The sequence below is a fragment of the Camelina sativa genome, chromosome 2 (assembly GCF_030686135.1).
Source record: "Camelina sativa cultivar CO46 ecotype springtype chromosome 2, ASM3068613v1".
Lineage (NCBI taxonomy): Eukaryota > Viridiplantae > Streptophyta > Magnoliopsida > Brassicales > Brassicaceae > Camelina > Camelina sativa.
Window position 1 is genome coordinate 20,262,419 of NC_141881.1, and position 72,089 is coordinate 20,334,507.

The 72,089-nt window shown below is 35.7% G+C and overlaps 4 protein-coding genes and 3 pseudogenes across 54 annotated transcripts; 5 read left to right on the plus strand and 2 right to left on the minus strand.

Moving 5' to 3' along the window:
- Positions 1 to 14,354: 14,354 nt before the first annotated feature.
- LOC104752940 (uncharacterized) lies at positions 14,355 to 18,176 on the plus strand. The gene is made up of 4 exons (XM_087477514.1): positions 14,355 to 15,330; positions 15,567 to 16,019; positions 16,420 to 16,479; positions 16,610 to 18,176. Exons 1-4 carry the CDS (start codon positions 14,355 to 14,357, stop codon positions 18,040 to 18,042), a joined length of 2,922 nt encoding a protein of 973 aa, XP_087333640.1. The 3' UTR covers positions 18,043 to 18,176.
- A 1,983-nt stretch (positions 18,177 to 20,159) lies between these two features.
- On the minus strand, positions 20,160 to 21,187 carry LOC104726559 (uncharacterized protein At4g04775-like). Its single transcript, XM_010445442.3, has 2 exons — positions 20,701 to 21,187; positions 20,160 to 20,600 (listed from the first exon to the last, which is right to left on the minus strand). The coding sequence occupies exons 1-2, from the start codon at positions 20,872 to 20,874 to the stop codon at positions 20,301 to 20,303; spliced, it is 474 nt and encodes a 157-aa protein (XP_010443744.1). The 5' UTR covers positions 20,875 to 21,187; the 3' UTR covers positions 20,160 to 20,300.
- Positions 21,188 to 23,692: 2,505 nt separating this feature from the next.
- Positions 23,693 to 25,303, plus strand: LOC109127394 (uncharacterized; annotated as a pseudogene). Its single transcript, XR_002033996.2, has 4 exons — positions 23,693 to 23,806; positions 23,913 to 23,974; positions 24,068 to 24,416; positions 24,514 to 25,303. The product of XR_002033996.2 is annotated as an uncharacterized LOC109127394 (transcript).
- A 5,920-nt stretch (positions 25,304 to 31,223) lies between these two features.
- On the plus strand, positions 31,224 to 32,119 carry LOC147948914 (uncharacterized; annotated as a pseudogene).
- Positions 32,120 to 36,488: 4,369 nt separating this feature from the next.
- LOC147948915 (uncharacterized) lies at positions 36,489 to 39,858 on the plus strand (annotated as a pseudogene).
- A 4,744-nt stretch (positions 39,859 to 44,602) lies between these two features.
- Positions 44,603 to 49,667, plus strand: LOC147948916 (hexokinase-3-like). 50 transcript variants are annotated; one of them, XM_087486373.1, is made up of 15 exons: positions 44,657 to 44,800; positions 45,070 to 45,764; positions 46,473 to 46,623; positions 46,727 to 46,906; positions 47,210 to 47,284; positions 47,436 to 47,591; positions 47,692 to 47,764; positions 47,850 to 47,948; positions 48,049 to 48,107; positions 48,243 to 48,403; positions 48,505 to 48,555; positions 48,625 to 48,726; positions 49,018 to 49,101; positions 49,179 to 49,314; positions 49,416 to 49,667. In XM_087486373.1, the coding sequence occupies exons 2-9, from the start codon at positions 45,493 to 45,495 to the stop codon at positions 48,069 to 48,071; spliced, it is 1,029 nt and encodes a 342-aa protein (XP_087342499.1). In that variant the 5' UTR covers positions 44,657 to 44,800; positions 45,070 to 45,492; the 3' UTR covers positions 48,072 to 48,107; positions 48,243 to 48,403; positions 48,505 to 48,555; positions 48,625 to 48,726; positions 49,018 to 49,101; positions 49,179 to 49,314; positions 49,416 to 49,667. The 50 variants fall into 50 exon arrangements, with proteins under 50 accessions (XP_087342455.1, XP_087342564.1, XP_087342494.1 ...); XM_087486366.1 differs by having other exon boundaries at positions 48,243 to 48,388; XM_087486388.1 differs by having other exon boundaries at positions 48,243 to 48,388; positions 48,654 to 48,726.
- A 4,928-nt stretch (positions 49,668 to 54,595) lies between these two features.
- On the minus strand, positions 54,596 to 56,250 carry LOC104726698 (gibberellin 20 oxidase 2). The gene is made up of 3 exons (XM_010445629.3): positions 55,564 to 56,250; positions 55,087 to 55,408; positions 54,596 to 54,997 (listed from the first exon to the last, which is right to left on the minus strand). The coding sequence occupies exons 1-3, from the start codon at positions 56,112 to 56,114 to the stop codon at positions 54,725 to 54,727; spliced, it is 1,146 nt and encodes a 381-aa protein (XP_010443931.1). The 5' UTR covers positions 56,115 to 56,250; the 3' UTR covers positions 54,596 to 54,724.
- Positions 56,251 to 72,089: the final 15,839 nt, after the last annotated feature.

The following is a 72,089-nucleotide window of genomic DNA, read 5'->3' on the forward strand; positions in this document are numbered from 1 at the left end:
TGATGTACTTTCCAGGCCCAAATAGAGAAAAAATACCATATGAAGTAATCGATGTTCCTTTTATTATTTTATCACTAGGATAGTACCCGCGCTACGCCGCAGGATTGTTTTATATTTTGTTTTTATTTTTGTTATTTTTAGATAATTTTATATGTGTTTGTAATTAAAAAATCATTATTAATATAGTTTTTGACAATGTTCATTGGTAATATTTTTGGTGTTAGGTTTTTGTTAATTGACCAGACTTGATAAGATGTCACAATTTATTTTATTTTATTTAGAACGAACCTCAAATTGATTGTTATAGAGATTTGGGACAAGAAAACCTTGAATTTTTGCAAATGCTTCAGGGAGCAATCAGTTTCCTACCAGATCAATCAAGGCTATCAATTTTAGAACAGACAGAGGATTCTATCAATTTATTCTCAATAAAACTTTATTCAAAACAAATAACTCAAACCAACAGAAAAGATATATTTTTTATAAAGGAAAATTAAGCTAAGATTTTATTTAAATTTTTATAATGATAAACATATATTAATTCAGTCATTTACAGTATTATTAACTAAAATAAAAGTAAAAATAAGTAACTTGTGATGGAACTTAGTCGACGGCGAGCTATTTTGGTTTTCTTTATGGATCAAACTTAAAACATTGTTTAGAATAATAAAATAAGACTTTTGTCAGTCATTTACAGTAATTATTAACTAAATAAAAGTAAAAATAAGTAACTCGCGATGAAACTTAGTCGACGGCGAGCTATTTCGGTTTTTTTATGGATCAAACTTAAAACATTGTTTAGAATAATAAAATAAGACTTTTGTTTTTTTTAAAGTAAAATAATTTTTCAGTAAAAGAAGACACAAGAAAGAAAATTCATAATTTTGTATTTTTGCTAAGAGGATGTCATTCAAGTGGTTACCTTATATATATATATATATATATATATATATATATTAAAATGTATAAAGTATAAAATAATATTTGAGCAAAAGCAAAATACTATATTCCAGTTCTACAAGTTTATAAAATGCTCAATCTTATTTATCTTAAACTAAATAATTATTGAAAATAGTATGCAGCATAGTGCGGGTCTTACCTAGTATTCTTAAAAGATTGCAAATTAACCAACTTCAATTTTTTTTCATTTTTTTTGGTCAATGTTAATTTGAAGAACTGCCATGAAGATTATTATATTCTCCAAGACTCCAAAGTCTCCAACCATAATGAAAATCGAGATCTTAGCATATATAAGTATTCTTCTTATTAAAACGATCTGTACGAGAATATATACTTTACAAAAATATTTGGGTCAAGATGACATATTCCAAATCGTGTGGTAATTTGTTGTGTCTCTAGGTTCTCTATACCTACGATACTATCAACTCAGTCATCCCTTAATACGAGTCTTTTTCGGCTAGTTTATGAAATTGGTTGTAAACCAATCACATTATTTCTTCTTTGTTTTCACATTTACTCATCGGTTGGGCTGATTTGAGAAGAATATGAGCTTGTGGAATCCATTACAAATTATTTTAAGCCCACTTATTTTAAAAACTAAACCCAACAAAATAAAATCAAGTTTAAGATAAAAAATAATATGGAAAAAAGAGACTTATTATAGGTTGAGACATGTTGAGTTGTATTATTTGAAATGTTTTTATTGGCTAACGATTTTACTGAGATGTCAAGCTGAGAAGAGCCTAAAATGCTGAGTTGTCAGATGAGGAGAGCAACACATTCTAGTTTTATTGTATTGATCATAGCTAGCTGCTTCATTACACTTTTGACCCAAATTTTTTTGACATTGCGCTACAAAAAAAAAACCTTCGGATGTTTAGAGATATACATATTGGGCAATATTGATATTGAATGTCGGGACATCCTAATACTGTAAATAATTTTAATATTCTTTTTAAAACAACATTGTGGAATTTGATGTATAAAAAAGTCGCTTATGAAAATAATATGATGTTATATATCGATTATCGATTTGTAGTATAAGAATCTGAATTAGTCCAAAATCTATAGTTTTTATCACAACACGCAACCTTATAAATTTTGACTACTGTTCTAGAGTCTTTAGTGATCATGTAACCTCAAATTCGACAGACAATAGCAAAGACTTTACTACATTGTTTCATTATTATCTGCATGCTACACCGGAACCGGGAAAAGTGATCTGCACGACTAAATTTCCTGGATAAATTGGGAGCGTAAGTCTAAGCTAATGCGCGCTGTACTTTCAAGACGAAAACAAACTGGGATTTATTGAAGATACAATTACTAAAATGAAACATGCGAAATTAAGTTATTGGGTATTTATAACAACATGCTGGTGCATGGGACCTCAATACAAGGGCCGAAGATTCAGGCTTGGTTTCTTTCACATATTCCACTTTTCAATTGGGAATGTATACATCCCAATCGACTTCATTGTTTTATATAGCTATATACAAGAATTTTTCATTTTTGGTCGAGCTAGATGAGGAGCAACATGACTCTCTCATCATAAGTATACATTTTTCTAGCCAATGAGAGTGCTATAATTAATGTAAAGAAGGGCAAAATTAATTTTCATATGGAAAATCAAGTCTTGAAATTAATACGGCTAACACGACTAAAGGAGATCTACCATAGAGTGACATGCATTTCAAAGTGCTATATTTATTTATATAAAAAAGAATATAATATTTGTGATGAGCATGGAGAAATGTAGTGATATGAGTGATGTGAAAGAAGTCCTCACCGATATAGTCTAATAATAAAGGCTAATGGAGAAGGGAAAGGTAAAGGACAAGAGGATCAAGGAAAATGGACATCCTCACGTAATTTTGTTACAACATGTGTTGAAGATACCATTCGAGTATCTAGTGAAGTGTGAGGTTTTTCTCCAAGGTTAATTATCCTGCAGTAACTGAAAGATAATTGGTGATGAGTTTTAATAATGGAATGTTAAGTAAGGTTCTGATTTGGAAGATGATTGACTCGAATCCTTGTTTTGGAGAAAGGTTTTGTGCTCATGTTGCCGAGTGACTCAAAGTACCACTTCTATTTTCTTGTACCATATTTTTTTTTTTCTTCTGTAAATTACCGAATCCCGAAATGCCTTATACTATAGTATATAGTGACACAAAATAATTTCATATGCCCATACGCGCGAGGCAAAGGAAACTCTAGCTGTTAATGTTATCACATTATAAGCATGCATATAATATACTCATGATTAAATATTCTCCATAAAGCAGCCATATAGATTTTCTCACTCACTTTTTTCTCTTTTTTTTTTAATGCACTTTGCTACTTTTCTAAGATGCCTACGACTACGTATCCAAGATTTCAAGCCAAAACATATCAAAACTCAAATAAATAAATAAATAAAAGGAAATCCAGAAAGAAAAAAGAATCATGTTGATATGGTATAAGTATCAACTATCTAGTATCAAGTATCAAGAAGATAGAACAGATCTGACCTAAGAAAGTGATGCCTCCCTATAAATAGTTGTGGAAACAAAGACACATTATTTCTATAAATGTTAAAACAAGAAAAGCAAATTTTACTTCCATTGATGAGGAGGCATGAGCATGTGTATGTGCCCTTTTAGGGCAACAATAAATTAATTTCATGCATATAACAAATTTAAAATTTTCATGACAAGAAAGTGTGAGAGAGAAGAGAGTGTTTGTGTATGGTCTGTTGATTAGGTAAGCAGCAGCCGACCTAGAGAGAGAAAAGGATGTATAGGGAGGGAGAGAGAGAAAAAGAGTAGGGTTTTAAATTTTTAAATTTAGCTAGAGAGATGAGTTTTAATGGTTTGGTGATCGTGCCCATCATTTTTCACTTGTCTTTCTGTGTTTTTAACGGTTTATGAAATTTAAGACATCCTACTCTATTTTTTCCCCGTTACATTTCACTCAAGGCATTATTATAAGCAAGTTATTAAATTGTTGATAAGCTTACATGTCTTCATAATCTAGCCAGGCTTCAACTTCTAGTAGTTTTAAAAAAAAAAATTCCGTCCTTAATTGGGTTGCAATATTTACCAAACCATATAAAAACATCGGGTCTTGTATCAACCGGTTTCTAAATTTGGGTATGACTTGGAGTCATGATCTAGCAAATAATTTATGCATTATACAGTGTATTATTGTATCACCAACAGAGTTATTAATCATGCATGATTTGACTTGATTGAATTCGGTTCTGGCGTGCTAGTAAGATTTATGAGTTATCTTGTGAATTAGTATATAATTTTCGAGTTCAATATTTATCAATATCTGCTTTAAATTAATGTAAGCATTTATAATATAAGATATTCAAAATTTCTGTGGATTCATCATATATGTAAAAATACATGGGATGCTATTTATACAGAGATGCATATGACCTTGATATTCCTGTAAAGACACTAACACAAAATTATAACAATTTTGCATCTTACACAATGAAATGAATGTTCTATGCATATGACACAAATTTTTAAATTCAACAATTTTTATGAAATATTTTCTATATTGTTATTTTTTCATTACCATATCACACTATAGTGAGAGTCTGATTTAAAAGAAAATATATATAAACTGAATTAAAACAGTTTGTAGTTGTACATTGAGTAAGTTGAGCTAAGCTTGCTTACTTGCTTTGGTAAGTGGGGTTGAGCTGGACAACACAATATAAGGTAAAAAATTACATGTTTTAACTACTTCTAGTAAAAAATATATTGAATACTCCAAGTATTTTTAGTAATGCTATAAAGCCTATACTAGAATTTGATAAGAAATATTAAACAATTAAGTTAAAAAAAAAGAGCTTGGAAAAGGCAAAACTGGCATGAGAGTCAATGGAGCAGAAGCATGGAACCGATGTGTCCACATCTCTTCCTCTCTCCCTTTAATCGCACAAACACACACTCTTAGTCCCTTTTCCCTCGGCTATTTATTATTATTTTCTGATTTTTTTTTAAAAGAATTATATCAAAATTTCTTTGTTGATTAAAAATCCATGAAAACAAACAAATTATCCAAAATTTAACAAAAATACCGCAAAAGAAATTGTTGAAAAAATGCATAAATAGTAATAATGTCAAAACAAAAATAATAATAATGCAAAGAAATGAATTCTTACGCCGCGTTTGCAGTCTTAAGGACAAATGGACAATGATGGACTCTCATACCTTTTTCTAGTTGTCAAAATCAGACATCAACGTTAAATATGTATATTATATTAGCTAAACTGATGCGCTTTATTCATTGCCAGGTTCCACAGGCATCTCTTTTTGTTGGTTAATGACTGTAAATCACCATACAATATTCAAATTCTTATAAAACCTATGTACGTAGATCTACCTATCCGTGTATATATAGATAAGGATATCATATGCATTTGGTATTTGATATAAATAATTTCAGTATATATATATACTAGGAGTTGTCCCGTGCTACGCACGGGCTTATCTTCATATTTATTCTATTGGCAAATTTTTTTACTGTTAGATTTTCATCTTTCAGTATTTTATTTTCTTAACTGATTTCTTTTTATTGATAAAAATGATATTAATTTTTGGGGAAGAGTATTTTTTTTTTTTTTTTGATAACAAAAGAATCAGCTCAAACGAGCCAATTTGAAGAAAAAGAGTTCACAAACAAAACATGGTGGGTGACATACGCGCTTGGCGTGCCAGGGAATCCGCTTTGACATTAGCAGTACGTGGGACCAGAGATAGAGAGAAAGAAGAGAACTCCGTCTGATCCATCTTGATGTCGTCGAGGTAGGGAGTGAAAGCCGGCCATTCAGAAGGAGAAGACACCATCTTCACCAAATCAGAACAATCCGTATAAAAAAACCACGTCCCGGTAATCATGTCCAATCATGCACTGCATAGCCCAAATGAGAGCTTCTACTTCAGCATGGAGTGGAGACAAACTTCGCCGAAAATTGGTTGCTCCCATGTCCGTTCTCGAATGTTGAGTGGAAGAACAAAACCAACCTGCACCTGCAAGAGCATTTGTCGCTTTCCAAGAACCGTCAACAACACCGATAGCCTGTAAAAGAGGAATGACAAAAAAGATTGAGCCCCCTTTGTCTGGTTTTGGGGGAAGAGTATGTATCTTAAGTAATTAAACTACACCCCCTCTTTGGAACGCTCTCTCTCTCTCTTCTCTCTCCCAAACCTTTCAGAGAGAGAAAGCTTTCGTTCTCATTTTCCGACGAAACTTATCGTCGGCTTTTTGTCTCCGGCTAAGTCCGGTTATATTTCTCGCCTAAGTGAGAGTGTATCATAGCTTTGGTGGCTATTTCTTTAGTTTTCTTTTCTTTTTGCAGAACCTCATAGATCTCCTTATGGTTTAAGGAGGCAAAGCCGAGTAGTGGACGGAGCTTTTGGATCGTCGGATTGCTCGATTCCATTCATGAGGAGTGTAGATCCTCATAACTTATTGGGGCCGTTAGATCGGCTATGGATGACGGTTTCTTCTTGGGTTTGTGAATCGTGATCAACAGGTCAATTAAAACCTAATGTGTACTCCACCACGATCTAGTGGTATCGTTGTAACACTTCAGGATCGAATCCACAGGGACCAAACAATACACTATGAAATTGTATAGATCAAATATAGCTAAGGCAATGAGAAAGATTGTGTTTTAAGTAACCGAATAAATAAGTTGCTTTAAATCAAAAAGGAAATATTGGGCGCAGGGAATCTTTAGGGTTTATGATCACGAATTTAGATGATTAGATAGGGATGCATCAGACACAGTTCTTGAACTCAAATCTCGAATGTAAAACTAACCTACTGTCGCAGCATTAGCTATCTATGCGAGGAATTGATAAAACTCTAAACCGTCGTTTGAATTTAAACAATCCTAGCAAGCAATAAGTTCAAGTTTGATTATGTTCACAAGGTGCCTCAACTTCAACTGTCGTTGGCTAAGGATCACCTTGCTCACCTATGTTCTTTTCAAGCAACTCAACAACACTTTTGGTGCCCCGATGAATTAAACCTAAGATCTTAATCTAGGTGATCAATCTAGCTTAAGCATTAAGAACAACTATAGATGAAGAACAATAAGATCAATCCCTAATCTAACAAATCTAGCATCAATTAATCATAGAAACCCTTCTGAAACCCTAAACCCAATAGTGAAACTACTCAGACATGGAGAAGCAGAAACAGCAATCAATAATGAAGAAAACATAATTGAATTGCAAAAGAATAGAAAATAGGGTTTAGAAATCTTCTCCAAAGTGTCAAGAAGGATTAGAGATCTTCTCCCTTTGCTCTCAATACAAAATAGTCTCAGAAAATAAAGCTTATGTCTCTGGAGGCCGTGCCTCTAACTTAAATATCAAAATAAAACCCTAAAAGTCGGTTTAAAACAAATAAGGAAAAGTTGCGTCGGGGACGGGAATGGTCGATCTCGAAAGGATCAGTCGATCCGGAACGTTTTTCTGCTCTCACTCCATCTGCCTACTAGCTTGATCAGTCTTCAACCAATTTAGCTCCAGATGCATATTTTCACCCCCAAAACGCTCAGATTCCTTCCAAAGTCACCTAGAACCTGTAAATATTCACAAAGGACTAAAAGGACTCTAAAAGCACACTTGGACCTAGGAAAAGACTCAAAACAAACTTAAAAACTATAGTTAAAACCCTATAAAATACAGACACATCTAATCGTGAAGAAAGGAATTCGGTGGCTGGTGAAGAACGGATTAGGAGAGTGTGTTTTGCGACTGATATGACATCTCACCTTCTCACGTATTCCGAGGCTTAACAAATATGAAAATTCAATTTTCTCTGTTTCTTTCATACTTGGAAAAAGCTGCAAAAAGATTTGGTGAATTTCGGAGTTACAAGCTGAAATTTGACAGATCATATTGTGGACAAAGTGCTATACTTGCCAGAAATTTGGCTGTGGTCGGAGTTTCAGCTCCGGCGGAAAGGCGGTGGCAGTGACATGAGTCGGTCGTCGCAATTCCCCTTCAACGTGCACGCAAACATGTGTTATACACGTGTCCCTTATTGACCCATTCATTTTGTTTCTCTGCTTATAATACTTTTGGGTTAATTGGGCTTTTATATCTTGTAATTAGGCTTCTATTCACCATGTAATCCTTTTAAGATATTTAATGAAAACAGTCGGCGACAAAAAAAAAAAAGTTATTAAACTACACCCTCATGTATATTGGATTTTATTAATCATGTTTATTTTTTTGAATAACGAAATGTTTAAAAGCTTAGACTGATTATCTTCTAGGACATGTTGTTTTGCGATGTAACCACATTGCAATACATTCTTGGTAAATTTTGTGATTACAAGATATATGATTTATGCAATGTAGTTGTAAACATTAAAATGATCAATCAATATTTAAACAGCTTCGAGAATAGTAACATGTTTGATGTAAGCTGTATGGGCAAATGATCATTTACTTTGTATTTTCTGTTGGGTCAAGACGTAATTTGTCAACTAAAAATTATAGAAGATAGACTCATATAGTCATATTAATACACGTCACTTAATAACTTGTTTGGACGTTGTTTACGTTGTGGCCTTAAAAAAATAGCCGAGATCTACCATCATTTTTGAGTTTTGAATTTATCCCATGAGTAATCTTTTATTAAAGATGATGAAGTTTGGAGATATAAAAGAAATATTATATTTCTTAATGTTGCACATTTTTCATCCTCAGATTCAGATAATGTGTAGTTTATTTCCCTTTTAATTGTTGGTAACCCCTAACATAAAAAACACCTATTTTGTCCTGTCAACACAAAGACGGAAAATGATATGAATTTTTCAAACTTCAAAGCCTATTCAGTGGTTTTAAACCAAAAACAAAATAAAATAAAGATTACATTTTGGTGATTTTATTCACTTTGACATTGTTTAAGGCAAATCCTCATCATCTTTATTTAGTTGTTACGTAAAGACATAAGCGAAAGTTGAAATTTAAGTCCCATATCACAAGTTAACTAAAATCAATTACAAATCGCCTCGTCTAACATTGTTTCTCTAATGTCTTCCTTTGACATATATATAATAGAGATCTGATCATCTATTTTAAGCTTTAGGTCTCTCTATCCGTAGTAATTTTAACAAATATCCAAGTTAGAATAATATATAATGTATAATTAAATTTTAAACTTAAAAAAAATCATTTTCTAACACAATTATACCGTTTTGTGATATATATCTTAGGCTAAGTTACATTGTTTTGACTTTATGAATACGTCGTAGTGTACATGCACGTAGGCTCATGATGTCTCCATACCGTAATTAACCTTTTAAACTCGTTGAGATAAAACAGAAAATGTTATTACAGCTTACTCAAAATGGCAATAGGAAAAAAGCTTAAAGGAGAAAATAAGAGTAACTAAATTTTTTATTTGATTGTTTGGTCATTCCGTAAAAGTTTTCTCCTCCACCTAACCACCAGTCCAGACTATTACTTTACATTTTTGCATAAACTTCAGTTCTTTGTCTGAGATCCTAAATCCTCCATTTTCATTTAAAAATGAATTGTGCAATGAGCAAATCATTTACATGATCTAAAGAAAAAATGCTTCAGAGACATTAGAACTTTCCTCGAATCATAACAATAATTTGAGTACGAAATAGAATAAAATCACATGAAATATACATATTAAGGATCCAGCCAGTTAACCATTATAGTAGCAGAATTTGGCCGTTTAAAATTAGGATAATTTAGAATTTTATATAAAGGAAAATAAGAGATTGGAATATAAATTTATGACTATACATTGAATTTGATTTTTTGATATAAATGTAAGCTAATTTATTGAAATTTTAAAGGCGATAATGAGATTTAAAAATAAATTGTGCAATGAGCAAATCATTTACGTGATCTAAACGAAAAATGCTTTAGAGACATTAGAACTTTCCTCGAGTCATAACAATAATTTGAGTAAGAATACAGACACATAAAATATACATATTAAGGAACCAGCCAGTCAGCCATTATAGTAGCAGAATTTGGCCGTTTAAAATTTATGGGACAATATATAATTTTAGATGAAGAGAAATAAGAGATTAAAATATAAATTTATGACTAAACATTGAAACTGATATATTGATAGAAATGTAAGCTAACCTTTCTAAAATGTAAGTCAGTGTTAAATTGAAAGTTGTCTTCGAAGGGTGGTTTTGATCTTTGTTTTCAGATGTTCGAGATGAGAATAATTTGCCAACAACATCTGGTGAGTGGGTAAATGTAGATATAAATCATATACTAAAGAACAAAGTGGAAGCTAGGATACCAGAAATACGAACAATGCAAAATAGGTTGTTACATGGAAGCTCCTCACCCTTGTCTAAGCAAGTCTGAAAAAGTAAAGAACCTAAAATAATCAAAACCAATAGAGCATTGTCGTTTTTTAACAGTCTCCAAAGACGTTTTCTCCGTAAAAACAATTCTCCACTTGTGGTTGGTGCGACGATAACGGTTGGAGGATGCGACAACATCAAATCATTGATGTTGTACAATTGGCCTTTAACCAATTGATCTTGAAACTTAGGCACACGATTAGGAAGGACTGAAGCTTGTATAGCACAATCCTGAAACAAAGGCGAAATGAATATGTTAAAATGGAGGTAAATCAGGGGTCAAGAGGAACAATAATAGAGATAATATACATTTTCATCAGGAAGGAGACATTTTCATCAGGAAGGAGATATTGTTTTTAAACCCCTTTTTAAAAAAATTTAAAGTTGATTCCAAACAATTTGAAAACGATTTTGGACATGATTAATGTTACATACTGTCTTTAATTACTTTAAAGATTATAATAAGTAATACAAATAATGTAATCATAATAATGGTTCATATGATTCTAATTGGTAGTGCAGATCTAAACCCCTTTTTAAAAAATTTTAAATTTGATTCCAAACAATTTGAAAACGATTTTGGACAGGATTAATGTTACATACTGTTCGGAACTTCAAATAGGTGTTCGGGATCTTGACACACATATTAAACCGGAAATGATTTAGAATTTGGAGGTGGAGTTGGAGAATTAAACCAAAGAAACCCAATGATTATGAGATCTGTGAAGGTACATCGGAGGTGGTAGCTGCTGGGAACGATGGTTGTGAGAAGGTGAGTACAGGTGAGTTCGATATCGATTGGTTCGTATACTCCTGATGTGTGTAAGGGCTGTCAATTATATTTGTTAGGCTTGTAATTGGTCTTATTTTGTCAAGCCTAATATGAAAACTTAAAAACAATGGCCTTTAAAACTAAGAAAGGACATGTGTCAGTTATATAATAAGCTAGGTGTCATGTTCTAAGGAGAAGTTGAGAAAAACCTTCTTTTATTATATAAGATATATATATATATATAAACTAGAATTTGTACCCGCGCACGCGCGGGATTTTCGTTAAAAATATTTCTTATCAATAGAAATTGTTGAGCTCAAATATAATTATTCTAACTTTTGAATATAAATTTATATAAATACTAAACGTACTTTACTCAGTGATATACAACAAATATATTTTTGAAGATAATATTTCTTTGTTATATCTATTTGCGATTTTACGTGAGATTTTAGTTAAAATTTTTATCAATAAGAATCATTGAATATGAATATAATTTGAAGATTAAAAGATAAATCTGTATAAATGTTGTACTTATTTTACTAATCTATATATAACATATATTGTCTAGTGTCGCAATAATATTTTTGACAATCTTCTGACCTTTTATCTTTAAAAGAGTTCATTCCATATTCATATCCCATGAAAACATAATTTTAAAAGTTGTAACGTCAATGTCGATCGTTAACCTAATTATAGAGATCATTTAAACATATCGATATCCTATATTAAATGTGAATATACAAAGTTTCATAAACATTTTTAGTGTTATGTCGCTACAATGAGGTTGTCCAAATGCATCATCTGCCATAATAGAATTTCCGACTAAGTCAAGAATGCTTAAATGATGAAATGTTTAAACCCCACAATGAATATCTATTCACTAATCCAAGTTATATATTTTTCTAAAATCTCATCTGTTATTCGCAGATGTTAATTTTTTTGATGCAACCTCAGCTTCATCTTCTAAAAAAAATATAGTGTACTTTAAATATGTTGTTTTTGCCAATATTTTGGGTTAAAAGTATTTGATAATATATATATATATATATGTTATATTTTGTTATATATGTTTTATATCATGTTATAAAATTGTAGCTCCAGTTGATAATATACTTTATGAGATATGCTACACAAATCACATACCACTTTTTGTAACGACTTACATATCATTTTTTCTATATTTTCTGACCATTGGTTTTGTTTTTAGATAGATTATTTTTTCAAAATTCTTTTTCATAGTTTTTCCAAAAAAAAAAAATATGTCCCTTACAATGTCTTTGTTTTAGATCAAAACTTTTAAGTTAAGTTAAGTAATTAATCTTTAATTTCTTATAAGTAAAATTTAATAAGAAATCTTTATGGTATATGTTTCTTAGAAACTAATGTTTCACTTCAATTTTATTTTCATGTTTAGATTTTCTAAATATAATTACATAACTTGTTTTTTTTACTCTACCATGCATTAAAATCTTACTTACATTCTAAAACTCATTAACCCATTCTAAATTTTGAAATATAATCATTTTTTGGTTATAATTTTAATAATAACATTATTACTAAAACAAATTTATAGTATTATTTTACTATTTTTAAATTATTTATTTACTTAATTCATTTTTAGATAATAATTATTTTTATTATTTACTTAAACATTATATTATTGTTTATACTATTTTACAATTTAATTAATTTTAGTTATTTCGTTTTTTATTTATTTTTCACTATTATTAATTATAAGTAGTAAATATGCAATGAATGAATATTAAAATTGATATTTTTTTATGAAAAAAAAATTGATTAGGTGGATGCTGATGTGGAAGAAGTAGGAGTGAGCGAAGTTAACTTTATATATATAGATTATATTATATTTCTATATACATTTTAAGTGCTACTTGCTTTTTACAATTTCCGTCAAACACCATATTTGCATCTGGTTTGCATTTACCAACTTTACCTATATACTTTTGTTCATCAAAAACATTTATATAATTTTCAAAACAATCTAAAGAACCAAAAAAAAAGGCAACAATTCGGGCTCTAGTTTTCTTCAGTTGTGATAAACAAAATTGAAATGAAAATCTTCAAACAAAGAGCAATAAATTTCTCTCTTTAAAACTAATCGTTTTCGGTTGATTAGGGCAAAACCTAAACAAACCGAAACTTATACATTCATTTAGGTCTGAGTGGTACTTTTAATAATTTATCCGTAGTTATCACTCGCATTTTTTAACCTCTTGAATTACCACCAAAAATATATTTACAGCCGAATCTTCGACCTGTGGTGCTTGGCCTAACTTTAATCTTATTTTCCTGAAACAAAAGTCCATCACGATTTTTAGAAGAAAAGGAATGTGTTGGTTTCTATATAAATTGCTTTGTAAATACAATGAATTATTTGAGAACGCTGACAGCTGACTGAAATCCTTTTGTGCTACATGACGTATTAGGTATTGTAATTTTTGACAAAAGTACTAAGTGTTTGAATGGTAACTGTGGTCAGAGCGGCCAAATCCGTCTGCGGTCTAAACTGTTCTATTTTTAGGACGGTCTACAGACCGCTGCGGATTAACTCTATTTGTAAGCAAAAACAGTCCGCAGTTGATCTGCAGCGGTCTTATCTCTGCTTTATTTGGACTGCACCACCGCGGACTATATTTGTTAAATGGTAAATACCGGATTTGTCCGCTCTAACCGCTGCAACCATTCACACTCTAAATATACTGGAATGAATTGGCAATTCTTACACCTACCAATTAAAATGTAAATTGCCTTAATTGTTATCCTTATCCCTAATATCTTTTATTTCTTCAAACTATTTTGCAACCAGAGAAAAAAGAGAGAATCAACGGAAAGAAAGAGCAGATTTCTATTTACAACGAGTGCCACTGCCACCTACACTGGCTTAAATTAGTAAACTTAATTAAAACTTGGAAACATTTTCTCTGTGTTTAAAACTTAAATTACTTTTGATACTTATAAAAAAATAGTACTCGTTTTCATTTTTCTGCAAAAAGCAAAACCCAAAAAGCTAAAAACCCTAATAGTCTTCACTCCTTCATAAACCCCAAAAAACCAGAGAAGCTAACTAGCTTGAGTCTCAAAATATCAAAAAAATCGTCTCTCTCGTTCTTCTTGTTCCCTTCTCTCTTTTTGTTTTGTTTTGTCTTTTTAATAATAAAAACTCATTTTGGGGTATTTTTAATTTCCTCTTTAATTTGAGTGCTTCTTGAAATGGGTGAGACAACAAAAGGAGATGCTACAAAACCATCACCGAATCAAATCTCCTCACCTAAAGATTCTTCACTCGATCACCAAGCACCAAACCCATCACTCCTCCACCACCACCACCACCACCACCAATCTTTCCTCCCTACTCCGATCTTCATACCCACCGTCTCTTCTCCCGGAGCTCCGGCCGTCCCCAAACGACCACGTTTTGGCACTTCCGGTGGTCTCTCTCCTCCTCAATGGAAAGCCTTGCCTTCCCCTTCCACTGTCCCAACCGCCTCCACAATCTCTTCATCGCCGACACCTTCCAACGCCGTGGTAACAGCTTCTTCCACCGAAACAGCCGGATCTTCACCGCCCGGTCAAGAAGCCACAAACAGCGAGAAACAAATAAAACAGCCCGAAACGGAGTCCTTTCAACATAAATTCAGGAAAGGCAAGTACGTGAGCCCCGTGTGGAAACCAAACGAGATGCTCTGGCTAGCAAGAGCCTGGAGAATCCAGTACCAAAACCAAGGAGCCGGGTCCGGATCCGGATCCGGGTCAGGAGAAGGAAGAGGCAAAACCCGGGCGGAAAAAGACAGGGAAGTAGCCGAGTTCCTAAACCGACACGGCGTAAACCGAGACTCAAAAATCGCCGGTACGAAATGGGACAACATGCTTGGTGAGTTTAGGAAAGTGTACGAGTGGGAAAAATGCGGAGATCAAGAAAAATACGGTAAGAGTTACTTCAGGCTCTCTCCTTACGAGAGGAAGCAACATCGGCTTCCCGCGTCTTTTGACGAAGAAGTCTATCAAGAATTGGCTCTTTTCATGGGTCCACGTGTCAGAGCTCCGACTCTCAACCGCGGCGGAGCTCCGGGGACTGTTACCTCGACGCCTCCGTCTGTTGAGGCACTACCTCCTCCTCATCCTCCACCGTTGATGACTTCAAGAGACGAATATGATACTGAAAACAACCCTATGATCTCTTCCATTGGTAACATTTTACTTTTTTTACTTCTTCCATAACATTTTCATATTTATTACTCATTTGACTTTTCTAAAGTGCATTATTTATTAAATAGTCACATTGTGCCATACTGCGTTATTTTGGACTTGTAGACTATGTTTGCTACGATTGTTTATTTGTCTTATTGATTAGAATTGAAGGAACATGAAATTGTCTAATTCAAGCGAATTAACCTTTGAGAAAATTTATCATGTACTTTGTAGGAAGAGCGAAGCGATTGGCATTATCAATAGCTGCAGATGATTATCCTCAATATCATCCGTATTCACACAACATTGCTAGAGGATCATCAGGTTTATTCTCTAATAAATCACTATACATTCCTACTTCCGAGATGATCCCTTCTGCTTCTTCTTCGTCTTCCTCGATAAAAGATCTTCGCCGTATTGGGAAAATACGGTTAACTTGGGAGGAATCAGTTAACTTGTGGGCTGAAGAAGGTGAGGTTGATTATGGGAGAATTAGGGTTAGTGCGTCGAGTTTCTTGAATGCAGACGAGCTCACATACTTGGACGATTCCATGGTTGCTTGTACAATGGAATCCATCGAAGATGGACCTCTCAAGGGATTTTCTTTGGATAAATTTATTTCTGGTCAACATCTTAAAGTCTTTGGAAGACAAAGGTCAACTTCATCATCTGCTCCTTCACCTTCAGGTAACATACATATATACATTGGTTTAGTGATACAATAATACAATCTTGGCTAGCAAATGAATGTGAAAATGAATGCAAAGAGCCTCTCTTATCAGCGTAGAACTATTTAAAATATAATACTAATGATTAAGAGACTTAAATTAAAGAGGAACTAAAAATTTATGCAACTTTTCTAGTGTTATATCTATATAGCTAGAAAATGTAAAAGTTAAAACCTTCTGCGCTAAGTGTAAAAAAATTAAAGAGGGAAACAAAGCAACTATTAATCATCATATATATATTATTTTTCTGTTAATGTGGCAATTTGTTTTGATCAATAAACCTTTAGTGATTATATACAAACTAAAGAGATTAATTAATGTCACTCTCTAATTAACTTATTAGTATATCTTTTTAACAGTTAATGTGGCAGGTTTGATTGATCGAGCTCAGCTTCAACTCTCAGAACCCATTTATAAATGTAAATTCATTTCAAATTTTATAGCTATTCTTTTTTTTTTTCTGTTTTTTTTTTTTTGATAACATTTCGAATCGTATAGCTTAAAGTTCCCATTATTATATTATTAACATGGGTAGTATTGCTAATACAGCAATATCTACACTGGACTTCCAAGACCCATCGGAGCATTGCTTGAGTAAATTGCGTGTACCAGCTGGAAATCTCCCGAGTTTATTTGACCTTGCACGATATCTTCGAGAACCACCGTCGGAAAATCTCCGGTTTCCTCTCCGGCCAGACGTCTACAAAGACTTGCCAACGGGAAAAGAGCTCTTCTTCTCCATCTCATCCACTGAGCTACTAGATTGTAGAGCAATCACATACGATATCATTGGCCCCATAATGTCCCGCTTAAACCCTAATAACGGATTCGTTATCTCAAGCAAAGACTCGCTTATCCCATTATGGGACGACTGCATTAACCGGATGGTTTCAAAGTTTTATGAAATGGTGGTTTTGCGTAAACCAGACTCGTCGTCTTGGGTTGAAAACGTACAAGATCAGTGGCCAAACGTGATGGGGTTCATAAAAGGATTTGGTTTATGGAGAGGAGAAGAGGCTGATAAGGTACGAGAAGGTGCAGATGATCCTTGTTCGCTATTGGTCGAGAAGATTCTTTGGTCGTACAATGATCTTCCATACATTCTTGGATATCACGCAATAGGGTTCACCGTAACTTTCTGCGCTTTGAGCCTATCATCGCAAGATCGAGTGATCTGCACTGATCTTTATTCATTCAATGTCTCATCACCGTCCGATCGAATCAAGGCATTGGTTCCTTGTTACCGTCTCGCTTCCCTCTTACCTTTGCTTGCGGATAGGTGCACTACGAGGCCTTTATGCTACAACGACTTTGAGAGAACCGATCATGGAGAATATGTGACAGAAGTAACGCCTCACACGGTGACTAAGTACTACTCAAGCAAGAGAAAATGGATGAAAGTTAAAGGAATCTACGATTTTCTCGACCAAAGAGTTCCACACGCGGAGCATTTGGATAGGGCATGCGAGAAAGATCTGTCGTTGAGTTTTAAGCCACGTGGAATCAGAGTTAAACCACAAAACGTTGACCAGCTCATCGACTCGCTGATGTGTGTGACTAAAGCGCTCGTTGCCCTTCACGACCTTTCGTTCATGCACCGTGACATGGGATGGGATAATGTAATGAGAAGCACGGCGACGACCACAACAACAACTGACACGGATTGGTTCGTTTGTGGGTTCGACGCGGCTGTTGAGGCCCCGCAGCTTAACCCCTACCGTCCTGTAGCTAAGGCAGTTGAGGAGAAGGAAGAGGAGCGTGGGAGACACGCACCGGAGATGGAGAGGGGATTGCATGCGGTGAAAGTGGATGTGTGGGGAGTGGGTTATATGATAAAGACGTGTGGATTGAGTAATGTGCCAAAGATGTTGAGAGAACTTCAGGCAAAGTGCTTGGAACCGAACCAAGAGAACCGACCGACCGCAGCTGATTGCTTTCACCACCTTCTCCAGGTTCAATCTGCCAGTACATCGTCATATTAGTCTACTTTTTTTCTTTATTTTTTTTTTACTTTTCTTGTTCTTTTCAAGCAGTCTAGTGTTTTAAAACCATGTTTAGTTTCACATCTGAATGTTCGAGTCACAATTGACATAGAGTGTTTGTCCATCAGGTTAGTCAATCTGATTACCTTCGGTAGCAACGTTTTAGTTTCAAATATTTCGAGAGTTAAGTAAGTTTGTAGTGAGCAGCGGATAATAATTGTTATTATTCGTTGGAGATAAATTACGCATGAAATGAATAAAAAAGATGCAATTGTAGACTTGTAGTAAACTCATTAAATTATGGGAAAACGTCCTGGTTTCCCATGAGAACTATGATATCGTACCAGATGGAGCCCGATCTTTACCCCCGTCCCAGATGGCTCTCCTGAAATTCTTTTCAATCTATATACCCATATATCTGTAATTTACGTTTTGTATCTCCATGAGAATAGAAGATATCATCTATTTCACCATTGCTATAGGTTTAATTGGTTTACTATTTGATTAACCGAGTGACGAAGTTTACAAACCAAAATAAACCTGATTTCGACCCGATTAAAACCTGATTTTGACCCGATTAGAAACATAACCCTCAACCGAGAAATCCCTAAAATCACATTTTAACCTCTTTTTTGTTTTCTCTCGCGACGAACCCTAGAAAATCAAATTTCACCATCGATTTCTCAAATTGAATCGATGGATTTAATAATCCGATCTGGTTTTGGGCAACAAGATGGTATTGGGCAAAGAGATGGTGTTGGAGAACGAGAGTACGATGAAGAAGGAGAGGATCGAGATGAATTTCACGTCGATATGCTTGCTCAGGAATTTACCGATGCTGAAGAGTCGATTCGTCATGATACGTACCCAGAAAGTGACGACGAGGAAGAAGGTCGTGGTCGTGGTGCGGGTCGTGGTCGTGGTGCGGGTCCAGAGAGGGTGTTTACGGATATCGGACGTGGTGATGGAACTTTGTGGAAAGACCAATCCTTCTACAATGGGGTCGCATTCAAGGAGAGTGTCTTGGACTATGCACTACATACTGGTTACAATTTGAAGCAATACAGGTATGACAAAGATAAACTCGGGTTTAGATGTGTTGGGGATAAGGGCAATTGTGAGTGGAAAGTGTTTGCTGCACTTCTTCCAAACGCATCTTTGTGGAAGATTACGAAATACATTGATAAGCATTGTTGTACCCCCAATGGCGAGTGTGAGATGTTTAAGGTCCCAGTCATAGCTAGAATTTTTCTCGATAAGATTAGAGAGGAACCGGATCATTACAAGCCTTTGAGGATTGAACAGATTATCATGGAAAGGTGGAAGATATCCGCTACTAGGCCACAATGTCAAGCTGCTCGGAGAAAGGCTTTGGGATGGATAGAGTATGAGTATGAACAACAGTTTGCACGACTGCGAGATTACCAAGCTGAGATCTTGGAAGCAAATCCAGGGTCTGTTGTGGAGATTGATACAATTAAGAATGATGCTGGTCAAGACGTCTTCAATCGGTTTTATGTTTGTTTCGATGCCCTTAGAAGAACTGGGAGAAAGAAGATAACCAAGGCAGACAAGAAGAGGAAGCCAGGTGTAAATGAGTCTCCTGTCAAGAAGAAACCAAAACATAAAAAAAGGATAATGCACTGTGGAATTTGTGGTTCTGATCAGCATAACCGTAGGTACCACCAGAAGAAGAATCAAACACAGGTTGTTAATCGGTTTTTTCTCATTTTATTTCTCAAGATGAGTCTCTTGTTCTCATTTTTTGAAATTTGCGGTTTTTCAGGCTTCTCAGGGTGGTGGAGGAGAAGTTGTTCAAGGTGGTGGACTTTCTCAAGATGGTGGTGGACTTTCTCAATCTGGTGGAGGAGAAGTTGTTCAGGGTGGTGGAGGACTATCTCAAGGTGGTGGAGGACTTTCACAAGCCTGAATATTGAAGATTATGGTAGTAGGGGTCTGTTTTTTGGTTTAAGAGACTAGTTGGATCTGTATTTTGGTCGAATAGACTAGTAGGGTTATGTTTTTGGTCTGTGATCATGTTGAGAACATGATTTCAAAACGTTATCATTCTGCTTGTTTTCAGAACATGTGTTCATCATGTTCTGCCTTTTATGAAATGTGGAATGTCTTATCTTATTAAATGCAATAGCAACACCAACAGGAGTTCACACTCAACACCAAAACAAACAAGAGCATAAAGCAGAGCATACAACCGAACAACAATAGATTACAACCGAACAATAGTTTACAATAGCTCATCATACAAGCTTAAACAGAGCAAACAAGATCATAAAACCGAAAACACATACAATTATACTCTTATTCATCCTACATTGCAATTCAGCTTTTGCTTCCAACAAAACTTCTTCAACCCTCTCACAAAGCTCTTTTTCGAACTCCATTTGCATCTTCTCAAATTTCAGCTTCTGTTCTTGCAATGTCTCTATTGTACGCTCTTTCATCTCTTCTTTTACTCTCTCAAATTGAACACCCAATGTTGCTACCTCGTCCAACAATGCCTCATCGACCCACTTAAAGATGTGGTTATCGTTCACAAGCTAACATTATATCATAGAATACAATGAAAATTGATGAGAAGGATTAGGCTCGGATTTGGATTAGGTCGATGTCTACATCAAACAAAGCATAACATAGTACCTTCTTTGCTGCTGCTTCTCGACATCGAAAGTATCTCCGAGAAGGATTAGGCTCGGATTTGGAATTCTTTGCCACGATGTGTTCCCCACACCAGCATCTCTTAGGCACGCCAACGACGAATCCTCTTTGTCGAACATTTGATGAACCACTCGAACCTCCAGAAACGGTACTCATGGTTGCAAAGATCGATTTAAGAATTTTATGCTTTTAGGGTTTGAGGATTTGGGGATTTTAATGGAGTTATAGATGTGTTATAGATGTATCGTCTCGGGTCGGATTATTAACATCAGTCAGGTTTTATTTTTGGTTTTCTATTTGGTATGAACGGTATCGTATCGGTTCACTCTTTAAACCGATAACATCCCGATATATGGGTATATAGATTGAGAAGAATTTCATGAGAGCCATCTGGGACGGGGGTAAAGATCGGGCTCCATCTGGTACGATATCATAGTTCTCATGGGGAACCAGGACGTTTTCCCTTAAATTATTGTCCAATTTTCATTTTAAATTAATTTATACGTAGTAGCAAAATATTGACGTTGAAATATAATATTTTCAAAACTGTATGAGTGTATGACTGACTGATGAGAAGTGAGAAGTGAGTTTGTCGAGAGAAACAGACATTGGGCTAAACAAAATGGCGGCTGTTTTCTATCATCTAAATGGCAGCTCATATATCTCTCTGACTCTCCCTCAAATCACCTGCGCCACACTTGACCTATATTTTCTTTCCTGCAATATTTTCTGCTCTGGGTTTTATTATTCTATTGTATTGTTTTGTTTTTTACTGTCAGATCTTTTACAATAATTTGGTATCTCATATTTCACCATTTTTGTTTGAATTTTCAAAATTATATCTAAACATAAATGGAATGGAAGACAAAATTTGAAGCTACGACTTTCTATGGGTTACAATATGTAATATCTATTGTTTAAATTCTTTATCTTTTTTTTTTACTATATGTTTCAATCCCTTGCAAAAGGTTATGTGTTTTTTTTCCTTATATCTCACATATTTTATTTATTAATTTTTAAAACAAGCTATTTTAAGATAAGAATAAATTGAAATAGGTTCAAGGTTTTTATTTTATTTTATGCAAGTTTAAATTTATTGACAATGAAATAAGAATTTTAAAGATTATTGCTGTAAGTACTTTATTTAAGGCTATCAGAAAATTTGCAAATAAATACAAAGAATTTCAAAGGCTATTGCTCTAAGTATTTTATGGTTCCAATTATGGCTCCAATTGGTAACCACGTTTAAAAGAGGCAGTTGAAATTTTTATAGCGGTTGTAAAGAAGGTGGTTAAAAAGAAAGCGGTTAAAGTTAGCGAATGGAAAAGACGGCAAAATAAAAGAAAGCGGTTGAGTATTTAGTTTGATTGGTAACATTTCAGCGGTTGAATAGTATAAGTTATAAAAAAATTGAAATTAATTTAGTTAAAAAATGAAATAATAAATCATTATCTAATTCATAATATAAAATACTAATATATTTAAATGATATTAACAAAATGATCAAATGTGATATTAACAAAATTAGCAAATGTTTATTTTTAAAATCTTCATTATATGACATTAACAAAATCATAATCTCCATGTATGTTACTATTCAAATCATAATTTTGATTTACTAAATTTTTATTTATTTTTGGCTTACTAATTTTTTCATAAGAAAAAAACATTGAGAAGAATAGTAACATATATTAAATCAAGATTAGGGTTTGAACAATAAAAAAATAAATAAAACTATGCAACTTTGTGTCCAAAGAAGAAGAAAAAAAATTGTGCAACATCTCTATAAAGCCAAACATTGGTTTTTGATAGTGGCTAGGATGAGTGGTTGTAACCACCAAAAACAGATTCTAACCACCATGTTCAAACGCTTTCCCCAATCATAATATCCAACCGCCTTCTCCAAACGATTTGTTGATTGGTGATCATTAGAGCGGCTCGTTTGCAAACGAGGCATTTGGGTGCTTCCATTCAGACCCTATATAAGTCTATCATTGGAGACTTAGACTGAACGATGATGGAACTATACAGTATGGTGTGATTCTAATAGTAATAAAAATGTATACACAATTATACATACATATTTTTGCTACTGTATTAGAACTGTATCACATGTTCATGAGTTATTGCCGCCTTGTCATTTGGAAACTTACAGTTCAAATAGGAAGCTTCTAGGGATAGAACTAGAGATCCGTTGATTCCTACAAATACCAGATAAATAGGATTTGAGAGTACTTCTTTCAGTGCTTTCGAAAAAGCTCATGGATTTGTGAATACTCTTCATAGTAGTTTATCAAAACCTCTTTAAATCTTTCTATTAATACGTTCATCAATAACTCCCTAAAATAGAATGCCTAAAAAGGTTATTTATAATAAATCATAAAAACCCTAACACATAGAATATTCTAGAATAATTATAATTAATAAATTAAAAGATAATAATAATAGATTTTTGGATAATTTCCAAATATGTTGCTGCATCAGATCTCACCAGCCAAGAAAAAATTCGTCCTCAAATCTTGTATCTTCGCTGCATAATAAAAAGCAGGAAGTTGGTTAAAAATTCGTCCTCGAATCTTGTATCTTTGCTGCATAATAAAAAACAGGAAGTCGGTCAAAATAAAGCAACAAAAGAAATTGAAAGAAAAAAATCTTGATTTACAATTTTTAATGATCTATTCAATATATGTACTCATATGTAATATATAAAATGGTAATCAAAACTTCTATGATTTTAGCGGGGTAAGATATTAAAAACAATATAGTATATATATATATATATATATATATATATATATAAAGTTACCTTTTATTCACTCCTGGTGCTGCCACATCAGTAATTCATTCAGTTTAATAAGCCCAATTTCTCTACACAACCCACAAAACAATCCCGATTCCATTGTTTCATATTTCTTTAAAAGCCCAATCCATTAATAATACATGTTTTTTATGCTTGGAAATAAAACATTTTTCTTGCAAACTCCACTCCGCCGTCCGCTCCTGTGCGACCTGAAGCGTCCCTCGCCAATCCTCCACACCTTTTCACTGTCTTCCCTGACTTCCATCTTCATCGTCTTCCTCTAAAAGGGTAATTCAAGTCTTTCAATGCTCACTCTTTCAATTGAAGTCCCACTTCTTTTTTTTAAATTGGTGCAAGTTGAAGTCCTATATAATGTCATCTCCTCCATTTCCAGGCACTTCTCTCATCAGTGGACCGTGATTGTCTGAGTGGTTGGGGAGGACATGTTTACATTGTGTAAGTTCTCATTTCTCGTTAATGGGTTTCTTCATTGTTTCTCCACTTTTGTTATCAAAAATAAGTTCTTAAAACATACTTTCATTGTGATAGAACACCAACAGAGATTAAGGAGAGGATCCTAAAGGGAAGGATGGACTGATCAGCTTCTTCTTCTATCCAAGTTGTTTTTCATTGTAATCCGGTTTTAAGTAGCGTAACCTTCACATCCCGGTTTAATCATATGATCATCCCTTCTCTGAAATTATGGCTTCCTGAATCTTGATGATTATGGTTAAATTGGCTTATTGCGGCAGACAAGTATAACTTATCCATAATAATAATCGGAATCTGAAGTTGGTCGTGATGGGTAACGTGTTGGACTCATTCTTCACCAGGTTCTCTAATTCTATCGGAAACTTCTTTAGTTCTCCACTTGACTTTCTATCTGGAAAATCTTGCAGGTAATACACAAAAACCATCACTTATATTTACCATAATCTTACTTGACTGCTTACAGGCCGGAAACTAAAACAAATATTACTTGGAACAGTTCGGTTAATCGGTTTGTCCATCACCTTGGGATCTCATATGCTACATTGAGAAGTTTTGCGTGGCGAATCTTGCTAAAACCGCCTTAATCGTAATCGTATCCTACTTTCTCTATTCTTCATCTACATGCTATACAAAGTTGGGTTTTGGCATTGTATCATCATCCACGGGTTCTGCGGATTCCTATGGGTTTTGGACTCTTGTTGGTTCTACATTCTTAGCTATTGCTGTAGTTTCTTCTGCTATGATCTCTTACACTCTAAACGTAGAAAAAGACGCAGACACCACAGATACATAGAGGATGATTGCGGTGATAATAGTGATACTGATGATGATGATGATGATAATGATGTGGGTCGTTCACGTACCATAGATCGAGGCGAGACCGCGAGAATGCAGAAAAGAAGAACGTCTTAGAAAGTCTCTGAGACCGAGGAGCCCTCGTGTTAGAGTTAGTGTGAGGACAGCCCATCGTTCTGACTCGGGTTTGAGCCAACATGCCGATGGTGGTAGTCTGGTTCATGGTGTTAGAGTGAGCAGAGAGTCTAAGTTCGCACGGAAGGGTTCAAAACACAGAACTTGAGTTCACCATGGTCCTCGCAGAGCCTGACATGAACCATGTATCTGGAATTGCTGCATGGAGCCTGCGAGACAATGTACAAGCCAGTTATGGTTTGTCCACTAGCAACTTTATCATCTGTTGTTTAATTGACCCAGCTGGGTCAACTTTTATAGAGCAATCACTCTGTTCCTTGGCAAAACAGACCCTTTCGTTATATACAATTACAATTAAGTATTATTGTAAGCAAAATTAAGCCAGATCTATTGTTGCTAGATAGTTTGATTTTAAAATTTTAATATAAAAATATATATGGAAACATATACATATTGTTTTTTCCTCTTAACATGTAGTCCAAAAATCTGACACGTCGAATCTAAACACTAAGGAAACTTAGTCCAATAACCATAGAGTATGAACTTGAAAATGTAATTCAATACGAAAGGCTAAAAAAACAAATTTATAGTGGCAACTCTAAACTATATATTGAAGTTTACATTTTGTATCACGGACAATACCTGTCTAAGTTTTTAATGTCTCTCACCGGTAAAGTTTTCTATGCTCTTATGCTCTAGATGTCCACACTGCTACTACTACAAACAAATGATCAAGTTTGTTTTTTTCTTTTAGCTTTATGGAAAATAATAAGGATCACCAATGTTATCATCTTCTCAAAAAGTCCAAAATCCTAAATAAAATTATTTGTTTTTCTTCTTCATAAACATTAACCACGCCTCCAAACTAATATAAAGAGAACGACAGAATGAAACTGAAAGTATAACAACAATACAGATGATTGGGAGGATAAAAATTAAACTCCACCGCTTAACATGATAACAATAACAGAACATACAGGATCAACATATATTGAAGACACTACCCACAAACCAGCTGAAAAGCAGGTCTAAAAGTATTAGACCAGGAGGAGATAGACATATGCAAAGAACTCTTTAGCTTCAAGGACAACTTTGTTCAAAAAAAAAAAAAAAGAAGCTTCAGGGACAACTACATCATATAAATAGCCGGCTAAGAAAAACAAAGCTATTTAAAATTCAAAAGGAAAAACTACTAAAACGCCAAAAGACAAACACTTACAGAAGAATAGGGAAACACAAGTAAAATTCAATTAACATTAGTCGCCAGCAATGTAAGAATGTAAGAGATGCACACACCGTCAGTTCAAGGAAAAGATGCAGAAATTCGAGTTCCACATTATGTCCACAGTACAAGTAATGTTCGAAGGTTATTCTTTGTTTCTTCAGCTATGTTCGCAAGAGATAACATATATTGCTGCGCCTGTGGAATGAACAAAGTCCAGATAAATTAAAAAATAATCAGATTCAACTAAGGCTTAAGAATTTGATCCTACTCTGAGCTTTACCATGAACGAAATCCAATTTATAAATTCGCTCACAGTGATATCGAAGTTGGAATAATCGGGTCCATCGCCAAACATATCAGAACTTGAAATAGCTGTTGAGCCCTGTTAGATATGTAATTGCATAAGATATGTATGAAATTTGAGACTTTTAAAAAGGTGATATAGAGTGATTGGGTTAGGACATACCGATAACTTCTGAACGCTAGCTTTTGAGTCCAGATCGGCATCTCAGTTCTGATTTCGGAAAAATTGGGAAGAGCAGATTGAATTTGCATTTGAGAACTTCTATCCTGCTTCATCTGTTTCAATAACCTCAATAACCAAAATACAGTTAAGCAGAGAGGATATGATAATAGAGAGATTTGTAAATCTTTGTTGGGTTCTTTCGAAAATGCAACTCAAACTGTTTGAAAACTTAAACTGTCTTGTAGATCGAAAAAATGGCTTATCTGCTATCCATTAAAGAGACATGATATTAAAAAAAAGGAACAAAATCATTCCCACCTCAAAAACATACCACTAAAGACCCAATAGGCCAACACAAATTTAATGCTAACAGAAAATAAGGCCAAACGGCTGAAACAAAAAAAAAAACTCAATGAAAACAGAAATGTAAGTAACTAGATTTTAACCCACGGTACACCGCGTGCATATAATTTTTATTATTATTCATATTTTATGTTGTATTTCTTTGTTAAATATTGGATGTTTTGAAAATTAAAAATAAGTAAATTTTCCGGCAGTTGGTACGGTTAAAAGTTATATTAATTTTTTAACCCGCAATATACTTCATGACCATTTGTTCGTTATATTTAGTTTGTTTTGTTTAGTATTTGAGATTCTATTTTGATTTTTAATTATTATAACAAAAAATAAAGGATCTAAATACATAATAAGTCATCTATACGCTAGGATTAAGTCACATTATGCCTAATGATTTAATTATTTTACACAGTCTTAGTTAAATGAAGGGGGATTTTTGAAAATACCCTTTTTCTATTTACTTTTCAAAAATACCATTTCATAGTATCTATTTTAAAAAATACCCTTTTAATATATATAATGACAAAATTTTAAACCTTAAACCCCAAATACTAAACCCTATCCCTTATAACTATATTCTAAATGTAAATTGGAAACCCAAACCTAAAAAACAAATTCTAAAAATTAATTTAACATAGTGTAATTGCGTAAAAGAGGGCAAAAATGAAAATGTTCAAAAAAAGAGGCATTTTTGAAAAGGGGTATGCCAAAAAGGTCATTTCTAACAAATTCTCTTAAAATCAACTTGATTTTATATGTCAAATATTCTAATATTATGAAACGACCCGACCCATTTTTTTTAATAATAAATAATAAATAGTAATAAATAAACTACGACTAATGGTCACATACCCACTAGCCACCTAACCACAATAACAGCGGAAATAACAATACCAATAAATAACCAATAATATAATAACCAGTAATAATTCCAATCATAAACTAATGATCCAAACAACATAAACCAGAGAACCAACAATCCTAAACAACATTCTAGGACTCAACTCTAGCAACCTAACAGAAGCCAGACAACCAAGCGAACCACTAGAACATCCTCCTCTTCATTGCCCTGATTCCACGATCACACTTTGCCTTTGCACCACAAACACAAATTACAATGCATGAGTATTTTATAAACACTCAGTAAGGCAATCCTCATATCTACTGGGCTATACACACAAGCAGTAGAGTCATCTCTAACCATCAAACAACAATCAACAAACAACAATTAACCAAACCAGGACTCTGCATCGACCGACACCAACATGCATCGACCGACACCACAGGGGGATGCATCGACCGACACAGGGTTGCATCGGTCGATGCTCGATGAACTTGCATCGACCAACACTCGCACTACATCGACCATCGCATGCTCGACATAACACGAAAACCCTAGAGTTTTATGCGCCGTCCTCGCACTTGCATTGACCGACGCAAGATATGCATCGACCAATGCAACGCCGAGCATCGTGTTTTCCCCAAAGCTTCTCGCCGGATCTTCGTTCCTACAACCACAAAACTCGATCCCAAGCCACAAGAAAGCTTCCTAACGCCCCAATTATCAATCTAACAAGTCTAACAACACACAACAAGCAAATTAGAGAGTTATCTAGCTTAGATAAGCCATGGTCCTGCACTTACCTTTGCCAAGACGAATCTGAACCTCAAACAAGCAAGAACACACTTCCAGAAAGCTCCTACAACGATCCCAGCTACAGATCTCTACAGGAACTGCCTCAAATCACCCAAAATCTCCAAGAGCTCTCAAGAACTTTTTCTCTCTTCTGTTTTCTCTCAAAAACGGCCAAAGGTCGACTAATGAGACAAAAGAATCAATTAAGGGTTTTTCCTTCTCTTTTTGCCAAAAATGCAGCGTTTAACTTAAGTCAAAACGCAGAAAACTAAACCTGCATCGACTGATGCACCTTCTGCATCGACCGATGCAATCCCTAAACCGGGATTTCGGTTCACGGATGTTACATATTAATAGTGTTAAAAAATAATAAAATGAGGATTTAACCCATGTTAGAACAAATTTAATGATATTTTATTAATTCCAACATGTTCTCTTTATAACTCATCTACTATATAACCATATTATATAGTATTTTAAACTTTTTTAATTTACATATTCGTAATATTTTAAAATTTTAAAATTTTATTAAGTTTATATATGTTAATTATAATATTTAAATAAATGTGAATCAAAGATTGTCTCAAGTTAAGAATCAAAACTCACAGGTATTGGAAAACAAAATAGAAATCAAATTGTTGTTTTCTTCGTTTGCAAATGATTCAGAGATATAATATCTTCAAAATATGATCAAATGTGTGATTAAATATATCATGGTTTCTGTTTCCATATTGATTTTGCTGTAACTTTTAGTTGGAATGGAATGTAAAATATTTAGGAAACAAAATCTGAAGTTTTGTCATTTTTGGAAATTTATTAGGGATTAACTTTGTAAATAAGTTTTTAAATAAATATAAATAAAAAGGTAGAACCCAAAATGTATCTTAAAATATATATATAGATTTAACATTTTAAAACATTTTTAATTACAAACCACTACCTAATGACTACAAACACAAAAGTATTGACAACAAACTACTCGCACATGTTACTAATTACATAATAAAATAATTAAAAAATATCCTACAACAACATAAAATATAAGCAAATAACAATCCAAACAAAAAATGACAAATAATTTAAATTAAGCACAACTAAGGACTTAAGCAAGACAACAACTATTACAATACAAACTTAAATTCAAATTCTATATTTTAAAAAACTAATTAAAAAATCAAGACGATTTACATTTATTTGAAATGGAAAGTTTACTACATTACACTAGCTGATAAAACATACAGGAAAATAAAAACCAACAAAACAGCAAAGAAAAACATACAAACAACATAACCAGACGCAAGAAGAAAAAAAATACTTAACCAAAAAACAATATACAAAAACACCTTCATCTAACTCCCGCGCGTAACGCGGATCAACTGCTAGTCTATATGTAAAGTTATATTTTCTCGTTTTTCTTTCTGCCAAGTTAGCATTGATCTATTAATTATCTATTGTACTATTTTACTTTAGTCCATTTCTATTTTCAACAACTCTAATTGTTGAGTTTTATAGACATCTAAATTCTATTTAATCCACAAAGAAGCGGGTCCACCACATCAAATAATCTTCCAAAATTTTGAGTCAACCTACTAAACAGAACCATAACATTAATAACATATAGATCAACAGTAAAAGTCATCTCATCCCACGCACACCTTCCCCTATGTCATTCTTGTGACAACCCGTCCGTGAACCCCACTAGGCTCACTGCTAGTTGCCCCCATAGGCTGGCCATGCAGGGCATCGATCCTAACCCATCACTGTGGATATCTAAATCCACCAGTAGGTTATTGGTGCATCAGGCGTTCCTCGAACCCTGGTCCCTCACCCTTTAACAACCTTCCCACAGACAAACCTGCATTTGCTCGATACTGAAATGTAAGTCACACTCACTATATGGAATGCAAGGTTGGTTTGTGTAGCAGTGTAAGTGTTTATTCATAGATTTTATTTGATTGTAGTGGCTTGTTAAGTGTTGTTTGATTGTGTAATGAGTTTCTCAGAATTGTTTTGTGTTTGTCTCAGATGTTTGATTCGGTTTATTTCTTGTGTAATATAATTGAGTTGTTGTGAATTTAGTGTCACTTTGTTTTGCTTTGTATGTCTCAGCATCTAACCTGTTATCATCTGGTCATGTTCTCGTATAAGTGGTTATTCACGGATAAGTTCTGATTGTAGTTTTGCTTTTTAGGTTTGAGTTGTCTAAAAATTTTAAAAACTGATTTCTATGAAAGCTTTGAAACTTTTAAAACTTTTAAAACTGAATAATATGAATGCTTTAACAAAACTAGTTGAGTATGTAATGAATAATATGAATGTCTTGGTTTACATATAAAAAACACTCAATGACCTTTATTTACTTCTGATTTGACTGAAGTAGGTAATGGTTATTTAGAATTAAAAGTCTCTAACAACACCAAACTTTTGATTTAATGATCTTCTTAACTTCTCTATATTACATCCGACCCAAATACTCAATCTCTCATATCTTTTACTTCTCTTCTATCATCTATCTTATTTACTTCTTTCTTAACCAATCTCTAAGAACTTTCCAATAATATCTTTGCCTCAGCTTCTTCCTTGTTTAATTCTGATTGCTATGGAATGAAACAATACTCCTAACAGTCAGTCTCAATCCTACTTTAGCCTTCTTAACTTCCCATATGACAGCTTTGCTCCCAATGTAAACATTGGTTCCTCTCAAATCCCTGCTTTTAGTTCACAAACTAGTTCACAGCCGAGTCAACCTTCTAGTCAATCAGAAGAGACAGCAGAACAATGTAGGGAGAGAAGGATATGGTCCACACAAGATGACTTAGTCCTAATAAGCGGCTGGTTAAACACATCGAAGGATGCAATAGTTGGGAATGGCCAAAAGGCAGGTCCTTTTGGATCCGTATAGGAGACTATTATAAATAAAGTAGTCATGTACTTGGTGGTGTTGAGCCTAGGCGCCCTGACCATTGTAGACAAAGATGGCAAAAAATCAGTAAGGAAGTGAGCAGGTTATGTGGAGCTTTTGCAGAGGCAGAGAGTGAGAAAGCTGGTGGCATGAACGATTTAGATATTCTGCAGAATGCTCACCAAATCTACACTAAGTTGTACAAGAAGAAGTTTGGTTTGGAGTATGCTTGGAATGTGCTACGCTATGAACATAAATGGGTAAACCTGGAGGCTATAAACCCCACTCCAAAGACAACCAGCTCTAACAAAAGAAAAGCGGATGATGCTGCACCATCTACAGGTTCTGTCGTTGGTAAGCACGAGAGCAGGCCTCATGGCATAAAGGCAATGAAAAAATTAAGGAACAAAGGTAAAGAGAAGGCTGCACCATATGCAGAGTTTAGTCACATGTGGGAGATAAAACAGAAGGATTTGGAGGGCATGAAAGAACTCCAAAAGATGTCCATTCTTGACACTCTCATTGCCAAGAAAGAAACTCTAGACGAAGATGAAAAAGCTCTAAAGAAGAACCTAATGGCTGAACTGTTTTAACTTAGAAGAAATAGTAGATGATATGTCCGTTGTAGTTTATGTTTGTTTTAACTATGTTTGTCTTATGTTTTTAATGTGTTTATGAATCAGATATGTGACATTGTTCAACTTATTCTCTTATGATTTTAATGAATCTCGGATCTTTTGTTACTAAATCACCTGTTACATAAGCGTTTATATTTTAATTGGAAACTTATATATGTGTTTTCGGTTTCAGGTTGAAGAAGACATGGGACTTGACTCTATATACGACTATGGAATAAACAGCCCATTAGACTATAGTTCCGAAGAGTCCGAAGAGGAGGCTGAGACCTGTTACTATCCTCCGCAACCATCAACTGAGACTGGATTCACAAGTCTGTGGAGTCGTGAAGCTGAACCACTTCCTGATTATGAGACACAACTGATCCAGCTCAAGGACCAACTGATCCAGCTCAAGGACCATCAAAACCATTCAGATTGGAGGTTGGTGAATCTGGAGAGGCTTGTTACTGAGGCACGAGAGAAGAAACCATTGTTTCAAATGGCCCCTGAATTGGTAGTTGTTGTTTGCTTTGGTATGATGGTTATGGTATTGGTACTAAGTAAATTTGTTTAGGCTTTATGTATGATTATAAGCTTTTTGGTATGTACCCGGGATGGTGAACCCGTGAATTGTATGATTGTAGGCTTTTTGGCTAGTGAACCCGTGATCGGCTAGTGAACCCGTGAATTGTATGATGGTATTTTGTTTGTTTGGATTTTAGTTTTAAACTCAAAAATTGACAGAGTCACAAGAGTTGATGTATCACAAGAGTTGATGATCCCTCTATATATATGAGAAGAGCACAAGGTTTTATTTCATCAAAAACAAACATTTCCTTCGCTTACCAAAAACATACAATCAAAGTTCTCATTGCAAGTTTATTTTCTCTTGTACATCTTATGTCATCTTCTTCCAACAATTTTCACTATCATTATGATCCAAATAATGATAGTTTTAACCAATTTTTTCAAGAGCAATTTAATAATCAATTTGAAACTGCTGAAGAGGATATTTCGGCCGAAAGGAATACACGTACATATATCGATAGAAAACGGGAAGATGGGCACGAACGTTTGTGGAACGATTATTTTAGTGATAATCCGACTTACACGGAGAGGCAATTTCGCCGATGGTTTCGAATGAACAAGTCATTGTTCTTGCGTATTGTGAATCGTCTCAGTGAAGAAGTTCCATATTTTAAACCAAAAAAGGATGCAACCTTCCGGAATGGTTTCACTTCTACAACAATGTACTGCAGCAATTTGACTATTAGTCGGACTCGGTTGACGAATATATACGTCTTGCTGAATCAACTGCTCGTAAATGTTTGGAATATTTCGTCGTCGGAATAGCTGACTTGTTTGGCACTGAATACCTACGCCGACCCACACCAGAGGATCTTCAAAGGCTACTCTTTTATGTAGAACAGCGGGGTTTTCCCGGGATGGTTGGAAGCATCGACTGTATGCATTGGAAGTGGAAAAATTGCCCAACCGCTTGGAAAGGAATATATTCACGAGGCACCGGTAAACCAACAATTGTTTTGGAGGCGGTAGCTTCACAAGATCTCTGGATATGGCACGCATTTTTTGGAGCTCCAGGTACTTGTAACGATTTAAATGTTCTTGATCAATCACCAGTATTTAATGACATTATTTACGGTCGAGCTCCCGAAGTTACATACTATGTCAACGGAAGTTAGTATAATTTGGCTTACCATCTGACGGATTGTATTTACCCCGAATGGGCGACATTTGTTAAATCCATCCCACAACCACAACATCCGAAACATCGTTTGTTTGCAGAACGTCAAGAAGGTGCACAAAAGATATTAAGCGTGCATTTGGAGTCATGCAATCTAGATTTGCCATGATTAAAAATCCATCTCTTTTTTGGGTGAAGGGTAAATTTGCATATATTATGAGAGCATGTCTCATACTCCATAATATGATTGTCAAAGATGAACGAGATTCATACACACTCTATAAAGAACAAGAATTCCAACAAGAAGATGGAACCGGATCTACTCCGGATCTTACGTTTTCCGTAAATATGCCTTCAAATCTTAAGGATTTAGGTGATGCTCATACAATAATTCATGATAAACAAGCACATCACAAATTAAAAGAGGATTTGATTGAGAATATATGGAATAAATTTGGACATTAAACTATGTATTAATTAATTACAATGTTTGTGTGCTTTAATTAAGTAATATGTTGTTTGTTTTTTTTAATAAAAATTTGGTATTGTATTTTGAATTTTAGTATAAGTTTTTTAAGTTTGCAATTTAAATGTTATTTTTTGAAGTTTTTATAATTATAATATGTTTAAAATTATTATATTAATAAATTTTATGATCTTCAACATGTTCTCCCAATAACCAACTTCTTAACAAAAGATCTAAACTAATGATCTTATATTATTTTCATAATATTTTTAATCTAAGAACACCAAAAATTGATCCTCCAATGCAGATGCCCTTATAGTATTTGCTTGCCATTAAACATTTATCATACATAATATATTAACTGAGAGAGAAGGAAGAAGGAGAGAGAAGTGTGACGAGTTTAGTTTAGAGAGAGACGATCGGCACATGTAAGATGTAACTAACTGACTTCTCTGTTTCATTCCATTATTTTCTCATTTCTCATTTCTTCTAAGATATATTTCGGGACCTTTAGTATCACACGACTAGATACTCTAATATCTCGATTAGATTTCCTCTTTGTATATATAAAGTTTTCCATTTACTTTAGTTTTACAACTACTTCATATATTTTCAAAGTCTCAAAGGTAATTAAGAAACATATTGAAGTTTGGAAATGTACGATCTTTCCAAAGTCTCCACGAAATGACCCAAGATTTTCTATCCTCTCTTACAGTTTTACCAGATTTATGTAAAGATTTTTTTATCATTCCAACAAAGGTGAATTGTTTGATTTAGTTTTTGTATTTTGATTTGTTTGAGTTTGTTTTAATATTAACTCTACCTTTTGTTTTTTTTTTCAGATGAATCATTAACCAATAACCATGGATTTGCTAAAGCCTACCAAAATTGATGAAACCAAAGATGGATTACGGAGCTTAAATGAATGGAGAACTGTTATCTTTTTTTTAAAACCCTTTCTCAGAAGAAAAAAAGTTGTTCTCTCTTTTAAAATAAGCTAGTATAAGTTTTTGTGATTTTGTTTGGCATTTATTTTTAATTCTTTTGATGTTTTGGAGTATTCTTATATTTATTAATTTGTTGGATGTTTCTCCTTGTATAACTAATATAAAATTATAATATTATAAAATATTAGTCACAAGAGTCTTTACAACAAATTATGCATGTCACTGTTAAAAAAAACATTTGTAATAAATGTATCTTGTAATATAAGTGTAGCAAAATTTCAATGATATTTGTTCTATGTTTTGTGTAGCAATGATTTACGACAATTTAATGTTGCAAACGGGTTGTAATTACACGAAAAATCTGCTACAAAAATATTGTTGCATTAATACGATGTATATGTCTATGCAACAAATTGTAATTTGCAACACCCAATCAGCAACTATATAAAATTGGTTGCGTTTTCATTGCGATTCTATATTTGCAACTATATATTGGCATGGAGCAACAATTTTTAATATTGCAATATCATTATTTTCTTGTAGTGTAAGTTTCCACCTTTATCTCGTGTGGCAAGGTCTCCCTCTTTGAACAGTGGAAAGAAAGAAACAACACGCTTCATCTACAATCTCAGTGTACGTCACACTCCATCTTTGCTAAAATATTATATAAAATATGCAAAGGAAATTCATCAAATCGACAACAAAATTAAACTGTGGGGCGCTATTTGTTGCAATTACGGTTCTCTCTTACATGAATCTACCAATTTCGGCGAAACGACAATAGCTTTTTAAAAGAAAAAAATAGGTTTCTGAACGAGACAATGATACCACTTAGGTGTATAAATCAATAGACTCAAATGACTATGTTGGGTTACGCCTATGGATGACTTGCGACAATTATGGTTCAAATGGTTTGTATTAAACATATGTTTACGTATTAGAGTTTACAATGATCATTAGTAAATCTTCACTCATATTATAATGCTGCAAAGCTTCTTATCTAAAAACAACACAATAAAATACCATTTTTAAAACTAGTAAATCCATGAAGCATTGATAGAATAGGAAACACAATAATAGAATTATTATTTTGTGATACCGTATATTTATTCTGTAATTACTTAGATTGATTCACTTGTATTACTATATATTGATAATGCAATATACAGAGAAGGGCACAGTTTGTGCTTCTTATCAAATAACATGGTATCAGAGACTTGTCTCTAACCTAAATTTCTCTGCAGTCTCTCATTCTTCTTCTTTCTCTCATCCTTCGTCTTCAAGTCTCTTCTCTTCTCTTTTATCTCTTTCCTTCTTTCTCTGGTTTTGATGGCGACAACTGCCGTACCCACCGCTTCTCCTACCTCCGCTGCCAGTCTCACTCAGATCCGTTCCCACATTCCTATCACTCTTGATATGAACAAGATGAATTATGATTCCTGGCGCATTCTCTTCGAAACTCATTGTTTCAGCTTCTCCCTCACCGGCCATATCGATGGCTTCTCTATTCCCACTGGTCCTACCGACACAAACTAGAAACAACTCGATAATACTGTCAAGATGTGGATCTACGGTACTATATATCCGAATCTCTTTTCACCTCTGTTCTGAAAACTCAATGCTCTGCTCGGGAACTCTGGCTCACACTTGAGAATCTCTTCCGGACAACAAAGAGGCGCACGCGATTCATCTGGAGAACGAACTCCGCACACTTACCATTGGTGATCTTCCTGTTCACAACTATTGTCAAAAGCTCAAATCCATATCTGATACGCTTGCCAATGTCGACTCTCCCGTCTCTAATCGTGCCTTAGTGATGCATCTTCTCAATGGTCTTACATCTAAGTTTGATAACATTATCAACGTCATCAAACATCGTTCACCACCCTGCTCATTCAAAGATGCCAGATCCATGCTCATTGATGAAGAATCTCGCCTCAAGACCAAACATCACTCCGTTCCCAACAATGACGACAACGCTTCATCTTCTCAGGTTCTTCTCACCACGACGCCTCATCGTCAGACCCACTCCTCTGTTTTTCCTCCTACACAAGACTACAAAAATAATAATTACAGAGGCGGTCCACGTAACAACAGAGGCCATCGTGGACGTCAAGGGCACGGACGACACAACTCTAATCAAAACTGGAATCCTCGCCACTCTTCTCCACCGTCTTGGTCTTGGCTGCCGCAACAACCACAACCTAATTGGCAACCACAATACTGCCCTACCAACGCCTCACCACAACCATTTCCACCTTAATACTCTCCTGTGCACAATGGTATTCTTGGATCAGCGCCTCAACAACACGGTGATGTCTATCTCACTCAGACCTCCCAACCGCACATCCAAGGATCACCACAACTGCAACAAGCCTTCATACCAACTGCTCTGCCTAGTGCCTTCAACACGATGACGTTAAACAACCCAACAGACTCTGGCTGGTACATGGATACTGGTGCCACCGCTCACCTTACATCCCAACCATGTATGCTTTCTATATCTTCTTCCTCTCCCTTCTCTTATGCGTCTCTTCCCTTAGTCACAGTTGGTAACGGTTCTCGACTTTCTGCCACTATCGGAAACTCATCCATTTCAACATCTTCTCGACCTCTCTCTCTTCATAATGTTTTGCTTTGCCCTAGAATTTTAAAAAATTTGATTTATGTTCGTCAGTTTACTATCGTTAACCTTTGCTCTATTGAATTTGATCCTTTTGGTTTTCTTATCAAGGACCTTCCAACTCGAGCTGCGATACTCCGATGTAACAGCGACGGTCACCTCTACTCCATCTCACCACCATCGTCTCCTCTTCCGCAAGCTTTTGTTTCCACCTCTCATTCTCCTTCTGTTTGGCATTGTCGTCTCGGTCATCCCGGGAACTCCACTCTTAGTTTTATAATTTCTTCTGGCTTTCTTAAGTGTTCAAAACCGGATACGTCTCCCTTATGCCACCCATGTCAGCTGGGGAAACATATTCGTCAACCGTTTTTCTCTTCTTCCTCACAAGTTTTTTCTGCTTTTGATATTGTGCACTCTGACATTTGGACATCTCCTGTTTCAAGTGTTAGTGGAATAAGATATTACGTTATTTTTTTGGATCAATTCAGCCATTTTCTTTGGGTTTATCCCTTACGTCAAAAGAGTGAAGTTTTTACATTTTTTTCATTATGTTCAAAATCAATTTCATAAAACAATCAAAGCTTTTCAATGTGACAATGGTGGCGAATATACTCGTCGTGAGTTAACCACCTTTCTCTCCTCCCATGGCATTCAATCTCGGTTCTCTTGCCCTCACACTTCTCAACGGAATGGCCGAGCCGAACGTACGCTCCGCACTCTCAACAACATAGTCCGAGTTCTTCTCTTCCACGCTCATATGCCTCCTTCCTATTGGGTTGAAGCTCTTCACATGGCCACTCATATTTTCAACATTCTTCCTTCTTCTTCCATACACAATGAGATCTCTTTCACACGTTCGTTTCAAAAACCTGTTTCTTATAACCACCTTCGCATTTTTGGATGCCTCTGTTACCCAAATCTCCTCCCTACCTCCATTCATAAACTCTCTCCTCGTTCTGCTAATACGTTTTTCTCGGTTACCCAACAAACCATAGCGGCTACCGCTGTTTGGATCTTCACACCAACCGAATTGTTCTGTCCCGACACGTTATTTTTGACGAAAACTCATTTCCTTTTCAATCCTCTGTTTCTACCTCTTCCTCGTCAGCATTACCTTCCAATATCTTTACTTACCTGCCTCTCCAATCCCTCTCCTCTGCTCTAACTCCTCAAACCACTATTTCACCATCGCCGACTCCATCTACTCAACCCTTTACCACTGTTCTACCCTCACCAACAGTCACGACGACAACATCCCCTTCTCCACCCACCCTTTCTACTCAGCCTTCTACCTCCGGTCCACCCTCCTCCACCATCACGACTACCACCTCTTCTTCTCAACCCAACACCTCAGTTCGTCCTTCTCCCTCCGGTCAACCATCATCAACGGACACGGCGGCTGCCCAAGCTCCTCCTCAACCTCCTCATGTCATTCAAACTCGGAGTCGTAGTGGTATTAGTAAAAAGAAACAATTTTTCTCTCTTCACATTGACATGATTTTACCCCTCCCTCTCTCTCATGTCCAAGCTGCCAAAGATGCGAATTGGACCAATGCTATGCAGGATGAATATAATGCTCAAATTGCAGCTGGTACGTGGACACTAGTCCCACGGCCCTTGAACACTAACACCGTGCGTTCTATGTGGATCTTTAGACACAAATTCAATGCAGGTGGACAGCTCTCTTGTTACAAATCTCGGCTGGTCGCAAATGGTAAATCACAGCAAATCGGCATTGATTGTGATGAAACCTTCAGCCCCTTAGTCAAGCCCGCCTCCATACGTACCGTCCTTCAAGTCGCTGTCTCTCTTAATTGGCATGTTCATCAACTAGAGGTCAAAAACGCTTTCCTATACGGTGATCTTGACGAGACAGTCTATATGCATCAGCCTCCTGGATTTGTCGATCCCACTCGGCCTACGCATGTGTGTCTCCTCGGAAAGTCCCTTTACGGTCTCAAACAAGCACCTTAGGCTTGGTATCATTGTAGACTTCAAACAAAGCAAATCCGACGCCTCGCTTTTTGTTCTCAAACGCGGCAACGATTTAGCATACCTTCTTCTGTATGTTGATGACATCGGCCTCACCTCATCCTCCACCTCCTTATTACGGTCGATCATAACATCTCTTAGCTCTGAACTTTCTATGACTGATCTAGGCAAATTTCACTATTTTCTTGGTATTGCTATTAACAGGGACACTAATGGGATGTTCTTGAGCCAACAAAACTACGCAGCCGACATCATACATCGGGCATGGATTACAAGCTGCAACTCAACCTCAACACCGGTTGATACATTTTTGAAACTTCCCGCTGCGGTTGGACCTCCGGTTGTCGACCCCACCCTTTACCGTAGTCTCGCTGGTGCTCTCCAATACCTCACATTCACCAGACCAGACATCACCTATGCCGTTCAACAAGTCTGTCTCCATATGCATGATCCACGTGAACCTCACCTTAACGCTCTAAAACGGATCATCCGCTACATCAAGGGCACCATCACACACGGCATCCACTTAAAACCAGCTTCTATCTCCACAATCACGGCTTACACGGACGCCGATTGGGCAGGCTGCACAACAACACGCCGTTCGACATCTGGGTATTGCGTCTTCCTCGGTGACAACATCGTTTCATGGTCATCGAAACGACAGCAAACCGTCTCCCGCTCTAGTGTCGAAGCTGAGTACCGTGGCGTCGCCAATGTCGTTGCTGAAACAAGTTGGCTTCGAAACCTCCTCTTAGAACTACACTGTCCCATCTCCACCGCAACGATCGTTTATTGTAACAACGTAAGCGCCGTATATCTTTCAACCAACCCTGTCCAACACCAACGCACTAAGAACATCGAAATCGATATCCATTTTGTACGAGAACGAGTTGCTGTTGGAGACGTACGTGTCCTGCATGTCCCCTCTGCATACCAATATGCTGACATATTTACAAAGGGGCTATCCACTCCTCTATTCACAAATTTTCAATCCAGTCTACGCGTTCAGCCACCTTACGCTACGACTACTTACGCGGGGGAGTGATAGAATAGGAAACACAATAATAGAATTATTATTTTGTGATACCGTATATTCTGTAATTACTTAGATTGATTCACTTGTATTACTATATATTGATAATGCAATATACAGAGAAGGGCACGGTTTGTGCTTCTTATCAAATAACAAGCATAACGTTCAAAGATTAAAAAAAATAAACATACAATTTTTTTTTAAAAGAGAGCAGTATGAATTAATAATAATACTCTCGCGCTTAGTCCAGATCAACAACTAGTAAAAATATATTATAACAAATCAATAAATTATTAGAATTATAATATAGAACTAATAAACTACATTTCATAATAGAAAGTGTTTTTAGTCAAAAGGATTACAACACCATTCTCCGACCAATTCTATCGGAGTTCGACTCTACTAAAATGTGTTATCTCGAAAAAAACTAACAGTTAAGTGTATTATAAAAATTAATATATTTTAATTGGTTGGCAAACAAAGTAAGTTTGACCCTTTTTGATAGGTAATGTCATAATCAGGGAAAAAAAACACTTCAAATGTAAAAAGTTTACGGTCTTAAACATAGGATAATCATTGTAAATATATTTTTTTAAATGATTAATTAGACGGATACAATTTTTTAGTTAAAAAAATATATATGTATTATATGGACAAATTCCCTATAGGGCCAAGTTTTTATTTCCACAATAATGGGAGTTCGAGTAGTGTGACTGTCCACTTTCTTAAACACTGAATTTTAACCAAGCATAACCATGGTTGACCAATTTAAGAGAATATAGCATACGTGTTTTTCTTATACCGCCCAAAAACTAAAAGAAATTACCTGGAAGGCTAGAAATCATACTAATTTACTTTGATTTTAATTTAATCTTTAATCTAACTAGATTTTTACTCGCGGTACACCGCAAGACAATATTTTTATTACAAAAAAAATTTAAGAATTATATCTGTTTGTTAATTTTGTTTCTTTTGTTTAGTGTTTAAGATTGTATAATTATATTTTGATTGTTATATCTAAAATTTGACCAGTTGTATACCGCAGACACATGACAATTATTTAGTTTTATTTATACTAATGTTACATTTGAATCATATCGAATTTTTTATTGTTATAAAAATTTAAATTTTTAGTGCTTTTTAGATTTAATCCGTAAGTTTAATGTTTTTTAAATTTAAATACTTTTTTTTGGTTTACAGATGCATGGATAACACCATGTGGTACAAAAATAAACCATATCAGATAGGAAAATAGGAAAACAAATTAAGTAACAATATGTGAAGTGACCTTAGTGCAGTGGCCAATTGTAAGTCTTTAATGCACAAAGCACTATCACACCAGGGATTGAGTCCCGCTCCCTACGAATGTAGGGATTTGGCTAATGGGTCGGCATGTTGTGGCCTAATGGTTGACAAAAAAAAAAATAAGTAACAATATCAGTTTCAAGAATAAACAGAGAAAAGGTAACAAATAATCACATTGTCGTTTATTTTTGAAACATTTGAGTAACAATGAGTGAAGGATTTTCACGTCACGCGGTTTTGCAAGGACGAATAGAGTTATGTAACCTTTTTGTGCTTGTGTTTAACGTTTTTGATGTGGTGAATAATAAGTATTTATGTGTAGATGGTAGGGTTTTATGCGAGTTAGTGTAGATAATCTTGGTGAGCAAGTTTAATATTAGAAGTAGTTTAACTTGTATTCTTACAGTTTCATCAGCCAATATCAACTCTAGGGTTTCTCCTCTGTTGTTTGTATACAGACATCAGTTATGGAGAACTTTCACTTGTACTCTCCACACTTTCTTGTACGGACAGATATCTCGCAAGAAAGCAAATGATGCAGCCATTTCTCTCGAGTTATGTTTGGATATGCAATTGTAGGTTTTAATCGTGGGTGGTGTTATGTTTAATTTGTGAATGTAGTATTTATAGATTCCAATATGCTTGATGAGTAAAGACTTTACGATGTACTCACTTGATGAGAGATTTCAGCAATCAACGTTTTATAAAAACAAAGACTTTTTCGAGCAATATTTACTTTACAAATAAGATATATAAAGAATTAAATGTTTGTCTTGGTGGTAACATTACGTATTTCTTTGGAAATATAAATTTAATAGGCTGATAATTATGCATTTGATTTTAGGAATAGGTCTTCACTCCATTGTATCTTTGAGATTTGTAGAGATTATATTAATCGAATGTGAGAGATTATGGCAATAGGATATTATAATTTTGCTCAATTTCTCATATTGTAGGTAAGTGAGTTTTCTGAATTGTTAGGGATCAACATTACAAAATAACAATTTAAATAAATACAAATAAAAAGGTATAACCCAAAATATATTTAAAAAATGTATATATAAATAATAACAAATTTATACTATAAATCAAAGACGACTAGAACCAATGAGTCTCCGCTCTTTCTCATATCATGACAACGTTGTGAGAATCCTTATTTCATTCTTATTAGTGACCTCAACAGTTCCTAAACATGTGTATGGATGGATTTCCTTTTTAGTTAACAAACAAAATTGAGAATTAGATTTACACATTCTCTCAGTTCATGAATTAGAACATTTTATATGGTCTTTTTCTTAAATGTTATTCGAACCGGTAATTTCTAAGTTTTACGTCAAAATATTTACCATTTGAGTTAATGACATGTGTCTAACCATGGTTACTATGAACATCTTTGCTCCACGACCGTCCATTAGAGGATTCCCTACTTACACACGTAATGAGAGAGGCAGAGTGTCTAGCTTTCATCTCCCGATGAGTGAAGTAATTGAGGTAATATTTCTCCAAGAAAAAAAAACCTGGTTTTACTCTTGCAATGAACATGGTAAATTTCGCGGACCAAACCACTTAAATTAATTATTAATGTGGAAAAAATAAAGTGTCACGCACATACGTACCAAAAGAGAGCTTTTTTTTTTTGGTAAACAAAGAGAGCTATATTGATGTGTCATTACAGATCTACATAGGACAGTAATCTCTAATACCCCTATTCATCAAAACAATTTCTCAAAAACCCTTCAATGGTAAAAAAGACAATATTACTCTTAATGAAGATTGTTAAAGGTTAAATATAATTAAATCGGTAAATGTTCAACGAAAAACACAATAGCTCAGTGGTTGCGAGTTTCATGCGCACCCGCGCGCCCAGAGTTCGAATCCCACTATGCGAGGTACAACTAGGGTGCAACTGGTACAACTAGGGTGCGACTAGTACAACTAGGGTGCGACGGGTACAACTAAAATGCGATGGATACAACTGGAGGTACAAACTAAGGGATATCCAGTACAACTGGATGTAGTTGTACGTTCAATTTTCTTTTCAAAATTGTTAGAGGGTAGTTTCGTCATTTCATTAAAGAAGGGGTAGTGAGAACAAGTGGAGGTGATGCAGAAAAGAATTTCTGGTATAGGGGCACCAGAGAATTAAATCCGATCTACATACGATTCATGCATGAAGATGGCATCAATCAGAGATAATATTACAAATAGATTTGAATATCATTAAAAACGAAACCTGAAAATCAAAAGAAAACAAATCTATAATTAAAATTTAGGGAAATTACCTATAATATTACATAAAAGTAGGTTTATTACTAGACTAACACGTTGAGATTTTCGACTTACTAAAATAACACATAAAAGTTTGATTATTACTTCTAAACCAGAGTTGTGTGTTTTATTACGATAATGCAATTTATAATTAAATTTCTCTTCTAAATAAAAGATTGTTTCCTTCATCGTGTCACCTAATCTCATTTCTCTTCTTCTTCTTCGCTGAGCTCTCTACAGCGAACAAAGCAAATTCTTTAATCCTTCTCTCTCTCTCCCTCGCTTTTTGGTTTTTCAGATCAAAAAGCTTTTTCCAATGTTAGTTTCTTTCTCAATTCGTTTTCGTTTTTAATAAAAAAAATTTGGTTTTTAGAAACCGGGTTAATCCATTCTTTGATTCTTACGATTTATTCCTCTGAATTTTTTGTTAGTAGCTGAGTTCTCCTTTAGATATTTTTTTGATCTGGTTCACGTCTTTCTTCCATTAGGGTTTCAATTTATTTGCTTGCTTATAGATCTGTCTCCCCTGTAAAATGTTAATTAGGTATGAACAAGTTTTTATTTATTTATCTCTTTTGTAAAAACAGAGAAAACAGAATAAAAACAATGGCAGCAGCAACATCAGCTTCTTTGTTTTCAATTGGATCTTCTTACTCGTCTAAAGCCAGCTCATTTACACCACAGTCTAGGGCACAAGCTGTGAACTTTAACTCAATTCCTAGTTTCATCGGTCTTAGATCAACCTCACTCATTTAGAAAGGCGGCGGAAAAAAAAAGTCTAAGAGAGAAAAAAAAAGTTAAAATAAAAAAAGTAGTAGTTGATGATGATGATGATGAAGATGTTGGTGGAAGAGACTCGTATAGGGTTTTCTAATAGGCGTTGTTGTTCGCTGGTTCTGAACTCCTGTTTATTATTGGAGTAAGTAAAAAAGCGCCACAGAGTTGAGAGAGAGAGAGAGAGAGAGAGAGAGATTTTTTTTTTTTGGTTCTGTTTTTTTTTTTGGGTTGTGATGGGGAAAGTGGCGGTTGCGTTTGCGGCTGTTGCGGTTGTGGCGGCTTGTTCAGTTGCGGCGATGATGGTTGGGAGGAGAATGAAGAGTAGGAGGAAATGGAGGACTGTGGTTGAGATTTTGAAAGAGTTGGAGGATGATTGTGATACTCCCGTTGCTAGGTTGAGACAAGTTGTTGATGCTATGGCTGTCGAGATGCACGCTGGTTTGGCTTCTGAAGGTGGCTCTAAGCTTAATATGCTCCTCACTTTCGTCCATGTTTTGCCCACTGGGTAAGCCTGATTAGGGATTTCATGCTTAACTTTGATTTGAGTAATGTGTGAAAGATGAATCCTTTCTTCTCTTCTCTTCTATTTGGTCCTTGATTTATCAAGATTTAGTGATCTCAGGTTCTTTCTGTTTACTCTACATTGCATGATCTCACCAAAGTCCTTAATTTTACTGTTTGTTAAATGTAGTAAAATAGAATGTTTTGTTGCTTGATTCTTATATATATGACAATCACTTGCTCAACGAGCTCGTTCCTGGTCGTGGTGGCTCTTTAAGGGTCTCTCGTGTTTGAGCTTTAGTTGGAGGGAGCCAGGGAATTTAATAAGTGTCAGTGGGTACCATTTTGTGCAAAAAAAAAAAAACAGATCCTTTGATTTTGTTCTCTTCTTTTCGTTTATGTGAATTTTAATTATCCGGGGAAAGCTTTTAAGGACTTCTCCTTTCTCTTTTCCTTCTCTCTTATCTCTTACCTTTACTTTGGTATCTTGTTCCTATCTACTAGATTGCTACTGCTCATAGGAAAATGAACTGGTTTCTTCATATTTGTAGCCATTGGATTCTCTCTTTTTTCTTTGAGGAAACGTATTTCAATTCTTTTTTTTTTGTTTCTAGACTCATCATTGTCACAACTAGTCTGTTTGTTCAAATAGTTTACATCCAATCATTGCTGTTGTGTGTTGGATTGCACTGACTGACTGCTTTTGTTTCAGGAGGGAGAAAGGAACTTATTATGCACTTCACCTTGGTGGCACTTATTTTAGAATTTTAAGAGTTCATCTCGGTGCTCAAAGGTCGTATCTAGATGTTCAAGATGTTGAACGACATCTGATACCTTCACATCTGATGAACAGCACTAGCGAGGTGACTATTTTGCTTATTATTTCTTACCAGTCCTTGCTTGTTATATAATAATGTAAGCTACATTATTTAGTCTCTGTTGATTTTTTTGTTCACATGATTGCAGGTTCTTTTCAACTTTCTCGCCTTCTCCTTGGAAAGGTTTATCGAAAAGGAAGAAAGCGGGTCCGATTCACAAGGTGTTAAAAGGGAACTTGCATTTACGTTTTCATACCCTCTCAAGCATACTTCTATTTCTTCAGGAGTTCTAATTAAATGGACCAAAGGTTTTGAGATTAGTGAAATGGTAAGTCTTATGATACTTACATTACTTCTTATATTCTTTGCAACCTGTGGTTGTATTTAAGATATTTTTTGTTAATTTTAATAATAATTTCAACTCGTACCAACTTGATAGAATTACTCTCTCTAATATCAAAATTCTATCTGATGTCCTGAGAGTTATCTTGGGTTAACAAGAGTGGATGACCTTTAGCTTAACTATTGGCTGTGTTATAATTTTGTGGCAATGTAGTCCACCTCTTGGAATTTGGTGTGAGTACAGCATAAGCTAAACAGTAATATGATCGTATATGCCCTACTGTTTTAGGTCGGGAAGGACATAGCTGAATGTCTACAAGATGCGCTGGACCGAAGAGGCCTAAATATGCATGTTGCGGCTCTTGTAAGTGCTTTGTCACTGGAACATATTTATTTTTCTCACCTCTTTTACAATACGCCTTAGCAGAACTCCAAACAAAATGTCTATGTAGCTGCTGCGAGAAATTCTTATGAAATGATGCTTGGTTCTGATTTTTGTGTCCTCGTTTGAGCAGGTGAATGATACTGTTGGAGCCATGTCACTTGGATATTATCATGATCCAGACACGGTTGTAGCAGTTGTATTTGGGTCAGGTAGTAATGCATGTTACTTGGAACGAACTGATGCCATAATCAAGTGTCAGGGTCTGCTTACAACTTCTGGAAGCATGGTACTGAAAACTATTTCATCGTCTATTTCAAGAAACCAGCTATCATGCTTTAGATCCCAGAGAAATAAATGTAAAAGATTCGTTCTTTCTTAATTTTCAGGTAGTCAATATGGAGTGGGGTAATTTTTTGTACTCAATGTGCTCGAATTTAGTACTCAACCGATCCATGAATTGTGAGCCGAATTTGCTTTCTAAATTTGTTCTTGTTTCTTTATTTTTGATCGAGCCTCAGATTTTGGGTTTAATATGTTTCTGTAGTATGGAGAATTAGGTTTCCTGGAGCTTCGAACCTCAATGCCATGGGTTCCTTATTCCAGATAGAGTATCTATCTATGGGTCCAATATTAGTCGGTCAGGGTTTGTTCTCAGACCTCTCTATTATATTATTGGCAAATCCTCTTCTCTTCTCCATTGACTATCTATCACCTGATGATTTTGTTTGCTATCTCTCTCATAGGTTCCGAGCCAACCAAGCAATGACCCCTATCTTGAAGGAGATTTCTGCCACGATCCAAGGTTGGTTTGTTTCTTCTCTTGTCCTTCTTTGTTTAATTTTACTTTACTTAGAGAACTCTTCACTTTCATCATCGCTAACTCTAACCTCTGCTCGGTTGTTACCTTTGGTCGTGTCATGACTCGTGAATGATGAAGAATATGATCATTGTGGCTTGACCGACAGTGTTTTGAAAATTCTATGAATTGTGCTTTTGGTGTTAGTTGGCAGCCCACGTATTCTTCTCCTTCCTTCCCCTTTGTCTGAAATCAAAACGGAACAGAGGAGTCAGGACTGATCTTTGGTATTGATTAGAGGAGTCAGGACTTATTCCTTCTTCTTCTAAATCTCCATGATTCTTTTTTTTTTGTTACTGAGATGTGGTGTGTGATTTGAATTTTCTTGTCTTTTGATTCTTAGAATCGTTGAAGCATTATAATGGCGACGAGAGAGCAAACAAGTCAGAGAGAAGTATATATCTTTTTTTGTGTGTGTTCTTCTAATAAATCTATATGGTTTTGACTAAGTTAGGACATATAGGTTTGTTTCTTTTTGATTCTATGGAACAGGTGGGCTTTGATTGATTTATTTGACTCTCTCTCTCTCGTCGCCAACATGCAGGCGCCATTAGAATCACTCAAGGTTAGTAAAAATATTGTCCAAATGCAGGCGCCATTAGTGTTTCTCGATGGTTTTGCACCGATGATCACCTATCACCCGATAACCTACAAATCTAATGTCATGAGTTTGTGGCCTCTAATCCTACTAAAGCCATGATTGTTCGATATTTATCTTATATAGGCAAGAAGCTCATAAGTATGCTCTCGGATCTTTGCCTTGGCATTAGCGAAATCAGAATTGTTAGATATTGATTTAGTGAATAAGCGGAGAAATTAATATGTTTCTCAGGCCAATAGCATTGATGTTTTGCAGGAAGATCAGCACCTGAGAGAGAACTTAGCAAGGAATTTAATGTTTTGGAGGCGGGTCTATGGAATTCGATATCTCTGAACAAAGGTATTTGAGAAGCTTTTGTTCAGTGAACTAAAACGATACAAGAAACGCCTTGACTAAATAATCTTCAAACATCTCAGGATGTTATAAGGGACAGGAGACTATAGCGAGACTCATAACATATGATGGAATCAAGCAAAGGTTTAAGGTTATGTGGACTTAATCTCTCTGCACCAGCAGAACCCGGCAGCACCATCACAGTCAATGGGAAAAAGGGTTTGAGCGTTTGTGTGCATACCTTAGTAGATAAAAAAATAACAAGAAAAGCCAAATTTTGTGTTGCTATTCTTTAACTAGTGTATAAACGTTATTTTCAGGTCGGGAAACTAACAAGCTACACTATGGTAAGAAACGGGTCTGGCCATTTTGGGTTAGGCTACATCAAGAAACAAGAGCATCGTGGAGCTTTTTGTTTAGTCAGCCAATTTATTTACACATATTTAGCTCTTTCAACTTGTTTGGTTTCTGCACTTGTTCTCTATGGGCTTTTTGATCTTATGCTTAGTTAAAAAAACCTCTTTGTTCTTCCCTCAAATTATTATAACTTTTATATGAAGGTTAACATAAAAGCCTTTTTTTTACATTAGCTATTACATGAAATCATGCACACATAGAGGTGTGGGGGCTATGACTCTAATTGGACCAGTTCTGACTTCTGAGTCAACCATTATTAAAATGACAATTAGAATGAGAAATCTCTCAACACACATTATTAATTTTGGACCATTTAATCACCATGTATTAGTTATATAGACATGACATAATCATAACAAAGAAAAAAAGTTACTTGGGGTTGATCTTGTATCGCTGTCATTTGCCAAACCAATGAAAAAAGAGAGGGGCCAGGTTTTCAGAAACGATCCTTGGCTCAGTCTCCTAATGAAACCAACCAAACCCACAAAAACCAAAACGTGGTCATGGATTCGCCACCGTTGAAGAAGCGAGAACGGCGTCGAACGGACTTGTGTTATGTATGAACTGCTGGTTGGTTTATGAAATGATGTATATCTTTAAGAATGTTTATTATCTATAAATTGAATCAATGTTTTACAAATTAAGCTGGTTCCACCAAATGTAAATAGCCTCATACAATTGCATAACATAAGAGTCATAACATTGAATATTATAGCATCGGAAAAAACAATAGATCATAGCAGATATAGAAGTTTGTTTGATTTGCAACAGAGAAGGAGAGACTGAGATTTGTTTGGTTGTAATTAATAGAATTTTAGGGTGAATGTAAGGTTTTATGTGCAACTATATCACTTAGGAACAATTGACAAAATTTCAGTATAAATTGAACTACTTGGTGCAACTGTACTAGAGCTCTTAAAATAAATTTAAATATGGATCATGTGAAAACGAAAAAAAAGATAGATTTTTGGCGACGGGATATTCAATTAAAATCAGGTATAGTCTAATAGTGTTTCATCAAGTGATAAAGATTCTGTTAGTTAGTAACTAAACGTTGATCAACGCTACCAACGTACGTTTAAACCAGGTTCCTGCAAAGGAAACTGCAGTTTCAAGGATAGATACTACTAGTCAGAAAAATAGCAGGTATTGAAACTCACTTTACTCATGCATCACCATTCTAGAACTTTTCTATGTCTTGTTTTGAGTCCTAAATTTGTGTTCTTGTCCTGAAACAGACTTGCAAAATCAGATCGCATGGAGAGAAAAGATTCCAACTCTCACTGTTCTTCATCTTTTGTATCAAAAAGCAACGGGACAACAGAGAAACAGAAGGAGGTAACATGTTGATGACCATGACCATACCAAACTGTCTCCACCTTTTTCCTCTTATATAATAACGCGACGGTTTAACAATTCCTTGACAGCTAATATTTCTTTTTCAAATTCAGCCTTCCAGGTTTAACTCAAGATCTGTAGAGAGGATACACTTACATGCCAAACCAAAGGTATTTACTCATGAGGAAGTTTCTAGCTTTTTTAAGCCTCCCAAGAAAACCTTATTGCAGTACTTTTCATTACTGTTGTGTATGATCTCTGAGCATTACTGTCTAATATCAGGCTGAAGCAACAAATGCTAAAACTCGTATTTCCGGTTAGCCTATAATATAAATTATTAATTAGCAGTTGGCCACAAGATTTATTAGTACAAGGTTTTCATAACACAATGTTCATAAAAACTTGGGTTTCACCTCTTTTGCTTCATTTGAGGTGATCACTTACTAAGTCTTCCTTATACTATAAAAAGTGTTTTATGTGAAAACGATAGTATGTATTAGAAAGTGATTAATTCTTGTATTGTTCATTAAACATGGTTCTTTAATAGTTTAATATGTAATGAAATTCGTATAAACCTTAATTATCATTTTCATATTTTAAATATAAATGCAAATCTAAATATATATTTAGTTTTACCTAGTTGAACTGAGTATTATATATTTATGTTATCTAAATATTACCCTCTATAGTTAAAATGTAATTTTCTGTGGTTATTATTCATTATCTCTCAGAAATATAATAAATAAATAAACAATTACGAATTGCATAGGTTGTTCTAGTAACATCTCTTACTTTTTCTAGTAACATCTCTTACTTGTTCCATTTCCGGTGAACAATTAGCTAGGGTTGCAGAAGAAGATATGTTGAAGATGACTACAAAATTACAATAATATCGTTCATTAAAACGGATTTATGGACGTACACTAAGCAAAAGAACGTTATGTACGTACACTAATCTCAAGAACGTTATGTGCGTATGCGTTCATATGTACGTACACGTCTATATGTACGTACACGTTCGATTTTAGGTTTAATGAACCCGAAATTACCAGAATATCCTCGTCTTCTACCTCTAACATACGACTGAAAACCCTAATTTTCCCTGCCTCACTTTATTTTTTCACGACTTATGTCTATTTTTTTGGTTTCACTTGTGGGTTTTTAACTCAACTATTATAGATTTTCATCTCAACATCTGATTTCTAAATTAAAAACCTATAAAAAGTGAGTTATATAGATTTCTGAAACGATATCTTGCTCTTCCATGGATGAACCCAGAGGAAAGATTTCCGAAACTGAGTAAGAAAAAGACGTTTGCTCCGGCCGACAAACAGAACATGATTGATGAATCTGCTACAAACTTTATTACATGAACACCATCATTCGGAAGAACAGCAAACGTGTTTAGATCTTCCTCCAATAAGTCTATCGCAACGCTAGACTGTCTTTGCCAGCTCAAACAAATTCGTGTTATTCTGGTAAGACTTTACAGCTGTCAATCTTGCTTACTAAATCTACCACGGACAAGAAGCCTACCACAACACAACGAAAACTATTTCAAAAAACAAACAAAGTATACCAAAAATATCTGTAACGAGAGAAGGCTGTCGCATAAATCTATCGCAACAGACCATTAGTCTACCATAAATATCTTTTGGGTCATATTGACTGTTGAAGGTGTACGTCAGATATTTTTGGTACACTTAGTTTTTGATACACATATACGTCCACCGATAAGTGTACCAACACTACAACTAAGTGTACCATCTACGTCGACGGCAAAGTGTACCAGCACTACAACTAAGTGTACCAAAAATATCTGACGTACACCTTTAATCAGTCCACGTGTATAAATCTACCATCAAAAGATCGGTAGACTTAGTCCCAACTTCCAATGTTTTTTTTTTTTTTCTAATGGCATTAACCGTAATTACGTTTTTTCCCAACACTAGTTTCAGGGGTAGTATAGGTACAATGTGTTAGTCTAGTAATTACAAACAATTGTATGTTACTTTTGTAATAAGGAAGCTTTTATGCAATATTCTAATAACTCACCCTTATAATTTATTAGGGAGAAGAAGAAGAAACAGAAAGTAATTGGACAAATAAATGTGCATATGATGCAATATCCCAAACGTTGTCGTTTTGCTTGGCCGGGAGAGATCTGTTCTTTTGTTTTTTTCCTTACTCTAAAATAATAATTAGAGGAAAACAAAATAATTAAAGAGTGACGAAGAGAAAGAGAACAAACGAGATGCACGTGATGCGAGGGTGTCTTGGATTTTGATTAGAGCTGTTCTTTTGTCTTGTTGCTTACAGGCTTCTCTTCGTCTTTATTATCAACAACTATGTAATTAAAATCTTTCATTTCTTAGATTCATGTAAGCAATGCTTTAAAAAAAAATATTCTCCATTTTATAATTGTACAAGTTTTGTTTTCACCATAAGTTTAATTTGGACGTTAGTTAGCTAGATTTTAATTGTATTATAATATGTATATACGGAATTTATATGCTCATCACAAGTTTATGTTGCATTGATGTGAGACTATCATTATTTAACCATGTTTCTTTTGTTTCTGGTTAATTTAACAAAGTTATGCTTAATTAGCTGGTAATATACAGAAAAATTCACGCAATATATTTATATATATGTAATATATATATTGTTTAATCTCCACAAATGACAAAAGTTTACTCAAAAAGGTATATAAGCATTGTTGTGTTAAGTAACTTAAGTCGTGTTGCAAAGGACCGAAGTTAGGGTGAACAAAAAGGTCTATATATATATTTTTGACATTCATATATATATAAGCATTTTTTTGTTTCACACATCTCGTATCAATTATTTTAGTCGTTTGATTCCCACGATCGTACAAAATTTTAATATTTCTAAAATGTTTTCGAAATTTAAAAACTGTTTTAAAAAAATAAATATAATAGGAAAATAAACTCAATAATGAGTTGTAAATTGTGCAAGAAAACACATACAAGTGTCTGCTACATGTATATCTAGAATGCCAAACTGGTAAGATTCAAAGGATGATGAGCATTATTAGGGTTTTTGGTTCTTATGTTTGCAAGAAACAGAACATTCTTGGGTAGGTTTTGGTGGCCTATGTGTTTTGTTTTCTTATGATGACTCTTACTACACTACATGTTGTTGATGTTATGATGCACGAATTTTATGTCTTTAATCTTGAGTTACTGGTTAATGACACTTGATGTGTACTTTGTTCTTGGATTTTTCTTACTCTATTTGTCAACTTCCTCCAATCAAATCCCCTCCGAAAAATTATGACACGTAGATAGGACTGACTGAACAAGTTCTGTCCCGTTCCCCTCTGATTTGGTGACAATTATGTGTTTCAATCAAAATCCGCGGTTTCTTTAAACGGAAAAATCCATGGAAATTAACCATTAAAATTATAATTTAAAATGAAAATAAATATTTATTAGCTTTATGATTGTAAAAATTAACTGGAATATTTTAAATTATAATTTAGTAATAGCTTTATGTTATATTTCTGCCTCTTAATTTTTTTTAAAAGAATATTAAACACATTTGGAACATGATTTTAGTTGCGAAAATTCTTGTTCCGAATTTGAAATGGAAATAACATACAGTATATAGATCAAAGAAACCGTCTCGTTCCCATATATTTACGTCATGAAATCCCGTTTCTACCACACCGTCACGCGTATTCAACTTATCGAGCATTCATATTATATGCCATGGTCTAAAATTTGAAACAATATAAAAACGTTATAAACTTCGAAATCCAATTTAATGGATTTACACCATTAGAACAAAGGACACAAAGTAGCCAAAAAAAAAAAAAAGGACAAAAGAGTTTAGATAGGAATTTGGTTTCTTAGATGGGGTTTTTCTTGTTGCTAATCACCCAATTTGAAAAGGAATCGAGAGTATTCACATCCGCTCTGTAATGTTTTTGAGTAAACTCAAGGAACATAGACCAAGTGAAGTCAGGGTATTTTCTTGTTTTCATCTTCTCCAAGATCTCACTTGGTGGTCTCACCACTTTGTCTTTCTTCGGACACAAGAAAAATGCCATCGATTTCCTCGCGCATTCTCTATTCACAACCGCTCTATGCAAACAACTCTTGAATATCCCGTTCGATAGAGCCTATACAAAACCAAAGTTTAATCAATCATTTGTGTATTGAGGTAACCATAATGTCTATTACTATATATATATAGTTATCTATTAATTACCATGAAAGTGTCACCGATATTGACAACGAAAGCCTTGGGATTGGGGAGAATGGACCGCCATTGATTGTCAACAAAGACTTGAAGGCCATTGACTTGGTCTTGATGTAGGATGGTTAAAGAGCTTGGGTCACAATGAGGTCCTGTACCTAACGTGAGATCTGGTGTTTGGCATGGAGGATAATGATTTAGCCTCATTATCGAATCATTCTCTTCAAAAAACCCTCGGAAGTAGTCTCCGTTTACGCCTAAACTTAGCCCCAAAAGCTCCATGATCTTGAGTGATAGGGAACTCATTGCTTCACAGTAGTCTTGATACACCTTCCTGTGAACAAAACCGGGAAAATCATTAGCTAAACCGGTCAAATTGATTCCGGTATGAGAAAACCGGTTTATTTAAAATAAGACTAGATAACAGAGAAAACAAGGGTTTGCTCTGTTCTGTTTTGTGGTTCTTGTTCTGTTTTAAAAGACACGTACCCAAAGTGTTCGAACTCTTGTCCTAATGTATCGGAGAAGTAATTTTGAACGGTTCTCGAGCCACTATTCTCGTTGGAGAATCGGAAAGAGAGAGTCTCCTTCCATGGGAGCTTGGTGGAGAATCTTCCGGTGAAGCTACTTGCGTAGCCACAGCTCTCACCGGGTTTTCTCTGAGCTCTCTGTTTTCCGGAGAGAGGCATGTCGAAGAAACGTTCCATCAAACGTTGAGCTTCGGATATGAGTGACTCGCTGACGCCATGATTGACGACGAGGAAGAAGCCGTGTTTGGTGCAAGCTTCTGCGATGAGTCTAGAAGCTTCAAGAGTAGAGTCTTGCCTTGAGAGATCGATGAAAGGGACGTTGAGCTCGGGGATATCAATGGAAGGTTTCTCTTCGTCAGGCCAAATGAATTGGTTTGGGATTTGGGTTTGAAGGTTAAGAAGAGAAGGGTTGAAGATTAATGGAGGAGTTTGGTCGTTTTCAAGATCTTGTTTTGGTTCGTGTTCTTTCTCTGCCGGAGATGTTGTTGTTGTTGTGCAAAGTATTGCCATTTCTTTTCTTTTTTTTTCTTGGAGAGTTTTTGGGTTTTTGTTTTGTCTTGTTCAAAGTGAGTGTTGTTGAGGAGATGGGGGAACAAAGGGTCCTTTAAGTCTTTATATAAGCAAGCTTCAAGTCATGTTAGTGTACATTTGTTTGGTTTTTTTATCTTTCTTATAATAATTGTTTTTTTTTTCTCATATATTTTGTTTTGAAAGGCTTTGCCACATGGGATTTCATACTAATCTCTTTATAAGGTGAATATAATAGTAGTGTAAAAAAACAAAATTGCGTATACTGAACAAAATGTTTTGGTCTTTAATCAAAAGGACAAAAAGAACTAGACGACAATTAAATCCTAACTTAAATGCGTATTTGTTTCATGTGCTTGGTATTCATGCATGTTGGATTCAATCTTGATCTTATAAAATACATTCTTATCGGAATCTTGCAATCATTTCATGTAGATATTGTAATCAAAATAGCTACATGTGTGTAGCTAGACTATACCACAAAAGTTTTAGAATGTATAAGCGTAAGACCTTAATAATTATTTTTAAAAACAAGAATTTTTCATCTATAACATCCTAAAAATTTCTTTTATGTACATTCTACAATGTAATACAAACTGAACTTTTTATGATCAAACATTTAATTCACTGTAAAAGAAAAATCGTATTTGACCACTATAGATGTCACAAAGACAGATACATCCTCTTAGAATCAAATTTGGCTTCGGTCCAAGAAACAAATTGCCATGGAGATAGGGACTAACTGGGTATTAAAATCACATCAAAACTGTATTGTTTATAAGCAAGCAAAATTTATGAAATCAATGGATACTTTTGTTGGTGTCTGTTTTTATAGTTGGCAGGAAGAAGAGGTTCCCGAGGTTATGTTTTGGCTCTATTTGGAGAAGTGTTGGTTCCATTTACTTATTTACTTTTTCTCGTCTTACATAGTTTTTGAATATATTATTCTTTTTTACTTTAGTTTTCTTGGTTTGTTTGTCGAGTTTTTATTGGATGTCGAAGAGAAAATGAAATAGGAGAAAGTGCATTTGTATCTTTAGACTTTGGATCCAAACACAAGTAATAACTTTGGGCTGCTCTTATTACACTTAAATGGTAAGATATGGGGTCGATTTTGCAAACCCCACAACCTGCAGGATCTCTTGTAATTATGCCCAAATCATTCATGGTTGGTTCGACCAATTACGACTTTGAAAAAGTTCGTAGATTCGTTATTTTAGTGACACTTTATCATTTACTCGCATTTATGTTCGTAACTAATTCCTAACTTTTTCATCAAAATTGAAAGATTATAAGGGAAAAACAAATACAGTATGTTATTATAATATAATCGTTACTTTTGCACTTTTATAATGTGTCTTTTTCTTTTCCATTTTATCATCATCTTCTAGCCTTTTCATATTACTATAAGATGAAATTTCTAATCTTCTCGGACATTAATGTTATCAAACAAAAATTTGAAACCATATATGTGCATTTGTTTCTTAATTTTTTCCTATGATAATATTAAAAGTAACTTAAAATCTGTATTTAAAAAACATATATATATATATATATATATATTTTTTTTAACTAAACCGAACTGAAACCGAAAATTGATCTGAATCGAGGAATTGTGTTTATTTGCTTTATTTTGTCAATACTAAAATTCTACCAGAAGTGTTTCTTCAAAGCAAAAAAAAAACTCTACAAGAAGAAAATGGAATGTAGAAGTGTGAGAAAGGCAGGATCAGTAGACTATTTTCTTCACACGTGTGTTTATTTGTCCAAACTTGAAACTAATAGGACATGGAAAAGGACAAAGAAGAGAAGTGTTGGGTGAAGAGAAGTAGATGGTGGGGACAATAAGTACAAGAGAAGTGAGTAGAAGAGTATAAGATGGTACGCATGATTTCTCTCTTTGCTTCTAACTGTTCTCGAAATCCAAATAGCCCAAATTCATTGAATGTATAAGAGTATAAGATGGTACGCATGATTCCTTTTATAAATGTAGGATATTTGGTGTAATCATTGAATTCCTAAATGTTTCGCTTGACCATATAGGGATTGAATTGGTTATTGTAAATCCTAATTTTTGGTTTAAAGAAGAAAAAAAAATACTATTTTTGGAATTTTTATACAAAAACTAAATTAAGATCCACATATCTACTCTGGTATAAACAAATATATATATATATATATATATATATATATATATAATTTTATTGATAATATTTGAATCTTAAAACTGGATTTGAATTTCACACACTATATTTTGCAATACAATTTAACTATATATTTCATCATAATAAGAGAGCTAAATATTTTCTATTAAAATAGTATGTGTATCATTTAAAATATTTCTATCTTAGTTAGTAAGAAAAACATTTAAAATTTGACAAAACATAATTAATGAATAAAAAATGAAAAGTTCACAATATAATTTCAAAATTAACATTTTCTTAGATCATTGTTTATGATATGTTGTAATATTATAAGTAGTAATTTTACCTCATGTCATAGTCACTCATTATAAATGCGTACATATTATAACCAAATACAAAAGAATTTTAATTATTTTTTTTATCATAATTAACCAGATTTTTAATTATATATACGTTATTTTAATGGATAAGAGCTGAAACTTACATCTCAAAAATAATATGTTCACTATATGAAGTACCTATATCTTTCAAAATTAACAATACATATAGTGAAAAAGAAATGAAAAGTCCACAAAAATATTTGGAAAACTTACATTATTTTTCATATACTGTAATCTCATAAATAATAATGTTACCACATGTCAAACTAATTTTAGGGGGGTGTATTCAACTTGACATTTTAAGTGATTTGTGTGAAATTTACAAATTCTATGTTATTCAATCATGAATTTTAAAAAGTCTATTAAAATCCACTATTATTGAACTGATGATTTAAAAATCTACTTTAAAATCAATTAAAATCCCTTGTTATTGAACTTATGATTTAAAAATCTACTTTAAAATTCACTGTTATTCAAAACAGTTTTGTGGATTAGGATTTTAATAATTTTTAGGATTCCGAAGGATTCTGGAGGATTTGTTTAGTTAAAAATACAGAAATCCAAATCTCATGGTTTTAGGTGGGATTTGAAAGAATTTTACAGAAAATCATATGAATTTCTCTAAAATCTATCAAAATTCTAAATTTCTTAAATCCCATCAAATTCTTCAAAATCATGGTTTGAATACACCCCCCTTAATGTTTTAAAATTAACATATATTATTCTATTATATAAAATTTGGTTTGTTAAAGTTAATAACTCACATGATGTGTTACATATATATCAATTAGATTGTCAAAACACATATAAAAAAATTAACATGATGACTGTCCAAAACTTTCAATATGTTTAATTTAGAAAGCAAGAATTAAATCTGATTTGATTTGTATCTATAGCATCTTAATTTTTTTCTTTTCTTTTTGTGGTCCACTGATTTAACATATGGACTAAGAAACTTAACTGTTTGATCTAATCGGTTGAATCAAGTCTTTCGGGACTAGTTACTTTCTCATGCCAAAATTTCGATATATTTATCATGAAATGGATTTTAAGAAAGAAAAAAAAAACAAATAAAAAAAAGTGACAGATATTTCAGATATGGATATAAAGAAGTTGTACCTTGGCATTGACTGTTTTAAGCTAATCAATTATAGTTGTTGACATATATATATATATATATATATATATATATATATATAAAGAAGTTTATTGCACCAAAAAAAATATATCTTTTTTTATGTCACTTTTCAAAAATACATTTTCATGTTGTCTATTTTCAAAAATACAATTTTCTATTTATAAAATTACTAAATTCTAAATTCTAAATTCTAAACTCTAAATACTAAACCCTACCCCCTCAAAAATATATCATAAATATAAAATAGAAAATCCAAACCTAAAAAAATTTTAAAAATTAATTTAACATACTGTAGTTATGTAAAAGAGGGTAAAAATGAAAATATTCAAAAAAATAGATATTTTTGAAAAGGAATATCCAAAAAAATATTTCTAATAAATTCTCAAAAGTATACAAAGAAGTTTTTGTTTTCTTGATATTAAAGTACAGACATGAGATATTTATTGGTTCAATCTCAAAATAGAAACTTCAGTCACAACATCTATCGCACATGGCCTTGTCCAACCACTTAATGCGTTTTATTATAAAGATGTTTGTACTCCATCAGAACTTAATCTCAATTATAATTTCCTATATTTTTTGCCAGACAAAAAGACAAAAGGATGTGAGTTCCATTTCAATCCAATATATTCCATCTAATCCTAATTAATTTAAGTTTAACCTTTTTACACATAATAAGAAAATAAACTAAAATTTCAACTAAAAATGCATCATTTTTGTAATTAACAATTTTCGATAACTTAAAGCCAATAATATTCAGTTTTTTTTTCCTATTTTACAGTTCATCATTATTAAGACATTTACTAATAATACAAACTGCATATAAAAATTAAAAGATTTATCTTTTGAAACAATTTTTTTCTCTAAAACTTGAATTAATTAGGAACCCAATAAATACAATATTTAGAAATAAAATATATTGTTCATAAAAATAATTTGAATACAATTTTAACCATAATTTTTCTCTTAAATTTATTTATCACATATTTCTATCTCTCATTTTCATTACATTAATTTTTCTCATTTTTTCTGTAAAAGAACTACCAAAAATGGCAGTGTCTGCTGTAATTCCTTCTTTTAGTTATTACATCAAATAAAGTCAGAATAAAAAAACCCTATTACTCTAGGGGTGAGTTAGTTTTATTTTTCATGGATGAAATAAAATTATCTATTTTATATGAGAGTGATCGTATAATTGATGCACAAGCGTGTTTTGGTCAACATTTGGTTTTCTTGTCTTTCGTCTATGGAGATCATGTCCCGCAAAATCGGGTAAAGATGTGGGAGAAGTTAATGGATATTGGTTCTTTTCGGATTGATCCTTGGTTTATGATTGGTGATTTTAATGAATTAGTTGGTAATCATGAGAAAAGGGGTGGCGCTATGCGCCCAGTGTCATCTTTTGTGCCTTTTAATTCAATGATTAATTATTGTGGTATGCTGGAATTCTCGTGCTATGGGGAACAATTGTCATGGTGAAGTAATCGATGTAATAATCAGGTGGTTCGGTGTCGACTAGACCGCGCATTAGGAAATGAGGATTTGCATAGCTTCTTTCCCAATTTGAAGGTTGATTATTTGGAGATGGTTGGTTCTGATCATTATCCCATTTTGGCAACCTGTCTTAGAACAGTTTCATGACGGAATAGGCAGTTTCGTTTTGATAAAAGCTGGTTGGGGAAGGATGGTTTTGAAACAACCCGACCCTTTTTTTTTTTCTTTTTAATAATTAAATACAATATATAATTAAGTATCCCATACTACTTAATTAAACAAACCAACCCACACCCGGTAACCAACCAATAATAAACCAACATCCAATTACATGCACAGCGGAAACATATCAATAATACCAAAACCAATACAATAGCATTTCTATCCATTCTATCCAACAACCTAACATATCTCTATCCAAGGTTCCATCCTAAACAATATAACAAAGACCAACAACACACAAACGAGACCCTAGTTCATCCTCCTCCTCATCGCCATGATTCCACGTCACATACCTGCACACCACAAACAACAATTGAGATGCGTAAGTATTATCATAAATACTTAGTGAGGCCGTCCTCCCATCTACTGGGTTATACACACAAGCATATGAGACCCTCAAGTTTAAGCAAAACAAACAACACACAACAATACATCAAACCAGGAAAACAAGTCTCGACTGAGACCAGTGTCGACCGATGCCTCACGGTGTCGATCGATGCTACAAACAATGGTGTCGACCGATGCTGAACAGTGTCGACCGATGCCACTCCAAATGGTGTCGACCGATGCTTCCTAGTGTCGATCGATGCCTCCTCTGCAGACACGATCTGCGCGAAACCGAACATCGAACTCTCCTTCCCAATCATCTCGAATCCGTCTCAAACTCACCCAATTACCTCAGAAAACACTGGGAATCACAAAAGCAACGAACCCAAGCAACAAAACAACACAAACAACAAAGAAAACACACAAACAAGAGAGATCTCATGCTTAGATCAACCATGGTCAAGCACTCACCTCAAGAACAGGAAGATTGGATTGAGAAACGTGGAAAACAACACCTCCAGAGGCTCCCCCTTCGTTTCCAGCAACAGCTAACCCTCCTACAGCCTCAGATCTCTCCAAAAACCCCAAGAACAAACCCAGAAAGTCACAGAAACGTTTTCTCCCTTTTCTCTCTTTCTTTCTCTCCAAAAACACAAACGGCGACAAAAGAGACTTTCTGAAACCCTCAGTTCGTCCCCGACACTTAACAAAACGATTAGGGTTTTAATTGAATCAAACCGAACCAATCAGCAATTAAATCAAACCCGAACAAACCGGAAAAACATGGTGTCGATCGATGCCAACAAGGGTGTCGATCGACACCCACACCAAAATTACAAAAATTGGTTCGCGGATGTTACAATTCTCCCCCACCAATAAGGATTCGTCCTCGAATCCCGCAGTACCGTCCATCCTCCAAGGACCTCCGTGCCACCGTCAACACGGCCCGCACGTCCCCAGACCGGACTAAACACCATCAGCCAAGGTTTCCCGTGCCACTGTCGCAACAGCCCGCACACCTCCGACTGACCCTCGAGGTCTTCCTCTAGTCAATATACTCACATCAAAGACACTATTTGCTCACAACTCAGTGCTTCCCCCGTCCGTGGTCGCAACCAACGAATCATGCCGGCTCGCTATCAGGCCAACCGCCTTAAGCTACGACATCCAGGAAGTCACTCACACACACACTCCCCCCGCTCTCAGGTCGCAACCTTCGAGTCATACCGGCTCACTGCCAGGCCACAGCCTACAGCTACGGTATCCAGGGAGTTTCAAAATCCCGCAAAACCGTCCAATTGTCAAGGACCTCCGTGCCACCGTCATCACGGCCCGCACGTCCCCGACCGGACTAAATACCGTCAGCCAAGGTTTCCCGTGCACTGTCGCAACAGCCCGCACACCTCCAACTGAACCACGAGGTCTCCCTCTAGTCAATATACTCACATCAAAGACACTATTTGCTCACAACTCAGTGCTTCCCCCGTCCGTGGTCGCAACCAACGAATCATGCCGGCTCGCTATCAGGCCAACCGCCTTAAGCTACGGCATCCAGAAAGTCACTCACACACACACTCCCCCCGCTCTCAGGTCGCAACCTTCGAGTCATACCGGCTCACTGCCAGGCCACAGCCTACAGCTACGGTATCCAGGGAGTCTCACATGCCCACTCCCCCCGCTCTCGGGTCGCAACCCTCGAGACATACCGGCTCACTGCCGAGCCACGGCTCACAGCTACGGTATCCAGGGAGTCTCAAAATCCTGCTCTAAGGTCGTCACCCTAAAGCGCGCTCACGGATCGTCATCCGAAGCAAACATACCACTCCCACTCTCTGGCCACAAAGTCCATTGAGCTATCGGTATCACATGAGTTGGGCTCACACTATCCTGAGCAAATAAGTCCGATGTCAACGAGTATCTCCCGACTAGATCTACCTCAACACTTTCCATTTCTGGAAACTTCTATTTTTAGAAACTTTCCATTTATAGCAATCTTCTATTTATGGAAACTTTCCATTTATAGCAATCTTCTATTTATGGAAACTTTCCATTTATAGACTCCCGTGCTATTTCCTTTCCAGTGATTTTTCACAAATCCCAAAACCAAAGAACTCCAACTTTTATTAGAACCTCAAATGCAATAATCGTTTACAACTCCAAATGAAAATACATAATGAAAGAAAGAATACATAAGCTAAAACTAAGCGCCGGAATGGACACCCGGTCCTCCCTTCTGCTGCGCTGCAACCTCCATCATCTGCCTCCTCTTAGGACAGTAAGGCCTGATATGCCCTTCCTCCCCGCAATGATAACACACTCGACGGTACTCCTGCGAATCACCTCCCCTGGCCCCGCTTGCCGACACGTGATCCATGCTCCCGCTCCCATAACCTCTCTGGCCACCTTGGTTCGCCACTGTCGTCTCTTCCCGCTTCCTTTTACGCCTTTGCTCTAACTGCCTATCCTTGTTTGGAATGCTCTGCTCCAATGTCTCCTCTGAACGAACCGCTGGACTGACCACCACTAACTGTGACCTCAAGTCATCCTCTATCCCAGCTGCAACCTCAACCAGCTCCGCCCTCGTGGCATAGCTCCTCACTCTGCACCGTGTCCTCAAATCATCTCGCAAAGCCAGCAAGAACCTCCGCACCTGAGCCGACTCTGGCTCCCAAGCCCGGCCTCCATACCCCACAAGCCGACTGAACTCTGCATCCAGTTCCCGCACTGTACGGTCCCCCTGAGTCAAACCCAAGAACCGTGCCTCCATACGATCAAGAGCCTCCTGAGGAAAATACTTGGAGTTAAACTCCCCCACAAAATCTCCCCAAGACATACCCCGCTGCACCCTCCGTGCTGTCACCGACCTCCACCACACACGAGCATCTCCTGACAAGTAAAACACTGCCAGATCCACCCTGTACCGGTCGGGACACCTAAGCGAAAGGAAAATATCCTCCATCCGCTCTCTCCACTCATCCGCTACACTCGGATCGGTACTTCCTGAGAAATACCCGGCTCCCACATGCCGCAGCTGCTCCATCATCCGCACATACTGTGCATCCACTACCACGGCCCCCGGCGGCACACCTGCCTGCAAACCCGCCACAGGCTGCACCACTGGACCCTGCCCACCACCCACTGGCGGCACTACTGGACCCTGCCTACCAACCACTGGCGGCACTACTGGATCCTGCCCACCAACCACTGGCGGCACAACTGCTGGAAGTCGCTGCAAAACCTGAGCTAGCAAGTCCATCAAGACATCCTCCCTGCCTGGAGCACCTCCCGCTGCAACCCCCACACCCGGGGCAACACCGTGACCGACACCGGGCCCATCCGCCCTGCCGTCACCCAAACCAGCCTGGTCTCCAGACACACTAGGATGAACCTGTGACTCCGCCACCTCCTCACTGGCCATGCTCTGGGCTACACTCACACTGGCCTCAGGAACCTGACCTCGTCCCCGACCACGACCACGACCACGCCCACGACCACGACCGCGACCCACAGCACCCTCTCTAGCCATCTGCACTACCTAGAACAGAAGGCTAAGCACACAATTCAAAAACCGCACATAGAGTACACATCTTACCGTGGAATCTCATTGAAGGCTCGAAGAGGATGATACTAGGACTCCATACCGCAAACAAATTGACTAACTACTCATAATCAATTCCATCACACAACATCATGCATCAAGCAAAAAGGAAAATAATTCACCCAATTAAATTCCTAACCGCTCTAACCATCCATTTAACCATCCTAGAACCGTAAAGGCTCTGATACCAAAATGAAACAACCCGACCCTTTTTTTTTCTTTTTAATAATTAAATACAATATATAATTAAGTATCCCATACTACTTAACTAAACAAACCAACCCACACCCGGTAACCAACCAATAATAAACCAACATCCAATTACATGCACAGCGGAAACATATCAATAATACCAAAACCAATACAATAGCATTTCTATCCATTCTATCCAACAACCTAACATATCTCTATCCAAGGTTCCATCCTAAACAATATAACAAAGACCAACAACACACAAACGAGACCCTAGTTCATCCTCCTCCACATCGCCATGATTCCACGTCACATACCTGCACACCACAAACAACAATTGAGATGCATAAGTATTATCATAAATACTTAGTGAGGCCGTCCTCCCATCTACTGGGTTATACACACAAGCATATGAGACCCTCAAGTTTAAGCAAAACAAACAACACACAACAATACATCAAACCAGGAAAACAAGTCTCGACTGAGACCAGTGTCGACCGATGCCTCACGGTGTCGATCGATGCTACAAACAATGGTGTCGACCGATGCTGAACAGTGTCGACCGATGCCACTCCAAATGGTGTCGACCGATGCTTCCTAGTGTCGATCGATGCCTCCTCTGCAGACACGATCTGCGCGAAACCGAACATCGAACTCTCCTTCCCAATCATCTCGAATCCGTCTCAAACTCACCCAATTACCTCAGAAAACACTGGGAATCACAAAAGCAACGAACCCAAGCAACAAAACAACACAAACAACAAAGAAAACACACAAACAAGAGAGATCTCATGCTTAGATCAACCATGGTCAAGCACTCACCTCAAGAACAGGAAGATTGGATTGAGAAACGTGGAAAACAACACCTCCAGAAGCTCCCCCTTCGTTTCCAGCAACAGCTAACCCTCCTACAGCCTCAGATCTCTCCAAAAACCCCAAGAACAAACCCAGAAAGTCACAGAAACGTTTTCTCCCTTTTCTCTCTTTCTTTCTCTCCAAAAACACAAACGGCGACAAAAGAGACTTTCTGAAACCCTCAGTTCGTCCCCGACACTTAACAAAACGATTAGGGTTTTAATTGAATCAAACCGAACCAATCAGCAATTAAATCAAACCCGACCAAACCGGAAAAACATGGTGTCGATCGATGCCAACAAGGGTGTCGATCGACACCCACACCAAAATTACAAAAATTGGTTCGCGGATGTTACAGGTTTACTAGGAGCGGTAGAGTCAGGGTGGACACGCACGAATAATTTTCGGATACCGGCTTTCGTGGATAAGATCAGGAATTGCATAAATTCGATTTCGTGGTGGCGAAAGAATAATGTGACGTCTGGTCCATCTCTTATTTCTTCCCTTAAGATAGCTTTACAGGAGGCTAAGATGGATGACTCGATCTCTCAGGAAGAAATCAGGGAAGTCGAGAGAAAACTAAAAGAGGCCTATAGGGATGAGGAAATATATTGGCAACAAAAGAATAGGAAATTCTGGCTACGTGTGGGAGACAAAAATACAAAATATTTTCATGCATCGACCAAGCAGAGGAGGGTACGGAATAAGATTGTTGGTTTATTTGGTTCGGGCAATGTATGGGACGATACACCCTTGGGAATGGAGAGGATTGCCTCAAAATATTTTGAGGAGCTTTTTTAAAGATCGGTTTTAAGCGGTATTTCAGATATACTTCAGGAGATTTCACCTATCATTACGGATAGTATGAACCGAAGTTTAACAAGGGAAATTACGGAGTCGGAGGTTCGAAAGGCATTATTTGCTATGCACCCAGAGAAATCTCGAGGTCCTAACGGTATGACGGCCCTATTTTTCCAACGATTCTGGTCTTCTTTAAAAGGGGATCTGGTGACTTTGGTTAAATTTTTTTTTCGAACGGGTGGTTTTGATCCTCGCCTTAATGAGACTAATATTTGTCTCATTCCTAAGGTGGATCGACCGCAACTTATGACAGAATTTCGGCCGATTAGTCTATGTAATGTGAGTTATAAGATTATTTTAAAAGTGTTATGTTTTAGGCTTAAGCGGTTCTTACCGTCCCTGGTTTCAGAAACGCAATCGGCTTTTGTTTCTGGGCGGCTGATTACAGATAATATTTTGGTTGCGCAGGAAATGTTCCATGGGTTAAGTACTAATCAACGATGTAAGTCGGATTTCCTGGCATTCAAAAAACGGATATGAGCAAAGCGTATGACTGTGTTAAATGGGATTTTCTGGAAGCGGTTATGATTAAATTAGGATTTGATAGACGGTGGATTACTTGGATTATGTGGTGTGTTTCTTCGGTTTCGTATCAAGTTCTTTTAAATGGCCAACCTCGGGGTTCCATCTTACCTAAAAGGGGATTATGTCAGGGTGATCCTCTTTCTCTCTATTTGTTTATTCTCTGTACAGAGGTTCTCATAGCGAATATTAAAAAGGCTGAACGCGAAAAGAAACTTATCGGAATATCGATTGCTCGAGATTGTCCGTCGATCTCGCATTTATTGTTTGCTGATGATAGTCTATTCTTTTGTAAGGCAGAGGAGTCTGAATGTAAAGTGGTAATGGATATTATAGGTAATTACGGGAAAGCGTCGGGACAAGAGGTGAATTTAGAGAAATCTTCTATCATGTTTGGTAAGAAAGTCTCGCCGGAGGTAAGATCTCGGATAAAAATAGTAATTGGTATTTCCAGCGAGGGAGGTATGGGTTCTTATATAGGAATACCTGAAAACCTTCAGGGATTAAGGACTAACGTTTTCAGTTATGTTAATGATCGCCTGGATGAGCGAGTTAATGGTTGGTCGGCGAAGACTTTCTCGAAAGGGGGTAAAGAAATTATGATCAAGTCGGTGGCGTTAGCTCTTCCAACTCATCTTATGCCGTGCTTTAAATTGCCACAGGCGTTAACGACCAAACTTACGGGTGCCATATCAAATTTCTGGTGGAAGTCTAGTGACAAGGCTAGAGGCATGCATTGGGTAGCATGGGATAAAATGTGTGAGGACAAATGTGATGGGGGTTTGGGTTTTCGCGCTCTGGAAGAATTTAATGATGCAATGTTGGCTAAGAAATATTGGAGGCTGATTCATTACCCGAACTCTTTAATGGCACGGGTGATTCGTGGTCGATATTTCTAGAGAAAACATCCATTACTGGCAACTAAACCATATTCTCCATCCTTTGCGTGGAGGAGTATTTTTTCCGTTAAGAGACTAGTGGAACGAGGGGCACGATGGATAGTAGGTTCGGGTTGTGACATCTCGGTATGGAGGGATCCTTCGATCCCTCACCAGCCAAGACCAGCGAATGGTAGGGGGAGAATTCTACATCCTAATCTAAAGGTCAATCATTTAATTAATCCTCTTACGATGGATTGGTATTTGCCCATTCTAGAGGAGTATATGGATCCAGCGGATATTCCGCTTATACAGAGTTTGGCGGTTAGTAAGTCATTTCGATTGGATAGACTGATTTGGCATTATACTAAGTCCGGCAAGTATTCCGTGAGATCTGGTTATAGGCTAGCATGAGAATTACCGAAGGAAGCCAAATTTGGTCCAACGTGCACAGTTTTGCGGTCACAAGCTTGGAAACTTGAAGTCCCCTCAAAGGTTCAGCATTTTTTCTGGCAGGTGGCGTCTGGTAGTCTTCCTGTAAAGGAACTGATCGCTCATCGGGGTGTACGGTGTGATGTTACGTGTCAACGGTGCGGCTCTGCGGTGGAGTCTATTAATCACGCACTTTTTTAGTGTATACGTTCGCATTTGGTTTGGGAGCTATCGCCGATACATCTTCCTTCGACTGGCTTTCCCTATGGTTCAGTGTATTTAAATTTAGATTTCTTATATTCTAAGGCCTTATCAAGCTCCGGGGGTTCGGGTATTGGATATATGTTGCCCTGGATATTGTGGACAATTTGGAAAGATAGGAATAAAAAGGTTTTTCAAGGTATTGAGGCTGAGCCAATTGATATTATAAATCAGGCATCAAACGATAAACTTTTGTGGGAGGAGGCCAAGTCTTTCTCTGTGAACTTCTTGACTCCCTAGTCAGCTCCGGAGGAAAGGGTGGTTTCTGTTCGTTGTCAGGTTGATGGTTCATGGAAAGGTTCCGACCCTTTAGAGGGCGTGGGATGGTGGTATGGTACTCATGATGAGAGGACGCTACTTTTGGGAGCTCGCAGTCTTCGTCATAGTCCCTCTTCCCTTCATTCGGAGTTTAACGCCTTACTATGGGCTATGGAGTCTCTTCGGGCGGTGGGGATTGATTGTCAGAATTTTGAGTCAGATAGCGCCAAATTGGTGGCGATGGTGCAGGCTCCGGACGACTGGCCAGCTTTCTCGCATCTATTGGAAGATTTCCATCCCCTCAGTTCATCTTTCTCCTCCTTCACCCTGACCCAGATTCCGAGATCGTCAAACGTCCTAGCAGTCTGTCTTGCTCGCTCTTCTAGACCTTTAGCTTCTGAATCTTTCTTTGTAAACTCTTTTGCTCCAGATTGGGCGACCAACCTTGGAGTCACCTTTTAATTTATTTAATGTTAGGTTGAAAAAAAAAAAACCCTATTACCATTTACATAAGAAAAATTCTTGATTTTGCAAAAAGTATGCTAAAATATTATTTTGGATATTAAAATTTTAATAATGTTTATACTCATCATATTATTTAAAGCTACTAGAGAGGACAAAAAAGCAATTAAATTATATTAAAATGTTAAAGTTTTAAAAATAATATTTTGAATAAAATATTCATTAATTATTTATAGATTTCTAATAATTCAAAACGAGATATGGAAAATAAGTCAATTTTCCCAACCAGTATATTATTTATATCAGTTATATTTTTAAAATAATGAATATTTATTTACCTATATATTAGTTTATCATACCAATAGATAATTTTCTTTAGATAAATTTTTAGTTATTATATTATTATTCAATAATTATTTGATGATAGTTTTAGTTTTAGTCTTAAATATATTGCTTAATTCATCCCAAATTCACCAAAAAATGCATGATTCAGTTAAACAACATTAACAATTTTAGTTAGAATCAACTATTTAGCCAAATTCATCTGTTACTATTTAGACCATTTTAGCCAAAAATTTTATAAAAGTGTTCGGAGTTTTTGACACTTTTCCTTATTTTCAGAAAATTGCTTTCCAGTATATCTATATAGACGATTTTACCTTCAACACATACTATCACACGGTAAACTATTTTACAAACGATTTACGTTAGGAAAATTTTCTTGGCAACACATAGATGTACGATAGACACTTCTACTAACACAAATACTGTAACATCCATATTAAACACTTTTATTTAGAATAACTTTCTACTTACACCAATATGGAAACTCGGATACATTTATTTCAATAATACAAGACTGTTGTAAACTAGAGAGTTTAAGGAATAAATCTCTTGTTCTTATTAATCAAAGGTTGCTCAAGGTTACATATATATAGTAGATATATATAGTAGAAGACTTTCCAAAACAGAATAGAAAATACATAAGTTAAACCGACATAAGCTAAGGACATGGCCGATGGGCTTTGGGACAACGGACCGTAAAGTATAGAGACTAATATAGGGCCGGTTATAGAAGTCCATTCTAGTGTTTTACAACACTCCCCCTTGGATGATATAACCGTGCCTATGCTGGAAGGGATCGATGCAATGTGCTTGGGGATGCTGCCTCAGTAAAACCTTACCAGGAAAACCCATTGGGACAAAACCTTGGTGAAGGAAAAAGAGTACAACACACATTGCTCCCCATGTTCCAAGCATCACTCTAAGTCTTTAAGCTTCTGCATTCCAATCTGGTACGTGAGCTTCTTGAAAATTGTTGTCGGCAATGCTTTGGTGAAGAAATCAGCTGAGTTATCGCAGGACTGAACTTGAATCACTTGAACTTCTCCAGCCTTTTGTCGTTCATGTGTGAAGAAGAACTTTGGTAGAATGTGCTTCGTCCGATCTCCCTTGATGTAACATTCCTTGAGCTGTGAGATGCAGGCTGTATTGTCTTCATAGATGACTGTTGCTTCCTTGTTGTCATCCATGCCACTATCAGTCCGAATATGTTGAGTCATTGATCTCAACCAAACACACTCATGGCTGCCTTCATGAATTGCTAGGATCTCCGCATGATTTGATGATGTGGCCACAAGAGTTTGCTTCATAGAACGCCATGAGATCGCAGTACCACCGTGTGTAAACACATAACCTGTTTGTGACTTACCATTGTGTGGATCGGATAGATAACCTGCATCAGCAAAACCAACTAAACCTTCTTTGTTATAGTTAGTACAAAATAAACCAAAGTCTGTCATTCCTTGTAGGTAAGGCAGAACATGTTTAATACCATTCTAGTGCCTTATAGTCGGACAAGAACTATATCTTGCTAGGAGGTTCACGGCAAAACATATGTCTGGTCTAGTGTGGCTAGCCAAGAACATTAATG

Excerpts from the sequence above, each read along its gene's own strand:
- LOC104726559 (XM_010445442.3), bottom strand. The coding sequence starts at position 20,874 with ATGAGTACCGTTTCTGGAGGTTCGAGTGGTTCATCAAATGTTCGACAA. Across the intron at positions 20,601-20,700 it reads GAGAAGCAGCAGCAAAGAAG|CTTGTGAACGATAACCACAT; the intron begins GTACTATGTTAT and ends ATATAATGTTAG.
- LOC104752940 (XM_087477514.1), top strand. The coding sequence starts at position 14,355 with ATGGGTGAGACAACAAAAGGAGATGCTACAAAACCATCACCGAATCAA. Across the intron at positions 15,331-15,566 it reads CCCTATGATCTCTTCCATTG|GAAGAGCGAAGCGATTGGCA; the intron begins GTAACATTTTAC and ends TGTACTTTGTAG. Across the intron at positions 16,480-16,609 it reads CTCAGAACCCATTTATAAAT|CAATATCTACACTGGACTTC; the intron begins GTAAATTCATTT and ends TTGCTAATACAG.
- LOC147948916 (XM_087486329.1), top strand. The coding sequence starts at position 45,493 with ATGGGGAAAGTGGCGGTTGCGTTTGCGGCTGTTGCGGTTGTGGCGGCT. Across the intron at positions 46,907-47,209 it reads GTTTTGAGATTAGTGAAATG|GTCGGGAAGGACATAGCTGA; the intron begins GTAAGTCTTATG and ends CTACTGTTTTAG. Across the intron at positions 47,285-47,435 it reads ATATGCATGTTGCGGCTCTT|GTGAATGATACTGTTGGAGC; the intron begins GTAAGTGCTTTG and ends TCGTTTGAGCAG.
- LOC104726698 (XM_010445629.3), bottom strand. The coding sequence starts at position 56,114 with ATGGCAATACTTTGCACAACAACAACAACATCTCCGGCAGAGAAAGAA. Across the intron at positions 55,409-55,563 it reads CAAGAGTTCGAACACTTTGG|GAAGGTGTATCAAGACTACT; the intron begins GTACGTGTCTTT and ends TTTTGTTCACAG. Across the intron at positions 54,998-55,086 it reads ATATCGGTGACACTTTCATG|GCTCTATCGAACGGGATATT; the intron begins GTAATTAATAGA and ends GGTTTTGTATAG.